Source organism: Nuphar pumila, chromosome 7 (genome assembly GCF_984573655.1).
Source record: "Nuphar pumila chromosome 7, dmNupPumi1.hap1.1, whole genome shotgun sequence".
In the NCBI taxonomy this organism is placed as follows: Eukaryota; Viridiplantae; Streptophyta; class Magnoliopsida; order Nymphaeales; family Nymphaeaceae; genus Nuphar; species Nuphar pumila.
In genome coordinates this window covers 19,586,508-19,649,564 of record NC_143255.1, presented here as the reverse complement: position 1 = coordinate 19,649,564, position 63,057 = coordinate 19,586,508, and the positions used below count along the sequence as shown (strand labels likewise).

The 63,057-nt window shown below is 37.9% G+C and overlaps 2 protein-coding genes across 9 annotated transcripts; one reads left to right on the top strand and one right to left on the bottom strand.

Moving 5' to 3' along the window:
* Positions 1-10,998: 10,998 nt before the first annotated feature.
* Positions 10,999-36,923, bottom strand: LOC149831408 (uncharacterized). Of its 8 annotated transcripts, none has more exons than XM_090013871.1 (11): positions 36,587-36,923; positions 32,584-32,675; positions 32,343-32,445; positions 31,872-32,137; positions 19,990-20,121; positions 19,533-19,655; positions 16,051-16,200; positions 14,134-14,339; positions 13,797-13,950; positions 12,853-12,902; positions 11,543-11,788 (listed from the first exon to the last, which is right to left on the bottom strand). In XM_090013871.1, exons 1-11 carry the CDS (start codon positions 36,765-36,767, stop codon positions 11,740-11,742), a joined length of 1,506 nt encoding a protein of 501 aa, XP_089869997.1. In that variant the 5' UTR covers positions 36,768-36,923; the 3' UTR covers positions 11,543-11,739. The 8 variants fall into 8 exon arrangements, with proteins under 8 accessions (XP_089869998.1, XP_089869997.1, XP_089870000.1 ...); XM_090013874.1 differs by lacking the exon at positions 12,853-12,902 and having other exon boundaries at positions 13,797-13,826; positions 13,925-13,950; XM_090013875.1 differs by lacking the exon at positions 11,543-11,788 and having other exon boundaries at positions 12,710-12,902; positions 13,797-13,826; positions 13,925-13,950.
* A 9,552-nt stretch (positions 36,924-46,475) lies between these two features.
* LOC149831407 (uncharacterized) lies at positions 46,476-47,805 on the top strand. The gene is made up of 2 exons (XM_090012053.1): positions 46,476-46,731; positions 47,554-47,805. The coding sequence occupies exons 1-2, from the start codon at positions 46,510-46,512 to the stop codon at positions 47,638-47,640; spliced, it is 309 nt and encodes a 102-aa protein (XP_089868179.1). The 5' UTR covers positions 46,476-46,509; the 3' UTR covers positions 47,641-47,805.
* Positions 47,806-63,057: the final 15,252 nt, after the last annotated feature.

Sequence of the window (63,057 nt, the reverse complement as noted above, 5' to 3'; positions counted from 1 at the left end):
CTGGTAAGCAGACTCTGAAAACATTTTGGGGTAGCTCTGAGACTAGTTTTTTAATCTCTTATACTAGTATGGTATGCTTTGATACCAATTATTATGAGGGGGTTTTTCGAATCTTCTTGTCTCACGCGAAGAAGGAACTTGGCGAGTTGTTCAGGCCATAAAGCATGCAGCTTGCCTTTGAGGTGAGAGCTACATAAGTCTAGCAAAAGCGGATTTGAGGCAGTGCATATCTCATGCATACTTAACACTAAAATTGTCTAGAGCAATAGAGTTGAACGGGTCAATAGTGTAGCAATGTTAAAGTCTTTGGCGTAAGAGCATCCAAGCCAACAAGAGACGAGTATGTCGCCTTCCATTGACAAGCATACAAGCAATTGAGGGTCATATTGGTTTTGGGGACTTGAAGAGAGCATCGAGCTCCTGAAATGCACTGAACGAGTCACTTATTAATTTTTGGGACTTACATGCCCCGCGAAGCGCAGTTCACGCCCTACGGGTAACCCCCTGCTGCAATGAAGAAGACCTTTTGACTTGATAATTCTCAACATGTATGAAGATACGTGACTCCGAACTTTGGGCAGGCCTGTGTAGGCACCGACATGGCACCTTCGAATGAAGTAACTTTTTATATTCTGACTTCATGGACGTGTTCTCTACATATGATTGTACAGAAGAATACTTGATCGTGGCACGTGAATTTCACATGGAAGTTCTTCATTTGCGAACATGAAGTTGAGACAAGTTGCGGGTGGCGTAGCACCCACAAAGTATACACTACAAGAAAAATGTCAATTAGCGATAGAAATTGGTGATGAATTATTTCTGTCGCAAAGTTGTGACGACTTAGCGAGAGAAAAATAGTCATTGCTAAAATTGAAATTTGTTGCAGATTTAGCGATGAAAACATTGTGTTTGATACTCAGTCACTAATTAGTGACGGATTAACAACGAAAAAGTTCCATGTCAAACTTCATCGCAACGTAGCGAATGATTAGCGACATAAGTTTTCCGTCACTATGGAAGTCGCTACTTAGCGATGAAGTTTGAGACAAAATGTTTTCATCACTAATCCATCGCTATTTTCGATATAAGCATGTCGAAGCCGTGACATTCTTTGTTCTCTCTCTCTAATTTCTCCCAAATCAAACCCTAACTCTCCTGTCTCCGTCGATCCTCTTGTCCGACCATCGCCGCCCCTTTTCTGACAGCTCCATCGGTCCCTCCTCGTCGAGCGACCAACTCTGACTGATTACCTCACCCCCCCCCCCCCCCCCTCCTCCCGCTTGGTTTCTCTCCCTCTCGAGCCTCCTTAATCGTCAGAGCCCCCCGTCTGCGCTCCCTCTTCTCGTCATAGCCCCTCGTTCGCGCTCCCTCTCCTCGCCGGAGCCCCTTGTCTGCGCTCCCTCTCATCGTCGTCTACACTCCCTCTCCCTTAGGTGATCCCTCTCTCCCCCTGCGTTGTCTCATTTTTTTTCGTCTTGGTCTGGCAGGGGCCATTGGCCTCTGCCTCCTCCTTTTGAAGAGCCGTAGGGACCTTTGGTCTGTGCGACCCTCACCGCTTTTTTTTCGTCTTGGTTCGACAGGGGCCTTTTGGCCCTGCACCCCCCCCTCCCCCCTCTCTTCCTTTTTTTTTCTTGGTCGTATATAACTATGCTTTACAAGTGCGTAACTGAGCTAATTGCGTGATGCTTAGTGCTAAGCATCGCATGCGACTAAAAATGAAATGCAAAAATAAATAAAAAAATGAAAAGGCAATAACATGCAAATTGGGTAAATACCCGTGGTGAGTAAGTGATGCAAGCGCATCAGAGGTTATTTAATTTCTTGGATGCAACACTTTTTTATTCACACACCCACTTAGCTGTGGATATCTATGACTGCTTTGATGAAGTTCGGAGATCATGTTGAGCATGATTTTAATGTATGAAAATAGAAATATTCTTATTTTTGGAGATCGAATTTCATGCTAGTCATGATAGTAGTTAGCAAGATATTGGAGTGTGTTTGCTGCAGATACATGTTTGACATTGTTTTGATATGAATGATTTGAATGTATTGCAATGTTTGATGTAACTGTATTCATGCTTGAATGCAGTTATTTTCAATTTAATTATGCCTTTCATGTGAAATTATATCATGAAAACATGCTTCAAATGAATGTATCATATTATGAATGAGTCTACACATGAAAATGAATGATAAGTTATCAATGCTTCAAATGAATAGTTTTGCACATGAAAATATTAAGTTATCAATGCATGCATCAATGTTCTTGTGATTAAATGACATCATATATATATATATATATATATATATATATATATATATATATATATATATATATATATATGTGTGTGTGTGTGTGTGTGTGTGTGTGTGTATGTGTGTGTGTGATATATATATCAAATCATTACATCTACCATGAATGCATGATAAATTTGATATTTTTTTCATCAAGCATTCTTATAATTCTCTTTTAAGTGGTTAGGATAATATTCGTAACATCATATAACAAAATGACTGCAAACCGTGAATGGATGTACCGTAGGATAGTTGACAATGAGGTATCGCTTGAATATATGGATGGTGTTGATAGTTTTATTGAATTTGCAATGGCAAGTGTCAATACAGTGGTTCGCATAGGTCGGATCAGGTGCCCCTGCACGACGTGTAAGAACAATCGATTTTCATAACCTCATGGCGTTAAACATCACCTGTACAGGAAGGGTTTTGTGAGTGATTATCAGAATTGGACGCTTTATAGTAAAAAAATTTGGAACAATTTTGATGCACGGGTAGATGTGGTGCATGATAATCTATATGTGAATTTGATATTTGATGTCGCAGGACCATAACTGGGTTCTGCTATGGGTCCTAGTGATGTACCAATTGGGGTAGAGGAAGAAGTAGCAAATGATGCAGCTAGTAGATTTTAAGATTTACTTAAAGATGCTGATGAGCCACTTTGGAATGGCTGCGAGAGTCACGCTATCTTATCTGCAGTTCTTCAACTAATTAATTTGAAGTCCGAGTATAATTTGAGTCAATCATGTTTTGACCGTCTGTGCTCTATTGTGAAGAGTATGTTGCTCAAAGATGAGAACTTGCCATAAAATTTTTATAGTGTGAAGGTTACAGTCAACGCTTTAGGTATGAGGTATCAAAGGATAGATGTTTGTCCAAATCACTGCATGTTATATTTCAAAGATCAAGAAAATAGCAGATCATGTCTATCATGTGGGCATCCTCAGTTCAAGCTAAAGACAAGAGACAATGGTACCACGAGGTCAAAAGAAGTGTCATACAAGTCGCTCTGCTACTTCTCTCTCATCCCTAAATTGCAACAATTGTATATGTCTTTGAGAACAGCTACACACATGAGACTGCATGCAAATAAAGTTCAACATGATGAAGACAAGATCACGCATCCTGTTGATGCGAAAGCTTGGAAGCACTTTGATCGTACTCATCAGACCTTTTCAATGGAAGCGAGAAATGTTTGGCTCAGTTTATATATAGATAGAATTAATCCATTTGGGGGTAGATCAATCACATACTCGTGTTGGCAAGTATTTGTCACCCCATACAACCTTCCTCCAAGCTTATGTATGAAACGTCAAAATCTTTTCTTGTCTCTATTGATCCCTGACCCGATGTCTCCCGGCTAAAATTTTAATGTATATTTAAGGTCATTGATTGATTAATTGAAAATATTGTGGGATGACGGTGTTCTCATATATGATGCCCACAAAAAACAAAACTTCAATATGAAGGTTGTTGTTCTATGAACAATTAGTGACTTTCCTGCATATGGTATGTTATCTAGTTAGAGCACACACGGAAGGTTGGCATGTCCGTACTGCATGGAGGATACAAAATCTTTTAGATTAATGCATAAAAAAAAGTTTTGTTAGTTTGATTGTTACCGTCGATTTCTACTCAGTGACCATATGTTTCGACGACAAAGGAATGTGTTCAAAGTAAGTACAACTAAAATAGAAGGTTCACCTGCACGGTTGTCTGGCATAAAGATTTTAAGACATTTGGGATACTTTCCATATGAACTGACAGATGCCCATAGTGCGAGGCTCTTCCTTGGATTTCAGAAGGATCACAATTGGGCAAAGAAATCTATATTTTGGAAACTACCATATTGGCCGACCTTATTGATACAACATAATTTAGATGTGATGTATGTAGAGAAAAATGTGTTTGATAATGTGTTCAATACGGTAATAAATGTCAAAGGGAAAACGAAGGATAATTCGAAGGCCCGTATGGATTTAAAAATAATATGTAAAAGACTAGAATTAAAACTCAAAGAGTATGATGGCAAACTACTGAAACCAAAAGCAAGGTACGTGCTTGGACCAGATCAAGTAAAGCATTATGCCAGTGGTTGAGACAGTTAAGATTTTCAGATGGATACGTCTCTAACATTGCTCAGGTTGTGAAGATAGATGAAGAACAATTATATGGGTTGAAGAGCCATGATTGTCATGTTATCATGCAACAATGGATTCCCCTAGCATTCTATGATATGTTAGACAAACTTATATGAGAGATATTATCCAAGTTGAGTCGATTTTTTAGAACATTGTGTGCATCAGAAGTTGTAGTAATTGAGGTAAAGAATCTAGAGGATTATGTCGTCACTACTATTTGTCATCTAGAGAAGATATTTTCTCTAACATTTTTTAACGTTATAGAACATGTGATCATACACTTACCATATAAACTTAGGGTTGGTGGTCCTATGCAATATCGGTGGGTGTACCCATTTGAAAGGTAAATTGTTTTTTAGATTTTTCTCTCTAATGCTATTGGAAATTTATTGTATTACGAGATGTATATTGTTGTCAGATGCATATTTGACTTCAAAAAAAGGTTTGAAATAAAGCAATAGTGGAGGGTTCAATTTGTGCAATGCTAATATGAATGATTCATATGTTTCAAACCTTGATTTATGATTCACCTCCACAATGTTTGAGGCTTTATCGACTCTTATTGCTGTGGGATCAAACCAATAACACTTGAATAAAGTTACCCTGTTATTTAAGCCTAAGTAAGTCAACTCCATTATTTCTTCAATAACACCATAGTAGTCAAGTTTATTTTCACCATAACTGCAACCCTTGACAGACACGCTACTATTCATCATTGAGTATGATCAGTTACAAGAAGACAAGAATGTTGAAGAGGGTGATTACTATCAGTCAGATGATATGTATGACTTCGCTTATGGTCACGATGTCACACATAGTCTGCATGTCACATCTTCATTATCTGATGTTACACGTATGGAAGAATGCAATCCAAATGATATACCAAGTGGAAGAGCGCCCAATAAAGAAGAAGACGAAAAGGACGAAGTGGAGGAGAAAGAAGAAGAATATGAAAGTCAAACAAGTGATGAGGAAGCATACTCGAGCTAGTGAAATAGATCTTGTAATACATACCACATCACTTTCTCATATGCTCTTATTTTTGTAGTTCGGAGACCATGCTAGTCATGGTAGTAGTTAGCAAGATATTTGAGTGTGTTTGTTGCAAATACATGCCTGACATTGATGTGATGTGAATGATTTGAATGTATTGACATATTTTACTGTGACTGTATCCATGCTTACATGAAGTTATTTTCGATTTGATTATGTATCCATGGAATTGCATATCATGTAACTGATCCAAATAACATTTTTATTTGTTAGAATATGGTTCATAGAGGTAATAGTGGTCGAGCACCTAGTGGTCGATGACCAAGTGGAGGTCGTGGGACATCATTAGGTAGATGTCTTTGTGTTATATTTAAATATAGGCATTCATTATGTTTTTTCTTATATGTTGATATAAAAATTGTTACTTGTTAATCGTCTTTATAGGATCATAGCTCAATGATAGCTAGACTCAGCCTTCGTCTTCACGTAATGCTTCAATAGGTATATCATTTAAATAATTATATACTTGATTAGTTTAAATGTGCATTGTGTGAATTTCTAACTCATTATTTTGTAGGTGATGTTTTGCCTACACATGACCCACCTACACCAGCTACTCATACACATCACGAGACAACGCCGGATGTAGGGTATTCTCAGTCTGACACACGATGACTCATTCAAATAGTGTATATCGATAGTCGACCGTAAGTATTTCATTGTCATTTGTCCAATACTTATCTTATAAATAGTGTACATAATACATTTATTTGACAGCCTTATAAACATTATATGCATGCGTGAATCACTATGACATTTTTTTGACAACCTTAGAATACATATCTGCATGATTGAATCACTATGAATTTTTTTTGTCAGTCTTAGAACACATATCTGAATTCTGTTATTGTCTTTCACTTTATTGCTAGTTTATGTGTCATTCAGCCATTTACTTTGATTGCATTAGATTAGGTGCATTGCATATAATTTATTTCATTATATTTTGTTTATCAGTACTAACATTTTGGTTCTCTTATAAGATGCTGGAGATGGTCAGCATAGAGGAGCTGATGGAGGCATGGATGGAGGGGCGGATCGAAACAATGAAGAGGATGATGCCCCGAATCTTGACGAGGATTAGATTCATGTGTTTAATTTATTTCGCATACTTGTAACTAATTACAACTTGACAAGGACTGTACTGGGTTGTTAAATTTATTTAACTTATAACTTGTGTTAAATTTGTTTCACTTGCTTTGTATATATATTTTTTATGTGTACTTTGTTTTTTATACACAGGTTATATAAATTGTATAACAAGTATTTTTTCTTGATATTCATATTTAAAAAAAAAAATTAACATTTACGACGGATTAGCGATGAATACGTATTTATCACTAATATCCGTCGCCAATTTAAATAAGTCGATATTTTGCAACAGAATTTAATTCATCACAAATCCTTCACTAAATTGGCGACGAATATTAGCGACGGATATGTATTCGTTGTTAAATTTTAGCGGTGGATTAGCGATGAAATACATTCCTTCACAAAACCAAATCGGTCCTTATTTAGCTACGGATCATGTTCGTCACTAATTAGCGATGGATTGACGACAGATAAATTTTGTCATATTTTAGCGACCAGGATTATGCGACGAATGTTTTTTATCGATAATCCGTCACTAAACATGTTAGCAACGAAAAGTGTCTGTCGCTAATCCGCATTTTTCTTGTAGTGATAGCACATGGTCATGGGTAGCCGAAGAGACTTGTTATAGCATGGAGCATGAATTTGAGCATATGCACTTGAAATAGAATGTGCACACTAAGGCTTGCTTGTTAAGCTGCTAACGAAAAATGTTGTGTTGTCTCGTGTCGCCGCAATATTTCATAGCTAAGACATGAGCTTTTTACTTAACAATGTGGGTGTCATTATAGGCCCCACCGCAATGCATACGCATGTACCCCACTTTCGTCCGGTAATGAATAAAATTCAGCACAACTGGGCATGCATGCACTCACTACCGACACTATTTTAATATTTTTAATATTTTAATAATTTTTTAAACAATAAAATAATAAAATAATTCATATCCTCGTATCCAATTTTACAAAAAAAAAGTGTTAACTCGTGCCACAAATTCGGACAGAGCCTTCAAAACGTGTGGATCTGCCTCGAAGCCATTCCTGGATCAATCAGCATGCCCACACAAACCTCGAAGCCATCCTTCATGCATATAGAGTCCTACCGGAGGTGATGGTAAGAAACCAACTGAGGCTCCGCGTGGTTGGTAGTGCACGTCACGTTGAAGGTTCAAAACCAAATGCTATGATTGAATAATAACTGGTGGGGGTATGCCTAACCCATCTTGCTTTTAAAAAAACAAAAGAGGTGATGGTGAGAAGGGTGCCTAGATGTAACTGTAATATTTATAGCAGTATCGATGTTGGGTCGGGAGCTGTCACAAGACACACAATTTAGAATGTGCGTGATGGCACGAGTGGGACACACTATGACACACTAACATGTCCAAACATTATTTTAATTTTTAATAATTCTTAATCATTTTTAATCATATTATAATATATAAAGTTACATTTTTATATATTACAATGTCAAAAACTATTTTGAAAAAAATTGAACTCGAGTTACGTGTCGGGTCATGCCCAAATCTTTGTGATGTAGGTTGGGAGAGCCCCCATCAAAAGCTTGATTGTTAAGGGGGGAAAGAGACCCGAAGACAAAGAGCCCTAGCTAAAACAAAGCACATTTTCTCACTTTGTGGTTAACAACTTGTGGTTCCCATCAATTACGTGTATTGCATTAGAAAGTAAACAAGAAAAGAGGCAAAAAAAAAGGACTCGGCTTGACCGGGATTGTATATGGGTCCAAAACTTAGATGGATATAGATACTGACCTTACATGACTTTTTGGGTCCAGCATTGTTTGACTGGTGTAGACCCTTTTTTTCTCGAATCGTCTTCTTCTCATTCGTGGATCAAAGTTGTTTTCTTTTTCTTTGTGGGGCTGCTGCTGTGGGTAACCTTGTTGGGTAGTCAGTTGCCTTAATAAAAAAAAAGGTGATCGAGATATGGGAAGAAAGGTGCAACTTTGGTTATATCTTAGAAGCGAAGTTGCAGAGAACGTCATAATATGTGCCTTCAAGCCAATTTGGTTTTTGTCATTATCATGGTCGACATCGGGATGGTAAAAAAAATTCTAACATTAACTACTGATCTTTACAGCCTTTATAATGGCAAAATAGCAACAATCAAATCCTTGCAAGAAATTGGAAAATTTTGTTTTTCTCACATTTTAATCAAAAATCTATTAGCAAAAATAAACAATGAAAATGTGTATATAAAAATAAAATGTACCATTTTTCTTGAGTTATAGCCAATCAAAATATCGTGCTAAAATTGCGATATTTACAACACATAAAAATGTCACAATTTTTTAGATATTTGAATGTTTTAAACGACGGACAAAACAATGTGATATTTCAAAAATATCGCCATAACATCTTAATTGGATCCAACTAATGGATTGTGGTGGTCCCATCCGAATCCATATGGTTGACATGAGATACAGACTATCTTAAAAATAAAATTAACCTGTTTTCCTAAGAATTAAATTAAGATGCATTTTTAGACAACTGATTATCTCGATATCTTGAAAATTTTGTAAAATATTTTTGCCGTTAAAGCAATTATCAGTTCCTCACCTTTTTTGTGATATTTTTAAAATACTAAAAATATTTGTCGCACACACTGTTTTTTTTTTTATGACTAAGGAAAGTCCTCACCGACTACTGGGTTACTTAATTAATGGGCTCTCCGAGTTGAGGATACGGCCACCCATCCTTACGTGCCCCAACCGTGATAATTGTTCCTTGACATTTTCAGCTGAAAGTTGCCGGGTCGTCCATACACGAACTATCGCGGCGAGAACTATGATGAGTGGATGAACTGGAGAGAGAGAGAGAGAGAGAGAGAGAGAGAGAGAGAGAGAGAGAGGGAGACTTATGGCTCCATTCAATTACGTTGTGAGAGATCTCAAATCTGACCGTTAACACTAATGGGATCTTGTACGAGATTTACTGAATCCAATTGATGTGCTTACCGGCCAAAAACTCATTAATAATGTGTTGTCCCACTTGTAAGATGAACGATTAAGCAAATCAATGTTGGTAATCGAATTAGGGATTGAGACTACAAACTCACAGAGTAGCAAAACCCTAAGCAATTGTGATAGTTCAAATGGAAAATGTTAGTGTATATATAACATCTACATGCGGAGTTTCGAGACTAATAAATGTGCATCTCCTCAAATATGCATTAATAAGTGAATTCAGAATCATTTGTTAACCTCTTGTTAAATATCATCACATCTAAGACTTAGCTACACATTTAATAATTGTTGACCTCTTATGAACAAGTGAAATAATTCAAAAACGATCCAATGACTCAGCTAACCTCCTATTAAATACCATCATCTGAGACTATTAAGTGTGTTAAAACAAACTTTAAATTTCACAAAAAAGATATGCACTAAAGATACGTTAACCTTCAAACATCTGCTGGTATTTATCGTAAAAGTGTGAATCTACTTTGAAGAAAAGATTGCAAAACACCTGGGAGGAGTAAAATGGTCCAAGAAAAATCAAGAATCGGCATTTTTTAATAAGTGAAGAATTTTGACAAATTAGTAGGTATTTGCACCAAATTTTGTGGATAGTACTCCTTGCTCTGTTGCTAGTTTGTCAAATTACAAACACAAAGACGTCCATGTAAAAGGTTAAAGGAATCCACCTTGACCCAACACCAGATTTCTAAACTGCCCCAGATCCAACTAGACTTCACCATGTTTATTTAGAAAACCAATATATAAACAACCCGGATCTTGCAATAAAGGCCAAATCTGGTTCAGATCTGGGTAAGAATTCTAACCAATTTGCGTCTCAAATTGGATGATACCCATGCTTTCTGGCCTTGGACGCGACGCGGCAAGGGAGAGGCCTCGGAAAGTTACACACAGGTCCAATAATAGCCTTTGGATGGGTTGGATCTAGATTTCTATCCATAAATAGATCCTAATAATTCTTTATTGGTGATACCCATACATCATTTCTGGACTTCCAGAACTATTTAAGCTCGGGTCCATTTGACGATAGAGCCAATCAAGAATCCTAGTGTTGCATATATTCCAGACTCAACTACTCCATGACTAGAAACGATAAGCATACAAATGATCCTCTCTGGGATGAGTTTGTCTGCCTTTGGGCTTCAACCAACAGGCCCAGGTCCATTCCAAAATCAAGAGACCCTTACCACGATCCACAAACAAGACCAAATATACCGGAGCCTGGGTTCAGCCTGGCATCAAAGGGTCGAACCTCGTTGAGCAGAATCCCACTTCTTCACAATTTTATATCACTACTACAGATTTTTTTGTGATTTTTCTAAAAAAAATTATAAAATTCCAACACATGAAGATTATATTAGCATCACGTTAACATTACGGTAAACAAAAAAAATTGTTAAATTAAATCCTGAATTTATTGCCAATATTTGTGGGTATGGTTCAAAACAAACTCACCTGGCTACAACTCTCCTTTGTTGTCCTTAGGGCTCTCAACAGGGACCATGACCCACACTGCAGCAGTCTCCCTGGGTTGAGCAGAATCGCTTTGAGTTAATTGCTCCATGGTTGCATCCAAAAGACCATATTTAGGGCCTGAGAACACCCCTTTCCCTGCAGGAAAAGGGTTGTTTTCCCATTGGACATGAAACAAACACGCCCCACAGGGAAGTGATCGTCCCATATGGCATTGCAAAGGTCCAACATTTCCCTGTGGGACATGACCTTTTCTTATGAAAAAGAACTTCCACAGGGAGGGGGGAATGGGAAGCCCTTTCTCATGAGAAGAAAAGGCACGCATGGCTCTTTTTCGAGCTGCATGCTCTTTCCCACAAAGAGGCTTTTCCCCAAACAAATAGTCCCTTACCCTTCTCCAAATGCTTCTATATGTGGACTTCAGATAATGATTCTTCAGACTAAGACAATGCAGGGATTGGCACAGGTAAAAATGCAAGCATGGGCACGTCATGATACCTTCATCATTTCATGGAATAATGCGTACAAAATGAACAGTACTTAAAATCATAAACAGTACAAGCATTATCCAAATTACATGGATTAGTTTTCTGAACTGAAGGCATCATGTGCAAAGCTTTAACCTGTACTCAGCCATATTGTCCTTGCTCCTTTCCCAGAACCGTGCAAACATGAATGGTAATCATAGGATGTGGTTAGCATGCCATTGACTTTCAGAATGGTCAAAATATCTGTTTAAATGAATGAAGTATTTCAGTCTTTAACGGGTTTTTTTATGTTAACCATAACTATTCAGACCAAGACATTCATGACTAGCTGGGAGTTCAGAACCAAATGCACGACCTCAAGCAGGACACTTGCGAAGTTTTCCTACAAGGCTTTGGCCAACTGAAGTATGATTAGAGGCAAACACTAAGCAATGAAAAGTTGAGAGGTTGGACAATAAGTGGCGACCAATGTCCAGAGGAACCTAAAATTCTTATTTGGTTCGGTTATAAAAGCAGTAGCACAAAACTTCAAAACTTTGAGAAATTTTCACTATAACATTATTTGAAAACTGTGGTGTTTTGTCAAACAGCATTTTACACGGATGTCATGGGCTGCTAATATTTACAAAGATGGAAGACAATAACAACCACAATCAACAAATGAACCTAAAGAATCAAGGCTCATTTGAATGATGGTTAAGAAAATTGAGTAACAAGGGTAGGATGTTTTCAAAAGCAGATCTCTTCAAGACCAGTCAACTTTCTGTGGAAAAAGTAAATGGGCTAAAGGTAACGCCAAATTTGAGAGAATCAATTTAATGCCAACATGAAGGTCGAGAAATTACTTCCCTTATCTTGGAAGTGCTACTTTCCAAATTCAAAAATTCTTGAGGGCAACCCCATTACAGTAGGAATCTCCCAAGGCGTGAAATCTTAGTCATTGAAGAGAGGTTTTCATTAGCTCTTTTCAGTAATTATGAAAGTCAATGGCATTTTCTTCATCCAATCTGAAATATTCACCTGTATCATTTACTTAAAAATTTGAGCTTGAGAACTCAAAAATGTCTTAACCATCATCTTTCTGTATTCCTACACCATCATCTTTCTGTATTCCTACCGCACAGATTGCAGCATGTGTTCATGACCCTATTAGCAATTCATATACGTGGCCTCCACTCTCCCCACTAACACGCTTCAGTAGCTCGAAGTTCTTGCAGTTACCTAGAAAATCTATCCTTCTGAAAGGCACAAAACCATTTTCTACTGATCTTTTGCTGGCATACAAAGACCTCAGCCGATCAGCATACCTTGAGTCTGTGTGGATTGCAAGATCTATTTCTTTGGCTGACATGTTCTCCTGAATCCAAAGGGAACAAAGACAATAAAATTATGTGCAAGGCACAAAAACTTTTTTGTCTGAAAACAGGACTCAGAACACAGAAGACAAAAGGAAAGACTAGTGAGAAATCACAAATCAGATGCAAAAATATGTTCACTGACAATTTTTCTTGTTTGACACAAACTGAAAGGACATCTAGCCTTAGACCTCACCAGATAAATTATGAAAAGTATCTCGCAATGTGAGATGAGAAAAGAATATAATTCTCCTCTTTATATGGGTAGCATAACGCAAGATAAGACAGTATCATTCTATATTAGTGGAGTAAAACAATTGAGTCAGACATTCAAGGCCTCTCTCTCTCTCTCTCTCATGACTGTTCTCTCACTAATTTAACAGAAATGAGAAAACCCAGCTATGAGTTAAATCACTAGTGTCTTGGTCAGTCTCTAAAGAATAATTACATAGATTGCTCTCTCGCTCAATCTCAATTTTCTCTGTTAAAACAGATTGCCAATAATGTACAAAATCAAGCTGGCAATCAGAGAGTGGGTCAACTTGCTTTCTTGGAGTCTCACGACCATTCATTAATAGAAAACCAGCTGCAACTAAAATCAGTTATGTCAAGTGAGCCTTTAAATTACAAGTGTCACAGGCTTGGAAATTGAAACATGTCCAACCATGGATTTTAGTTAATAACTGAACTTTCTAGCTTAGTGCAATGAAATATACCAATATTAAGGATGTTATTTTATGAACAAAGACCTATCACATAGCAAGTAGCAACATGTTGCTTCAATAAACTTTGCAAAGAAAGAACAATCTTTATCAGTAGACAATGAACTTCACCAGCTAAAAGTTTAAAACATCACATGTTAATAAATCAGAACTTCAAGCAACTTCAGTTGTTACCTGGTAAAATGAATAAATATGATCCAAAATCTGTAAACGTGTGAATCCATTAGCACTAAAATATGTTCTCAATGAAGGCCCTATTTCATCAAAGCGGTCAACTGGAAAAAGTATGGTGAGAAATGCACCTTTGAATATCACCTCTCTTTTCTCACTGCAGTTAAAGAAAAACAAAGAAATGCTTCAAACTACATAATTCAGACTTGATATTTTGATCAATTTAATCTTAATCAAATTACAAAAACTTTTAAAACAAACAACATTACACAATTCAGATTTAAGACTTCGATCAATTAATTCTTTATTAAATCATGAAGAACTTTGCCTATGAAACTACCTTTCTTTTAATGGGCGTGACAGATTATCTCCTGCTACATCAGAACCTTCTCCATCAGCCTGAGCATCAAAGAAAAAAGATGTGCGTTCACTTGCATCTTCCGTCCCAGAAGCATCAAGAAACATGCAAGCAGCTGAAGCCGGCTCAGATATTGACCAGCATATTGAATCAAGAAGGCTGGATGGGTTTATTGGTCGAATTGATGCCTGGAATGTGCAGGAGTAATAGAAGTGATGAGAATAAAAGCAGTTGGCATATCAGTGTGCAATAAGAAGCCATGCATGTTGGACATCATCTATGAAGAGGACTAATTAAGCCAAGCTCTGAGTCGAGTAAAATGTCAGAGGATTTAGAAACTATTAGTCAGGTAGACTAGTGGGCCATATTTTACTTGTGGTTCCAAAGGAATCTGACCAAAACCCCAATATTACCTACTGTTAAAATTTCATTATCAGTAATATTTCTTAACTGTTCATTATCATGGCTATGCAAATGCATTCTATCATGTTTCAACACATCAATTTGTAACATTACATGTATATGATGAGAAAGCATGTGCATGTGTAAACATGCAAGGGGTTTTGAGATCAAATGCAGATATTAAAATGTCAACCCACTGTGTTAACAGATGATGGTTCAACAAAATCATTATCCTACGTAGCATGAGCAGGACAACATTAATTGTGGACCACTTCTAAGCACTATGCCCACCCATTAGGAGGGATACCATTCAGAACAATCCAGTAGGTGTTCTGAGTGATGGCCTATCAACTCATGAGTCACACATAAGAGAAGAATCCATGGACCAACAAGTCAACATTAGCAAGTTGTGAAATTCACCTTGGATTTGATGTTTGGACAAAGCTTGGCCTATATTTGTGATGGGTTATCTAGAATCCACTGTTGTATGGAAATTAAAGAGGCTGAAATCTCAAATTGTGAACACAAACTGCAAACAGTGTGAAAGCACCCCAGAGCACTTTATTTATGCATTTAAAAATGTATACATCAGGACTCCCCTAGTCTAGTGGATACCCAGGACAGTTCGCGCAGATTGGTGTAGACCAGTTCCAGTTAAATGCTATGTGCACACTCTTGTGAGTGGCTTGGGTTCAAGCTCACTTTCATTTTTAGAGGCAATAAGTTCATTTCTGCTGACACCTTTTTTTATCTAAGTCATACTTGAGATTAATGAACTAGAAGGCAAGTGGCCTAGTTGGCCCAGTGAGTAAATTGGATTAATGTCCTAGCAAGAAGGCCGAATATAATACTAACAAGAATTTGAACAGAGACATGGAAATGAGTTTGTCTAAGATAAGGGTCATATTTGATCCCCGGTCTTGTAAAAAAATTTCTGCAAGTGGGATAACCCAAATGACATGAATCGTGAATGTGAATTATGAAAGGTGCCATATCAATTGATCCACAGGAACCACTGTCTATGTATATTTGTGGTGAAAATGGTAAATATTAACATGTAATAAAAAATAACAAGAAAAAGAGAACCATGGGTTGCAGTGATATGAAAAATGATGCAAGGTTACATTATTTTCCAACAAATTACAGGACCAAGTTTGATCACAAAATATTACTTTTTTAACTTGAAAATAATTTGACAAAAAAAATGGCAATTAATACCATATTGCAGGCGACATGTATGTGGCAGAACAATTCAATAGAGACTAGATGAAAGATGAACCAATAGAGTTTCCTATATGTTAATAGTGACCGAGTTTGCCTGCATTTTAGCATCCCTACACGCATAAAATCATGTCTTTGCAACTGTCATAATACCAAAACAACAATTCATGATTAAGCCACACAAAAATATCTAACAGCAACTTTTAGCTAGCAACAATTAAAGAGTTACACTTAAAATATACGTAACATAGCTGTAAAGAGGATTACTACACTAACTTGCATTTGACGACAACGTCGACTTCGGATACCCGTCTTGACCAAGTCCATTTTCTGCTGTCTTTCTTCAACACAGTCATCAATATTTTTGTCTGCAAATGACATTCCACAATTTCCAGTGTTGGAAGGGCGTCTTAGCCCATTTTTGTCCTGAAAAGAGTAAAAGGTTTCATTATAAAAGGTTAAGCAATGTAAATTACAGTGCAAAAGGTTGAATGAAATAAGCACACAGATTCAGAGACATTCGAGAGGGTACTATGTGAGCACCATGTTAAACTTACTTAGCCATCAGTCCAACACCTGAACAAAAAAATAATTGGAATTATGAAGTTTTATGTCGTCTATGTAAACAGCTGTAATGTGGTTCATTGTTATCACAAAGTTTTGTCCTTTTGTATGAGGTGGATTTACAAGTCCTATTTCTTTATTCATACTACAAAACCTAAAACTTGTGTTACATCATAGTTTATCACATCTACTCAATGTTGTAAGTATTGTTACTCGTATTGCGATATGAGTGTGTATCATATTAGTATTGAGTGTATCGTGCGATACACCCCTGTATCGTACCATGTATCATATTGTATCGTACGATACACCTTCGGCGCACTTTAAAAAGGGACAAAACTTGTTTTTTATTTTTGGGGTATTAAAGATCTCTTGAGGACGGACTTCCTCATTTGTGTAGAGTTTATTAGAAGGTATCCACGGACCCTAGTGTTGTAGAACGACTCAACACACTATCGACAGATCACAATATTGATAGATCGAAGAAACAAAACGGGAAGAAGAGAAAGAAATCAATCACACAAAGAACAAGGATTTTATGTGGTTCGCCAAGAGTTGCCTACATAGTACGTCCACAGCCGCATTGAGATCCAGTATTAAGATTGCGATACACACACCTTACAAAAGACAAATTGCACTATTTAAATACAAAGAGTCTAGGGCAACCTATTTTGGGTAAATTTGCCAAACAAACCTTCAAGAATTCTTGCCTTGGGGAATCGTGACCCCGAACCCCCACCTTACGGGCTGGGGATGTTGCTCCCTGCAACCCCCCATCAACCTACTGCGAAGTTGGATTCACGAAAATTAGAGATTTATATCGAGGTAGAAATCATGTTCCACACTCCTAACACCTAAGAGTCCTGAGAGTGATTTGGGGGTCGATCCGTGCGCAATGGAAAGGACTTTTAAAGTTTTCTCAAGTAAAAATTCATTATTTTTTGCTTTTTATTGAGTTTTTTTGGGAAAGATGGCATCAAATGATCTGGCATGGCAATGGGGCACTCAAGTAATGAATAGAAACCGATTGAAAATCGAGTGCAACTATTGCCATAATATTTTTTCGGGTGGTATCTCTCGATTGAAGCATCATTTAGCCAAGACACATCTCAATGTTGCAGCCTACACGTCACAGAATTTTTTGGATGTCGTAAAATGGCAATGTCAGCAATTACTCACTAGTCTTAGAGAAAAAAGACAAAAAAAGAGATGAGTGAGGCAGAATTGAGGTATGTGTAGCCAGAGTTACCAGTCGAGGAAGCGGGAGCGGGAAGCGATACGGGAAGCGGGAGCGGGAAGCGAGGCACTTTCAAAAATTTAGGAAGCGGGGAAGCGTGGGACCACTTAGAAGAAAATTCCGAACCGTCTCGGAAACGACCTAGGAAGTGAACCGGAAGCGACCTAGGAAGCGAACCGGAAGCGAGGGGGAAGCGAAAAAAATGGAAAAAATGGGGAAGCGAGGGGGAAGCGTGGGGGAAGCGTGGGGGAAACGTGGGGGAAGCGTGGGGGAAACGTGGGGGAAGCGCGCTTCCCATTTATGGGAAGCGCGTTTCCCATAAAAGGGGGACGCGCTTCCCATAAAAGGGAAGCGCGCTTCCCAAAAAAGGGGGACGCTTCCCCTCACGCTTCGGAAGCGCGACGTTTCGCGCTTCCGAAGCGCGCTTCGGGGAAGCGCGCTTCCCCTTTTGCCTAGGCGCTTCCGGTAAGTCTGTGTGTAGCCCTGGGAGGATGTGTATGACGAAAATGTGTAGCCTTGAGAGGATGTGCATGACGAAGATGAGACATCAAGGATTCATATGTGATTTTATGGTTGTATTTTATGCAATTCATCATTTTTTCATATGTTATGATTTTTTCAGAATTTTTGCTAATTTATTCTGATTTTTTAATGAATTAAAAAAATATTAAAAAATTACATTTTTTTAAGATACGCATCTTATTCTGGGCCCGACCAGTACGGGTAACGATACACAATACTTACAACCATGCATCTACTTATTACCTTCCTCCATGTCTTTGTTGATCTACGCTTTTGTCATTTTTTAGTCCTTTTGTCATTTTTTTAGCTTGAATGTATGTATGTATGTAAGAATGCACTTATGTATGTATGTATGTATGTATGTGTGCTTACATCCTTTTATGCAATATTTTTAATGAGAAAAGTTGTTAGTGTACGATTCATCCTATCTATCGCATCTAGCAGGTGACAAGAACAAGAACCACCTTCTCTTGTTTCTACCAAAAGAGAACAACAACAACAACAACAACTACGCCTTCATCCCAAAACAATTGGGGTCAGCGATATGAACCAAAAAGAAATTCATTTTGGGTCTTCCACATGAATCCTTTTCCTCCAATCATTTCTATCCAACGCCATGTCCTCAGTGAGGTTCAAAGCATTCATATCCTTTCCTATCATCTCCATCCAAGTCTTCCTAGGCCTACCCCGACCTCTTTTAACTAATATATTTTCCCATTTCTCCAACCTTCTAACTGGAGCATCATTAGGCCTTCGCCGAATATGTCCAAACCACCGTAAACGATTCTCTCGCATCTTATTTTCAATGGGTGCAACACCTACCTTCTTACGTATCTCTTCGTTCCGAATCTTATCTTTTATTGTATTTCCACACATCCATCTAAGCATCCGCATCTCAGCTACACTCATTTTTTGAATATGATGTCTCTTGGCAGCCCAACATTCCGTACCATATAGTAAAGCGGGTCTAATAGTCGTCCTATAAAACTTTCCCTTCAACCGCAATGGCATTCTACGATCGCACAGCACTCCAGTAGCACTCTACCAAAAGAGAAACTCAAATAAAAATTCATTTTTTGCTTTATTATAAAGCATCTTAAGCTCAGCATAGCCAAGGCTCATCATTGCTCAAGCTTAGGTCAAACAGCCCAGGCTCAGGTTCACCTTAGCACATGTGCAGACCTATTTGCAATACAATGTTTAAAATTCTTTTATGTTCCTAATATCTCAAATTCTTAGCATGGATGGAAGACACGCCTCATGGAATAAAGGGGCACAATGGTTTCAGGAAGAAACTAAATTAGCAACAGATCTATGCATGCACGCACAGTCTCTCTTCCAAATTAGATTTATTATTAACATAATAAAATGACATAAACAAGGAAATTTAAGATAAATTTTGTTGGAAAGGAGAAAGAGGTTGATATAAAGAAACCTGTAAATCAAGACGAATTTCTGCATTATCAAGTTCTGTAGCTATCCGCCGAGCAAGATCAGCTGAAAAATGGACAAGTCTCTGCATACGTTTCTCCTTCACTGTTTTCAAAATCCAGAGTGGCTGAATTGTTGAACAAGGACATATCAAGGCAAGTCAATCTATGAAAGAAGTCAAAATTCACAAAAAGGCACTAAATAGGGAAATAATTTGACTTTGATTGGTAATGACCCTTGCAAATAACCTAGTTTCCCAATGAATTAGCTCAATTGTATCTGGAAAAAAGGTACTTTTCCAACAGTCATCAAGCACTTGGAGAGATGAATCTTAGTTATGTCTCCAGGCGTCTGACTCATACTTGAATTTGGGCTGTCACTTCAAGTCAGTCAAGTACTAGTTCCATTTCACCAAGCTTCAAAATACATTTAATGGCGAACCAGCATCTCATGGCACTTACTGTAACAAGAATTCCGGTATATCCAATATATCTTTGAACAAAGGTCTCCTCACAGACTACATGAGTGGCCTTGCATCCAATAAACCACTTGTCCACAAATGTTGCACCTTCTCTAACTGCAGCTTCAAGTACCTATTAAGATGCCCCAGAAAGTTTTGATTAGCCTCGAAAGTTTTTCTGAACAAATTCAGAATCAAACACTCAAGTATTCATGAGTACTGGCACATTTAGAAAAAGGAAATAATTCTCCATGGGTTGGTGAGAGAGAGACTTATTGAGACAAAGACTGAGTCAACAATCAGAACTAAGAAGTTCATAAACATATCAATGCTTTCAAATAATCCTAAGAACCAAGTAACAGGTAAATGCAATGTTAAGCATACAACATACAGTCCGTACAATAGAACATATGAAACGAAAGATGAACCAATCAAATTATGGTTGTCTAGCTTACAAGAAAACTCACCTCCTATGAGAAATAGAAATAAAACTTATTTTTGAAAAGCTTTTCAAATGGAATATATATGATTGCAAAAAGGCCCAAGAAATGCCCTAATAAAAGTTATGTGCAACAATTGCCTTGTGAAGCTATGCAGCTCAGATTATCTAAAAGAGGTTCTCTAGAAGACACAATGAATGAAAATAGGCTGCAGATGATGCCCAGTTAACTGACAGGAAATTTTGTTTCTATTGGAAGCTTGGGGTTGGAGGGAGTTAGGGAATTGGAAAGTTGAAAGGTCTTGAATTCCTGGAACTGGCAACTAGCACCTCTAGGAGGAGGTATTTGCTAACTCCACTTTTGGGTGCAAATACAAAGGAGTAAACCCGTAACTACTGAAAAAGGTGTATAGTGTTTCGGGTATGGATCTTATACCAGACCCGAGTTCATTCCATAGTGTAAAATTTAAATGTATTTCTTTTTCTGGGTTGAGTTCGGATATTATATAAGACCCGACCCGACCCATGTACACTTAAGTGCTTATACAATGCATTAGGTCACGATTTCTGATATACAGAAATTGTGACAGCCGCAGAGGCCCCTTTTTGGTTTTCTCTTCTCGTCTCTCTCCCTCTCTTTCTCTGTTTTCTCTCTTAATACATGTGCAGATGAAATTCTAACATGGTATCAGAGCGTAGATCCTTCTAGAGGCAAAAAAGAACTCTGGCTCGTGACAACGATCAAAAAATTTGAGGTTTTTTTGCTTCTCATTTTCTTTCTGTTATTCTTTCTCCTTCGCCTCTTTTCTTTCCCTCTTTCTGAATCTTCCTGTGCACTCACACCTCATGTGAGTTACATTTTTGTGAATCTGTGATTCACGGGCACTCCATTCACGTGAATCCAGATCGTGGATTGACTGCATTTCACGTGAACTGGTTCACGTGAAGCATCGGTCTTCTCCCAGATCGTGGGTTAACGTCTCTTCACATGAATTCGTGAACTTATTCACGTGAGATATTAAATTTGTTCCTATTAATCGTTTGATTCCCTTTTCATTGTCTTTTCCAAAATCTCTCTGTTATAGTGCTTCCCTTTGATTCCATGTGCTCTGCTGCACATTATCATTCTTGATTTTCCTTTGCTGAAACAGTCAAAGGAGGGGTTTTTTTTTTTAACGTGTGATTTTATTTTCGCGCAAGCCCCTTTTTGGTGCACAGAAAGGCCCAAGCTTCTTCATTTTCTGATTTTAACAGTCTACGATTCTCTGACAGCAAAAAAAAAAGAGTGTTGGGAGAAGGTTGAACTTTTTGTCTGTTGATTCTTATTCTCTATCTGTTGATTCTTATTCTCTATGGATCCCTACCACCCTCAATCAAATCTTTCTTCAAGTTTTCTCAACCAACTTGTTTCTGAGAAGTTGAATACCTCAAATTTCTTGATCTGGAAGAGGCAGATTATTCCTTTCATAAGGAGTCAAGGCCTCTTAGGTCACCTGGATGGAACCACTTCAGTTCCACCAGAATTTAGCCCGAGAGAAGAAAAAGATGACAAAGGGGCGAGTTCAATCGTGTATGTTAAAAATGCTGAATTCCTCAATTGGGAAAGAAAAGACCAGCCTATTGTTGCATACATCACATTCACCCTGTCTCAAGAGATCCGTCTTGCCATTCCTGACAATTGTACAGCTCTACAACTCTGGGAACGACTGGTTCAGACATATTCGCAGGTTTCTCAAGCAAGAGTAGTTTTTTTAAAAAGAGAATTTCAGTTGTTAAGGAAAGATTCCATAACCATCATGGAATATTTGAACAAGATGAAGACCATCACAGATCAACTTGCAGTTATAGGGTGTGCCGTTAGTGACAGTGACATGGTGCAACAAACCCTGAGTGGATTGGGATCTGACTACAACATGATAGACACTTCACTATTGTGTCTCCCTGTTCTTCCTACTTTTGATGAGCTACGAGCCAAATTGATCCAATATGAAATGACTCTAAAGGGATTCTCTGAAGAAACTCATAATTATTCAAATTCTCAAGAAGTTTTTGCTACAGGAGTGACCTATGGTAGAGGACGAGGACGAGGAGGACAAGGGCGAAGTGGACACGGAGGGCGTGGTTTGCTTCCCATTCCAAACACGTTTACTCATGCACAGGAAACAAGATCCATCCCCACTTGCTTCCTCTGTAACAAAAAGGGACATATCTAGGCCAATTGTTGGCATAATCCAGAGAATAAAGGAAAGAGTCCACAGATAGAAATCAAGAGAAAGTTCACAAATACCAGAGACAGTGGAGAGATTAAAGATTTGCTGATATCTGCCTTGTCAGAGTTAAAATTGAAGCAGAATGATGAAGGCACTTGGTTTGTCGATTCTGGGGCAGCGACTCATGTGACAGGCGATGCAGGTAAAATTTCTAATCTTATTCCTTATTTTGGAAAAAGTAAGATTGTCACTGGAGATGGATCCCACCATCCTGTTTCCCACGTTGGAAAAACTGTTATCCCCATGTCACATTCCACTCTTACTCTTTCTGACGTTCTTCATGCCCCTGACATTAAGAAAAATAGTGTTTCTGTCTCTAAACTTATTGATGATAATAATGCTTCAGTTGAATTCACTCCCTTCTCTATGCAGGTCAAGGATCTACGCACGAGGGAAACATTCGCTGAAGGAAAGAGACGAGGCAACATGTATGTCTTTGAAAAAGCTCCATGTCGTGATGTTCGCCCTTCTCACCTGATTTCGAAGCCTTCATCAGAGTCATGTTCCTCCTCTTCTGCTAGTGTTTTTAGTATCTCTGAATGCAATAAGTCATCCTTATGGCATAGTAGGTTAGGATATTGTGGGAGTCATTTTATTGAGAAACGTGTTTCTAATAATCTCATTCCAAAAGAAAGTCTTAAAGGGGATGAGAGTAGTCATAAATGTCCCAGTTGCCTTTTGTGCAAGAGTCATGTATTGCCTTTTCATTCAATTAATAAGAGAGCTTCAAAACCTTTTGAGATCATTTGTTCTGATGTGTGGGGACCCGCCCCAATTTTCTCTGGGTCTGGAAGCAGATATTATCTAATCTTTGTTGATAGCTATTCTCGATACACTTGGATATATTTCATAAAAAATAAGTCAGAAGTCTTCTCTTTGTTTCAAAATTTATTTTCCTTGGTCGAAAAGCAATTTTCTGAGTCCATTCAGTTTTTCCAATGCGATGGAGGTGGGGAATTTTCATCCCATGATTTTGTTTCTTTTCTTCGAGATAACGGAATAGGAAGAAGGGTGTCCTGCCCTCACACTCCTCAACAAAATGGGATTGCTGAACGAAAACATAGACATATCGTTGAAAGTGCCATGAGTAGGCTTCATGACAACAATCTTCCCACCAACCTATGGACAGAAGCCTTTCATTCTGCCGTGCATGTGATAAATAGATTGCCAATGGTCATTCTGGAAAACAAGTCTCCTTATCACTGTCTTTTTGGAGCTCATCCTAGTTATCACGATCTGCGTGTTTTTGGATGTGTTTGCTATGTGCATGTTGATCGGTCCCTGAGAAACAAGTTTCAAGACAAGGCCCAGAAGTGTAGGTTTGTGGGATACGCAGATGACTACAAAGGATATAGGTGCTATGAGTCTACCAACAAACGTATCAGAATCTCAAGAAATGTTGTCTTTGATAAGCAAAATTTTGATGACAAAGTTGATGCAACCAATATACCAACTATGCTTGGTTGAGTTCAGAACTTTTTGCTAGCTCCAACGAAGCATGTTTACCAGATTGTGTGCAGCAAGAAGAAGAGATGTCTGAAAACACTGAGACGTCGAGGTCACAGAATTCAAAAAAAATACCTGGCAGATACAAAGGCATTGTCTATTCCAGACAGAGACCGATGACATCAAGCCATTCAGACCATGCTTCAGTCAGCAATCTGACCCCTTCTCACACTCCTGAGATCAGAAAATCAAGCCGCATACGACATCCCATTGACAGGTGGGTCAGCTATAACAACTTCTCCTTGGATCTTCAGCTGTTTTTAACTACTCTCAATAAAGAAGATGAGCCCACTATGTACTACCAGGCAGCCACTTCTACCAAGTGGGTAGAAGCTATGAATGATGAAATGCAAGCTTTGCATGAATGTGGAACTTGGGAAGTCGTTCCCAGACCACCTGACAAAAATGTTGTTGGATGTAAATGGGTCTACAAGATAAAGTACAAGCCAGATGGAACTATTGAGCGATACAAGGCAAGGCTCATAGCAAAAGGATTCACACAAGAAGCAGGGCAAGACTATGATGAGACTTTTAGTCCGGTTGTAAGAATGGGAACAATTCGGATTATTATCTCTCTGGTTGTTGAACATGGGTGGAAGTTGAGTCAGCTTGATGTAAAGAATGCCTTCTTGCATGGGGACTTGAAGGAGGAAGTGTATATGGAGCAACCCCCTGGATATCAAGAACAAAATTGTAAAACCCATGTGTGCAGGTTAAAGAGAGCTATCTATGGTCTAAAACAAGCATCTCGCTCTTGGTTTGATAGCTTCTCACTAGAGATTCAGAAACATGGATTTTCGCGTTCCATGCTGGACCACTCATTGTTCTTTTTTAGAAGCCAGACTGTGACCACTCTGTTATTAATTTATGTTGATGATATTGTCATCACAGGAAACTCTGTGGTTCACATCCAAGAAGTGAAAGACTTACTAGGTCAGAGGTTCAAAATGAAAGATCTTGGAACTCTACGCTATTTTCTTGGTGTAGAAGTTGATAATTAAACTCATGGCTTGACACTCACACAACACAAGTACACCGTAGATGTTCTCCGCAAGGCAGGTATGAAAGACTGCAAACCTCTGGGAACTCCGAGTGTGCAGAATCAAAAACTTAGTGCCCATGATGGAGATTTGTGTGATGATCCCACCAGGTATCGAAGCATAATAGGAATGTTACAGTATCTGACCTTCACTAGACCAGATATTGTTTATTCAGTCAATCAAGTATCTCAATTTATGCATGCGCCACGTACTGGACATATGGAAGCTGTCAAGAGGATCCTTAGATATCTGAAAGGGACTATTGGGGATGGATTGACACACTCACCACAGTCATATGGCAAAGATGAGCATGGACTCACTGTATATTGTGATGCAGACTGGGTTGGGGATCCTGATGAACGAAGATCTACATCAGGATATTGTGTCTTCATTGGAAGAAATTTAGTCTCTTGGAGCAGTAGAAAACAAAAAGCTATCGCTAGATCAAGTACCGAGGTTGAATATAGATCTATGGCTGCTGCCACTGCCGAAGTCACATGGATCAGACATCTACTGACTGAAGTAGGAGAAAAGATCTCTCACACTACCTTGCTATGTGACAACCAAAGTGCTATTAACATGTCATTCAATCCAATACATCACAGTCGTGCTAAACACACTGAGATTGACCAACACTTTGTGAGACAGAAAGTTGAAGAAAAAGAGATTGAGCCTGAGTTCGTCAATACTGAACAACAAGTTGCGGACCTATTTACGAAAGGATTAACAAAGGATCGTTTTTTGGACGCTCAAAGGCAAGTTGTGCATGGTTCATAACCATGATCAACTTGAGGGGGGTGAAAAAGGTGTATAGTGTTTCGGGTCTGGATCTTATACCAGACCCGAGTTTATTCCATAGTGTAAAATTTAAATGTATTTCTTTTTCTGGGTTGAGTTCGGATATTATATAAGACCCGACCCGACCCATGTACATTAAGTGCTTATACAATGCATTAGGTCACGATTTCTGATATACAGAAATCGTGACAGCCGCAAAGGCCCCTTTTTGGTTTTCTCTTCTCATCTCTCTCCCTCTCTCCCTCTCTTTCTCTGTTTTCTCTCTTAATACAGGTGCAGATGAAATTCTAGCAACTACCTCCTCAACTCCCTTCTCCCAAATAACCATAGATAGAGGAGTTTGATCCAACTCCAACCCAAATCTGCTACTCCTTTCCCAACTAATGGCTCTGAACAAATATGAGAAAAATTGTTTAAGAGAGAATCAAAACAGTTCCAATTTATTTCATCTACATTGTAAACCAATTATATACAGAGCTGCATCATTCCCAAGCCAGGTTGGATTTTCACGCTTTTCTGCTATCATCATCTGCGAACCCTGATAGGACACAAAGGCCCTGCTTGTTTAGAGTCTTTAGACAGATCCTTATAGTGAAAAAGATTGGTCATGTCCACCAAATTCATCTTTGTCAGTCTGTCTACTTTGTCTTTCTCCTATCTCTTACATCCCTCATCTGCATAATCAATATCATAAGAAAACATTTGGAGGATGAAAGAAAACAAGGTTTCCCAAAGATGTTCACCAAATCAACAAAGTGAACACTAAAAGAGTTCCGCCAAAGCACCAAAAATCATATATAAGCCACAAAAATAGGCTCACACACAAAATCCACTGAAGGTGGTCAACACAACAAAATAAAAATAATATTTTATTGATTGTAGAACAATGCAACAGGCATAAATTAGATGGGGAGTCATCCCCTATTCATATACACAAAGGAGAGCCTCTAGAGAGACGTTGGAGTAGGTCCAATGGTTCTATTTGGAGCCGTTGGGCCTGTCCCAACGTCTCTTTTGACTAGTTAACTTTGTGTTGACTAGTCAACTATGTGTTGACTAGTCAACTTTGTGTTGACTAGTCCAAAAGAAACTATAAAAACAAAAAATAAAAAACCTACTTCTAACCTAGTTATAGTCTATTTACATTATAATATATATATATATATATATATATATATATATATATATATATATATATATATATACATTTTAACACTCCCCCTCAAACTCATGGTTGGAAAACCGAAAGTTTATCTAATAAGAAGTGAAATCTAGGAGCAGCGAGAGGTTTAGTAAAGAAATCAACCAATTGATATTTTGAGGTGACATGGGGAAGATCGATAATGCCCTAAAAATACTCTTCTCGTATATTGTGATAGTCCATCTCAATATGCTTGGTGCATTCATGAAAGGTTCAGTTGATGGCAATGTAGATAAAACTTTGTTACCACAACACATCATTGGCGCTCATTTAATATGGACTCCCATGTCAGCCAGCGATCTTCTTAGCTAGACCACCTTCATAGTAGTTGTGGTCATGGCGCGATATTCTCCTTCAGTTGAAGAGAGAGAGATATGCTTCTTACACTTGCATAAAAATAATGAGTCACCTAAAAACACACAAAAACCAATAGTTGAGTGTCACTTATTGGGATTACCTCCCCAGTCAGCATCAGTATAAGCAATTAAATATAATGATAAAGAGGCAGACAAAAAAGATTTCTGAAAAATAGAAGTTTTGATATATTTAATAATACGCAAAAATGCTCCCATGTAGACAGTGGTGGGAGCATGTTGAAACTGGTTCGTTGTGTTAAATGCATGTGCAATGTCAGGTCTCGTAATTAAGAGATATCACAGTGTCCCGATAAGTTGTCTGTATGGTATTAGATTTTCAAGTGGTTCCCCATCATCAATCTTCATTTTGATATTTACAAGTTCGGGAATGTCAACCTTCTTATCATTTGAAATACCAAACCTGACAACAATATCTAAAGCAAATTTAGATTGAGTTGGCAAATAACTTTTAGAAGAATAAGCAACTTTTATACCAAGAAAATATTTTAAAAACCTCAAATTAATCATTTCAAAATGTGTTTTGAGAAGTCTTTTAATGTGTTGAACTCTCTGTTTGTCACCTCCTGTGATGATCATGTCGTCCACGTAAAGGAGAAGAATAATAATACCTGCATCAGAAATCTTAGCAAATAAAGATGTGTCAGTTAGACAAGATTGAAATCCAACATCAAGTATAACTTCAGTAAACCTGACATACCAAGCCTTTGGAGTTTGTTTAAGGCTATGCAAGGCCTTATCTAAACAAAGAGTCTTTCCTTTATGAATAATTATACCAAGCGATGCCTCCATATAGAATTTTTCAACCAATTTTTTATTGAGAAATGCATTCTTAACATTCATTTGATATAATACGTCATTTCTTCACAAAGGCAAGGGCTACTACAGTTCTAACTATGGTCATCTTAATAACTGGGGCAAAGGTTTCCTCATAATCTATTTCATACTCTTGGGAGTACCCCTTGGCAACTAACCTAGCTTTGTACCTTTCAAAAGTCCATCACTCTTGTTTTTTATTTTATATACCTATCGACAGCATATGGGTTTCTTTCTTAGGGGAATATCTTGGACAGTCCAAATATTTGTCTTTTCTAAAGCTTCTAATTTTATTCTCATGACTTCTACTCACTGATGTCATTTTTTTGCTTCAACATAGTTTAAGGGTTCTATATAAGAATGTTCCAATGTAATGTAAGCTTGATACCTAGGTAAAAAGGACTCATAGGACATAAATTTCTCATGGGATTTTGATATTCTAGATGACCTTCTAGTTTATATTTTTACATGGTTTTCATTATTAGCATATTTTTTAAGGGCATATGGATGTTCAGAACTACTACGCCGAAAATATTAGATATAGTTTTGATCTTGAGGTTGTTTTTTACTTATCTCATTATCATGAGATTCTTCTTCACTCACCATATCATTTCTGATTTTCTGATCCTCATCAAAATCAGCATCACAATCACCAAACTTTGGAATTAGATCCAACAGAAAAGAATACTCAGTTATTTCTTTATGATTTTCAAATTCAAAAAAAAAATCTAAGAAAAACACATTTCTTGAAACATATAATTTTTTATTTTTAAAATCAAAGTATCGATTGCTTTTTTTGTTATATCCCAAAAAGACATAAGGAATAGCACAAGGAAAAAATTTATCATTTTTATTAGTGAAAACAAAGCATTTGTACCCACAAACTCTTAATCTAGAATAATCAAGGATAAGTTTAAAAAGTTTTTCAACTGGTGATATATTTTTCAAGGTGACAAACAACATTTTGTTAATAAGATAAACTGCAGCCAATGTGGTTTCGGCCCAGAGTTACCAGTCGAGGAAGCGGGAGCGGGAAGCGATACAGGAAGCGGGAGCGGGAAGCGAGGCACTTTCAAAATTTTAGGAAGCGGGAAGCGTGGGACTACTTATACCATGTAATAAACCCAAATATTAAAATAGAAAATTTTTTGAACTTCAAAGTACCACTGCGTGAGGACTCATATCCCTACCAGTCATACAACTATACCATTAGATTTCGTGCAGCTTCCATATGAAATAAGAAAGATGACCAAATAAACTCAGTTAAAACACAAAATGTGAAATGCTTCTCAACCAATATACTGTTTTTTTCTTTCATGGGACTCACATAAGAATATAAATCACCATTGTATTGATAACACAAAAGATAAAGACCACCATGTTATTGCAACAGGAAAATGAAACAAATAGTCTCTTACAATCCCCTATTCCCTAAATGTACCTTCTAGAGAGAATGAAGGGATCAAACCTGCAACACAAACCTCTACTCACGAGTTGAACCTCACACAGGTCAGACACCAGCCCTATATCACTTGAAAACTCTTCATCAACGCGAAATACGGGCCCACCATTTGGGGGAAACAATTTGGATGGGTCGAAACAGGTCTAAAGTCTAAACTCATTGACTGACCTTATTTCCCCACCTTAACGCCCTCTGAGTAGCCACACAAATCTCAGATTTCCAGAAAGTGAACCAAAATAAAATTAAGTTAGACAATGATGTCCCAAACCCTAGGTAGAGAATCGGATCTCCAAAGAGCAAAAATTTCAGAAAATAAAACTGATAAGCTTTCCGTTTTCATAAGATCAAGGTTACGGTTACAAGGCAACGGTAAGCTATAAGCAACCCAATAAATAATGATAAACATAGATAGAATAAATTGTTTCCAACAGCATGCACATGAATAAGCAATTCAGCAGAACCGACAAAGAGTGTAAAACATATTCCCATTTCGTCATGCTATTCATAACCTAAATGTCATATTGTACGACTGCAGAAGGATTGCTTGTTCCCTGGAAACGAAAGGGAGAACAGAGATGGAGGGAAGAGATGGAAAGAGAGAGGTCGTGGGAGATACAGAGAGAAGAGATGGAGGGAAGAGATGGAAAGAGAGGTTGTGGGAGACACAGAGAAGAGATGGAGAGAGGAGAGTACGTACCTGGATGGATTCATCGCCATGGAGGTCGCCGGATTCTGGGTTCCGTCGATCAGTTGCCAGAGAGAGGAGAGAAGAAGGGAGAAGACTCGGATTGAGCTACGTGAAAAAACCCTAAAGCCCTTTCGGGTTTTGTTTTCACGGGTTTTTCAAAATCTCTTTTTTTCCCTTTTTAAAAAACTCGTTCTTTTAATTTTTTTTTGGAAAAAAAGTTTTAAAAAAAAGACAAATATGTAAATTCGCCCCTTCGTACCCCTTTAATGGGGTACGCGCGTACCCCTTTAATGGGGGTGCGTGTACCCCTTTAATGGGGTATGTGCACCCTTTTAATGGGGTACGCGCACCCCATTAAAGGGGTACGTGCTTCCCATTTGAAATGTGCGCTTCCCCCACGCGTTTCGAAAGCGCGACGTTTCGCGCTTCCGAAGCGCGCTTCCCCTTCTATAGGGGCGCTTCCGATAACTCTGTTTCGGCCCAAAATTATTTAGGTGCTTGATTTGAAATAAGCAAAGTTCTTGTGGTTTCTATGATATGCTTATGTTTTCTTTCGGCCAAGCCATTTTGTTGTAGAGTGTAAGGATAAGATTTTTGATGTGTAATACCATTTGATTCTAGATAATCTTTAACATCTTTTGATAAAAAAAATTCCCCTTAATCAGTGCAAAAGATAGAGACATCTTTTTGAAATTTATTTTTGACCAAATTGTGAAATATTTGAAAATATGAAAAAACTTCATATTTGTGTCTAAGAAAATAATTTCACGTGTGTCTAGTAAAATCATCAACAAAGATTACATAATATGCAAAATCACCCTTAGATATAACAGGTGTTGGACTCCAAACATCCGAATGCACTAACTCAAGCAGTCACAAAAGTTCATTATTGAAATGGCAATCTTTTCATTTTGTCAAGAATACAATCTTCACATGTTAAATTTTCAAAATAAGAAACCTAGTTATACTCTATTTACATTGTAATATATATACATATATATATGTATATAAAGAATACATCCATATATGTATACAAAGAATACATGCATATATGTATATATACTTATATATGTACATGATGCATATATATATATATATATATACATTTTCAATGATAAAACAAACACCATAAATGGGAATCAAATAAAAGTTACTCACACAGACAAAAACAGAAGCAAAGTTGTTGCATCTATTGGTAATAAAAATATTAAAAGAATTTGCACCATCACCAAAATCTCAGATTTCCAAAGAAAATATAGTTACTGTTAGAATGACATGCCATGAATTACCTTGTTATGAAGTTCACTAGAAATATCTGGATCAATAAATATGCAGGCACCTGAAAAAATGGATCCCCTGCTGGCACCAAAGTCTTTCCCAAAGGATTGTATATGTGTCTGCAAATTCATTCTGGGTGACTCCATTTTCTCAAGCACGGCAGCAGGCAAGCAAGAATTCTCAGCCTCTGAAGATGATGTCAACCGGCTTGAGTCCTCCACAGGCAATCCAGCACGTACAGAACTTTTAACACTGTAAAGTGATTCCCTCAGTCTAACTGCAGTATCAAATGTCCAAATTTTGGTTAGGATTTTAACGTAGGATTCCACATTTAATGAACTGAGTTTAACAAACAAAAATAATGTCTTTATAATTACACAAGCCTTGTTAAATTCTATGATCATTATAGAAACTCAAAGTTTGACGCTAGTAATAGATAGTGCAAGCCAGCAGTACATATCCCATCAAAGATCATCACTTACCATTCTGCCTGACACTGTCTACAAACCAACCCAAACTAACAACAAGGAGACCATTCCGTGACCCGTGTTTCAGTGCATGCTCAAGTTTGAGGCTGCCAAAGCTGTAACTAAAGTTAAGTTTCCATGAAGAGGATGACTATTTTGCTGCTTTCCAGTCTACAAAAGTAAATACAATGGAGAAAGATAAGAGGCGACAGCAAATAGAGCCTCCTCTAAGGGCCTTTCAGTTTGGTTAGGATATTTGGACCACAAGATGAGTGCACTGAGGATGCAAGTTAGAGCTGTATTGACCGCCTAATCTTTCCGCTGCCTCCATGACTTGTTTTCTTGCTTCTGTGGACAAGTATGAAATTTGAATGAGCAAATTTGTTTGAGAATTTTCTAAAAGATTTTATTAGAAACTGAAAGATGTACAAGTGAAATATATATATCAAAGTCACCGATATCGTCGATATATTGAAAATATCATGATATTATTGGTCATTCAAGGTAGTTGATAATATCGAGAATGTATCACAATATTTTCAATATATCAGCAAATTATATTTCTCGCGATATCACGATATTATCGCGATAAATATTGCTATAGAAAACTGCGCCTGTTTTCAGAATTTTCTTTTTAAAAAAAGCCCCAAATTTATGCTATAATTATTTGTTATGTTGTTACTTGTTAGTTTGGGCTTAGAAAATTTATGTATTATCAAGCACTATATCCAATGGATGCCATTGTAATGCTGCTTTTAGTGCAACATGCTTCAGACATAGAGTTGGATGTTGATATCTAATTCTCGGACTATGGCATGTTGGTAGAACCACTATATATATATATATATATATATATATATATATATATAGAGAGAGAGAGAGAGAGTAACTGGAATGTAAACCAGCGAAATATGTAAACTGGTATGCATCAAGATTTTCATAGGTTTTTTTTGTTTTTTTCTAAAATTTCACTGTATGGATGCGATCTAGATGCTTGGTTTTATAGAAACAAACTCTTAGATCATTCGATTACGATGTATAGAAAAGATCTTTTAAGGGTTGAATTCAACAGCTCAAAATTTTCGTAAATATTCAAGCATACAAAATCACATTTCTTGATCCGATTATGATGATCCAATAGTTGATTCTAACCAAATGGACCACACTGAATGCATCTGCAAGGTTAGGTTTTTTTCCAAATCTAACCCTGCAGATGCATTCGGCGTGGTCCATTTGCTTGGAATCGACTATTGGATTATCGTAATCGAATCAAGAAAAGTGACTTTTTATGCTTGCATATTTACGAAAATTATGAGTAGTTGATTTTCAAGCCTTAAAAGATCTTTTTTATACATCATAATCAGATGATCCAATAGTCTGTTTCTATAAAACCATGCATCTAGTTCGCATTTGTACGGTATATATATATATATATATATATCATAGGTTTTTTTACCTTTTATAGAAAATTTCACGGTAAGGATGTGATCTAGACGCTTGGTTTTATAGAAATAGACTCTTGGATCATCCAATTACCATGTATAAGAAGAATCTTTTAAGGGTTGAAAATCAAGGGCTTAGAATTTTTATAAATATTCAAGCATAAAAAATCATATTTCTTAGTCCGATTAGGATGATCCAACAGTCAAATCCTAGCAAATGGACCATGCGGAATGCATCTGCAAGGTTAGATTTACAAAAAAAAAAGTATGGAAATCTTGACTCATACCAGAAAACATATTTGGTTGGTAAACATATTTCAGTTTCCCTATATATATACATATATATATATATATATATATATATATAATCTGGGAGGCAAATTTTTGTTTGTAAGTTAGAAAGCTAACACTAGAATTGCTCAAATTGAAAACAAGCAAGATACATAATAGACAAGGATCATCACAATTATTAGGCCAAAAGTCGTGATAATCATCAAACCCCTCGATCCAAATTTCTGGCATTTTCCTATATTTAACACATCATCATCAGTACTGCCTATGAAATGGCCAACTCATTCACTAAGATCATATCATATTACAACATTCGTTAGCACTCATGATGACGATAACAATAACAATACCAATAATAAAAAGTGGCACACATGATAGTAATAATAGTAATGATCACAGATAATGATGTGGGCAGTTGAGGGTGATGAAGAAAAACTATTATTGAGGTCTTCCTAGTGGGAACATAGCCCCCTCTGGAGCAGGCTTGTCGTTACAAACAGGTGCCCACGTAGTGACAAAGGAACACTATTGATGTGCAGTCAATGCAGAAATGAGAATATTTGAATCGTCAAAACATGTTCACCACACTAAAGATTCCGAGAGGGAACCAAGTGTTGACCACCATGGCAACTACAGAAAGAAACCATTCATTCATTTCCTAGAAACATCAAAAACAACCTTCGTATTAAGGAAAACATCATAACAACGCTGTTGGCATTCGTTAATGACCAAGCAAAAGAAACAGCCATCCATAAAGCAATCAAGCCCTCAAGGATGTTACTAATGTAAATTGCTCCAAACAGGGATCTTCCTGAAAAGTGACAACCAGGACGCCCATTGTCCAGTAACCAAATCAGAAACTTTTTTTTGTGTGAAAATAGGGACAAACCGTCTCTCTCACTCAATCGCCAGCTCATTGGTCCCCTGTCATTCCCCATCTTCATACCCCTCTTAAATCTTATGATGCAAGTTCTATTGATCAAATCTGACACTTCTATATGTTTGGAACTCGTGACGTTTCTTCAGCGTGGCGACTTTCACGAGTTGTCCCTACTACATGAAAAATGCGTTTAGAGAAAACGCAAGGAGAAGTAAGAAGTTGCATAAAAAATAGATAAAACCTGTGCATTTAAAGACAAAAAATACGAATTATGTGTAAGGTTTGTAACAAACATAGTTTTTTAAGAATAAGACAGAACTATCAATGATTTTGTGATTAAAAAGAGAAGCTTCCTGTTCTCATAAAACGAGTTTCTCGTAAAGTTTTCGAGATGCAAAAAAGTTCGTGGTTTCGCCCAAGCCAGCTTTGTATGAGGATTTTAGAAACTGAAGAATCATATCGTTTGTATTTTTTTGAGATTGAAATACGATTTTCATTAGGATAGTAACAGCTTGACGAAGAGAATTATATCGATATAATCGCTTCGAACCCATCCCCCCACCGACTCGATTAATCCAACAAATATGATGATGAGCATTATGTTTATTTGCAGCAACAGTGTGCCAATGAGAAAAACATGGTCTTCTCGTTCCCAACCTTCTCTTTTACCAGAATTACCTTCGAGCCCCTGCTTTATAATCTATATTTGTCATTTAGAATCCAAAACATCAAAATGACAACCATTCGCCCCAAAGGGATTAGGGTAGTTGGAACGGGCCAAGGCTGTCTCACAAGCAGTGAGAGTTCGATTCCCGCGACACTACCCCTTTGGGCAAGCTGATACCCAGCATAGGCCCAGGGGGGCGAGGGTCCCTAGCCTCGGGATTTTATGCCGCCAAGATGACTACTAAGTCTCCGCACCAGAGTGCGGTTTCTTAGAGAAATTTACGAAAAAAAATTGCCAACCATTTCCCTATTGCCAACGAGAATACATTTTCTTCAAGGGGCATATTCGCCATGTCAAAAATAAAAGAAAAAACGAACGGAAAAGAGAAGGTGAACAAGGAAAAAGGCTAATATCGTGACAAATATACTCTTAGAATTACCAACAATTCAAGATATCGTGACAATATACTCGATATTTTGATCGACTATAGAAACTTCCATATGATCGCAGCGATTATTGTCGAAAACCAATGAAAAGCCCAGTTTGATTATTCTTCACCTGTATTGAATTTTTTCTGCTTCCTATCTCTTTTATTTATGTACTACACTTTCATTTTCAAGATAAAAATTGAAGTAAAAAGTTGAAGTTTTGATTGAAATTTATGGCCGATCATTCCCGGTTTTAAACTATCAGACTTTAATATTTAGAATCCCCCTCGTCTCCAAAATCGTTTTCCCGAATGGACGACGCATCCCGAGGGACGCCGGCGACCAACCCTCAGGGGACACCTTCGTCCATTTCGGAATAGACTGAGGGCATTGAGGTCAAAGCGCCCAAGAAAATCTTTCAAACTTTCGAAAAGAGAGAAAGGAAACCACGAGACAGAAGAAATTCAAACTCCTGAAATTTACGATTTTACCCCTCCACAGTCCGGAAACCCTCGCCGGAGAGGAGTCGCAGGGAAGGAGGAGAAACGCACCTTTGGACAAGCCCGTGACGCAGATGACGAGGCCGGAGAACGGCCCGGGGACCCCGGAGGACGCCGGAGATGATGAAGGAGCACCGCCGCGGAGGCTTCCCATCGACGGAAAATTAGCGGAGGCGCCGGAGAGGAGGCGGGAGCAACCCTTGCTGTAGACGACGTCGACCACCCCGGCCATCGGATTCACGCATCGACCATCCCTCGGGTTTCCTGGAATAATTGCGAGTCTTCGTGGGTGGAGGAGTCTGGTGGGCCAGAATCTGCGCCGATGCCGCGGGTCGCCGGAGTTCGAGATTTTCCGGCCAGTGGAAGCACGAGAGAGAGAGAGAGAGAGAGAGAGGGTAATTCTCAAAGCCCAAGCGTGGTATATAAGGCGGTGAAATCGTTAAGAAATGCCCAGAAGTTATTGATTATTTACTAGAGTGCCAATCAATAATTTATTTTATTTTCAGACGTAGCATACAAGGGAACGGTGATTATGAAATGCCCTGAAATATTTCTGGTTTTACAACGAGTGCCATTTAGTGAATTTTTTTCTTTTCCTCCTCTTTTTTTTTTCATATATTTGAACTTTGCACTCCAGAAGAATGTGGTGAGGGGGACACGTTTCGGATACGATTTACTTAGTATAGAGCCCCTCCACGAGTCAGGCAAGCTAAAAGACTCTCACATGTATAAAATGTTATTTTAATCTTTTATATTTTTTTGAAAAAATAATCAGATTTTTTAAAAGATTAATAATTTTATATTATCAACTCAGGTCTTATCTAATTAGAACATGGCCTAATCGAATTTTATATTTATATATTATCAACTCGGGTCTTATCGAACTTGGATTTGGATTCAAACTCATGCAAGAAGGCTAAACCAGAATCTAAACCCGATTACCATTTGGACATGATTTTGTTTACCAAATTGGATTAAGTGTGGACTCATATTTCATCTGGTATTCATCCCAAACACAGAAAATTTGCATCCCTAAGCATGGTTACCATGCAGTCCTCGACCGTGCTAATGCACAAGATCGAGGGTTTGGCCATCAAAAGTAGACTTTACCCGAATCCAAATAGTTGAATGTGAGTATAAAAAATGAAAACCCAAACAATAGTTTTTGGATTCAGCATGGTTAAAATAGTAAGAATCGGCCCTTGGATCATAGTTTTTTTATGTAAATAAATGTTTTTTAGGTTTGAAAATTTTGTACAGTGTAGGCCATTGATTTTTTAACCCTTGTAAAATCTAATATATAAGTTTGAAAAACATGATCCAAAGGTCATTTATACTAACTTAACATGTCAGATGTGCAAAAAAATCTAAAAAACAATGAAATTATTATATTTTTTACTAGGGGGTAAAATGTGCAAACATTGTCCCTTGAAAAACAATATATCTTTTATTAGGGAATTGGGTGAGACATTTATATTAAAAAAATTATCACATTTTTTAAACAATAACAAAGTACATTTTAATAGTTTGAAAAACTTTGTTATCCTAAAGAAAAGTAATTATATATAGACAAAATTACCATTATTTTTGAAAAACGATGACCTATTTCTTAATTAGTGGCTGGCCCAAAATAGCCAGTTTTCCTTTTCATTTTTTCACTTTTCTGGCTAGCTACTCGCAAAGAATTCTCACTGTTATAGGCCAATAGCAGCGAGAAATAGAGCAATAGCAATGAGAAAAATCACCGCTATTGACTCTCATCCTTGTAGTGTGCCCGTCTAGCAGCCAAGGCCCCACCCTTCTATGCCAACCCCTCTTGGGGCCATTTTCAGTCAGTTACCCGATGAAAAATGGTTTTCATTTATTTTTTTCTTTCTTTTTGTTTTCATTTTTCACTTATTTTGTCATCCTTCGTTAGTACCAAATATATGTGTGCCCTAGCCATCACTTTTGAGCGTGTTCATTACTTCAGTTAGTTGAATGTTGCTAAAATACTTTTTATAGGGCTTAACGTTTTATTGTGCATGTGTGTATGACCTATGGATTTACCCGTTATAACTTAATAGCAAGATATGTCATAATTCACAAGCTATTTCGCATCCTCCAGCGTATGATTGGTACAAACAGGAATCTAATAATGGAGCTCCTTCTTTCCAAGCCAAGTTTTAGTCTGAGCAATGCCAGAGTTCTTTTGAGAAGTTCCATGTTTTGAATGAGTAAAATTGTGATATTCTTTGGCAAGTATGTGTCATCTATTTGTACCAAGTACCATAATCTACTGATATCCCATCTATGAAATAATTGTGCATGTATATGCATGAGAGAGAGTCACTACAAAAAAATAGTTGATTAGCGACGGAATTTAGCGACAGAGTTATATCGTCGCTACTTAGCGACAGATTAACGAGAGAAATGAATCCATCGCTATATTTGTAGAATTTTACGAAACTAGCGACAGAAAACATTCCCTCGCAAAATCCGTCGCTAAGTAGCGACGGATTTTGCGAGAGAATGTTTTGTCGCAATAAATACGACAGTTAGCGACGGAATTGCGACGGCTAAGATTCCGTCGCAACATAGCGACGGCCTAGGCGACGAAATATTTTCTGTCGCCTTTTTTGTTTTTTGAATTACGATGGCTTAGCGACGGAATTAATCCGTCGCTAAGCCGTCGCTATATGTCGCATTACCCCTAATCCCAGCCCTCTTTTTCCTTTCTCCTTTCGCTGCTCCCGCCCGCCGCCCTCTCCCTCCTGCCGCCCTCTTCCTTCCGTCAACCTTCCGCTGCCGCCGTCGCTGCCCGGAGCAACCGCAGGTACGTAAATGGATTGGAGGTCGACCCCCTGCTTTTTTCGGCAGGGGGTCGACTCTGCCAGGCGGTCGACCCCCTGCGTTTTCCGGCAGGGGGTCGACTCTGCCAGGCGGTCGACCCCCTGCGTTTTCCGGCAGGGGGTCGACTCTGCCAGGCGGTCGACCCCGGTAGGTGGTCGACCCTCTGCCGTGTCCGGCCGGGGGTCAACCCTGGTAGGGGGTCGACCCCCTGCCGTGTCCGGCCGGGGGGGGGGGGGGGTCGACCCCCCGCCATGTCCGGCCGGGGGTCGACCCCCCGCCGTGTCCGGCAGGGGGTCAACCCCGGCAGGGGGTCAACCCCTTTTGATGTCCGGCAGGGGGTCAACCCCCTGCCTTGTCCGGCCGGGGTCGACCCCCTTGCCGTCTCCGGCCAGGGGTCAACCCCCTGCCTTGTCCGGCAGGGGGTCAACCCCTTTTGATGTCCGGCCGGGGGTCGACCCCCTGGTTTCTTGCTCTTTTTTTTCTTTTTTCAGAAATTAGGGTTTTTATTTTATTTTTATTGTTTAGTTTTCTTTGATTTTCATTGATTAGGATTTTTTATTTTGATTTTCATTTATTAAGCAATTGAATCAAATTTCTTAAATTAAGGCTATTTGTAGTTAATTTAATTAGGGTTTTTTATTTGATTTTGTTTTATTAGGGCTTTGAATCAAAATTTAAAAATTAGGGCATTTTATAGTTAATTTGATTAGGGTTTTCTTGGATTTGATTAGAGCTTTTATTTTTATTTTCTATGATTAGGGATTTGAATCATAATTTTTTTAATTAAGGATTTTTAGTTAATTTGGTTAGGACTTTAAATCAAAAATTTTTAATTAAGGCTTTTATAGTTAATTTGATTAGGTTTTTTTTATTTATTTAGAGTTTTTATTTTTATTTTCTATAATTAGGGATTTAAATCACATTTTTTTAATTAATACTTTTTAGTTAATTTGATGAAGGATTTTTTTGTATTTGATTTTGGCAGGTTTTTTCCTTGTTTGATTAAGGTTTAAATTGTGGCTTTTTTATTTAATTTTATGGTTTATTTTTCTTATAGTTTATGATGTTTTGGTTTATTTATAATTTATTTTCTTGTATTTTAAGGTTTTATGATTTAATATGGTCGAATAATTTCATGGTGACTTCATTTTAAAACATCATTTTTTTTTGCAGATTTCTCAACAGAACTTGCTTGTGCCCCGCCACCCGTGGTAAGTAAGTGACAAAAACAATGCAAATCGGGTAAATACCCGTGGTGAGTAAGTGATGCAAGCGCATCACATGTTATTTAATTTATTGAATATAACACTTTATTGTTCACACACTCACTTAGTTGTTGATATCTATGACTACTTTGTTGGAGTTCGGAGATCATGCTGAGCATGATTTTAATGTATGAATATGGAAGTGTTCTTATTTTTGGAGTACGGAGTCCATGCTATGCATGGTAGTAGTTAGTGGGATATTGAAGTGTGTTTGCTGCAGATACATGTTTGATATTTGTTTGATATGAATTATTTCGATGTATTGCAATGTTTGATGTGATTGTATCCATGCTTACATGTAGTTACTTTCAATTTGATTATGTCTTCCATGTGAAATTGTATACTGAAAGCATGCTTCCAATGAATGTATCGTGTCATGAATAGTTTGCACATGAAAATATTAAGTTATCAATGCATGCATCATAATTCTTGTGATTGTATGACATCATATATTGCATGATAAATTTGATATTTTCTTCATCATAGTATTCTGATGGTTCTCTTTTAACTGGTTAGGATACTATTCGTAACATCATACGACAGAATGACTGCAAACCGTGAATGGATGTACCGTAGGATAGTAGACAATGAGTTATCGCATGAATATATGGATGGTGTCGACAGTTTTATTGAATTTGCAACGGCAAGTGTCAGTACGGTAGATCCCACAGGTCGGATTAGGTGTCCCTGCAAGATTTGTAAGAATAATCGATTTGTAGAACCTCATGGCGTTAGACATCACCTATACAGGAAGGGTTTTGTGAGTGATTATCAGAACTGGACGTTTCATGGAGAAGAATTTAGAAACGATTTTGATGCACGGGTGAATGTGGTGCACGATAATCCATATACGAATTTGATATTTGATGCTGCAGGAACAGAACTGGGTTCTGCTATGAGTTCTAGTGATGTAAGAACTGTCGTAGATGAAGAATCACCAAACGATGCAGCTAGTAGATTTTATGATTTACTTAGAGATGCTGATGAGCCACTTTGGAACGGTTGTGAGAGTCACACTATCTTGTCTGCAGTTCTTCAACTAATGAATTTGAAGTCCGAGTATAATTTGAGTCAATCATGTTTTGACCGTTTGTGCATGATTGTGAAGAGTATGTTGCCTAAAGATGAGAAATTGCCACAAAATTTCTATCGTGCGAAAGTTATGGTCAACGCTCTAGGTATGGGTTACAAAAAGATTGATGCTTGTCCAAATCACTGCATGTTGTATTTCAAGGAGCAGGAAAATGACATATCATGCCCGTCATGTGGGCATCCTCGGTTCAAGCCAAAGACAAGAGGCAATGGTAGCACGAGATCAAAGGAAGTTTCATACAAGTCGCTCCGCTACTTTCCTATCACTCCTAGATTGCAGCGATTGTATATGTCTTCAAAGACAGCTAAACACATGAGATGGCATGCAAATAAAGTTCGACACGATGAAAACAAGATCACGCATCCTGTTGACGCTGAAGCTTGGAAGCACTTTGATCGTACTCATCAGAACTTCGCAATGGAAGTGCGAAATGTTAGACTCGGTCTATGTACAGATGGATTTAATCCATTTGGGGGTAGATCAACTCCATACTCATGCTGGCCAGTATTTGTAACTCCATACAACCTTCCACCAAGCTTGTGTATGAAACGTCCAAATCTTTTCTTGTCTCTGTTGATCCCTGGTCCGACCTCACCTGGCCAAAATCTTGATGTATATCTAAGGCCATTGATTGATGAATTAAAAGTACTGTGGGATGACGGTGTTACCACGTATGATGCCCACAAAAAACAAAATTTCAACATGAAGGCCGCTGTTCTATGGACAATCAGTGACTTCCCTGCATATGGTATGTTATCTGGTTGGAGCACACATGGGAGGTTGGCTTGTCCGTACTGCATGGAGGATTCCAAAGCTTTTAGATTGAGGCATGGAAGGAAGCCTTGCTGGTTTGATTGCCATCGTCGATTTCTACCCAGCGATCATCCGTTCCGACGTCAAAAGAATGCATTTACAGCAGGCACAACTGAAATGGAAGGTCCATCCTCAAGATTGTCTGGCATAGAGATTTTAAGAAGATTGCGATACTTTCCAGATGTATTAACAGATGCCCGCAGTCCTACACCCTTCCGTGGATTTGGGAAGGAACACAATTGGACGAAAAAATCTATTTTTTGGGAACTACCGTATTGGCCGACCCTATTGATACGACATAATTTGGATGTGATGCATGTAGAGAAAAATGTGTTTGATAATGTGTTCAATACAGTAATGAATATTAAAGGAAAAACGAAGGATAATCCGAAGGCCCGTATGGATTTAAAATTAATATGTAAAAGACCAGAATTGGAACTCAAAGAGTATAATGGCAAAGTACTGAAACCAAAGGCGAAGTACGTGCTCGGACCTGATCAAATAAAACATGTATGTCAATGGTTGAGACAACTGAGATTTCCAGATGGATATGTCTCTAACATTGCTCGGGCTGTGAAGATTGACGATGGACAGTTATATGGGTTGAAGAGCCATGATTGTCATATCTTTATGCAACGATTGATACCCCTAGCATTCCATGATATGTTAGACAAACCTATATGGGGGGTATTGTCTGAGTTGAGCGGATTTTTCAGAACATTGTGCGCATCGGAGGTCATTGTATCAGATGTAAAGAATCTCGAGGACTCTGTCATCACCACTGTTTGTCTGTTAGAAAAGATATTTACGCCAGCATTTTTCGATGTTATGGAACATTTGATCATACATCTGCCATATGAACTAAGGGTTGGTGGCCCTGTGCAATATCGATGGATGTACCCATTTGAAAGGTATATATTTTTTTATATTTGTCTCTTTAATGACAGATATTTAAAATTTGAAATGTATATTCTTGTCAGATGCATGTTCGACCTAAAAAAAAAGGTTCGTAATAAAGCAAGAGTAGAAGGCTCTATTTGTGAGGCGTACACTTTAGAAGAGATTTCAAATTTCTCATCTATGTACTTCGAACCTCATATTTCAACACGTTACACATGCCCGCCCCGTAACGATGATGGAGAACAAGTAACTGTAGCTGACAAGCTGTCGATATTTCAACGACTTGGGCATGCATTTGGTAGTTGCCGATCAAGGCTATTGACAGATCGAGAGCAAGATGCAGCACACATCTATATTCTTTTTAATTGTTCAGCGATCGACCCATACATCGAGTAAGTATATGTATATGCAACTCAATTATAAATCCTTTTATGTTCTATATGTGGATACATGGCTCGGTAATATAAGTATTTGTGGTTTGCAGACGATTTGATCTGGAGTTGCAAAGCAAAGTTTCACATCTCACTAATGCAGAAGTACAAAAAGAACGTGAAACTAAGTTTGTGGAGTGGTTGAAACAGTTGGTAAAGAAGCTAACATAAATTTTGTACTTATAAACAACACTAAGTTACTTAATTGATCGTGATCACAATAATTGTTTATGTCTGTGCGTAGGTTCGCCATGGTGATGTTAAAGATCAAGGAATATGTGATTTAGAAAATGGTCCGACCAAAGTTGTGCAATGCTACAACGGGTATATCGTAAATGGTTATCGATTCCATACAAAAGACTACGGTATAAACAAATCAACGATAAATAGTGGCGTGTGTGTCAAGGGTAGCAGCTACGGTGAAAATGAACATGATTACTACGGTGTTATAGAGGAAATAATGGAGTTGACTTACTTAGGCATGAATAACAGGGTTACGGTATTCAAGTGTCATTGGTTTGATCCAACTGCAACAAGACTCGACAAAGCTTCAGGCATTGTGGAGGTGAATCATAAATCCAGGTTTGGAACATATGAACCATTCATATTAGCCTCGCAAGCTCAACAAGTTTATTATACTTCATATCCGAGTATAAAAAAGTCAGATAGAAATGAATGGTGGGCAGTTTGCAAGGTGAAATCCAAACTATACCCCGAGTATGATCAGTTACAAGAAGATGAGTTAGCTGAAGACAGTGATTACTATCAATCAGATGATGTCTGTGATTTCGCTTATGGTCACGATGTTGCGCATGATATGCATGTCATATCTCCATTGGCTGATGAAACATTCATAGAGGAATGTGATCCAAATGATGTACCAAGTGGATGGGCAAACAATGAAGAAGAAGAAGAAGAAGAAGAAGAAGAAGAAGAAGAAGAAGAAGAAGAAGAAAGTCAAACTAGTGACGAGGAAGAATTCTCAAGCTAGTGAAAAAAATCTTATACTACAAACCTCTATTTAAATGCATTGTAATACTTGATGTGAGTTGTATTGCAATACTTGGTGTGAATGATTAAAAATTTTATTTCAATGTATTGTAATACTTGATACGAATGATTCGAATGCATTGTAATTTATCTGAATGTATTATAATTTATGCAATTAACGAATGATTTGAATTAGTGCAATACTTGATGTCAATGATTTGAATTATTTGAATGCATTGCAATGCTTGATGTGAATGACTTGAATGCATTGTAATACTTGATGTGAATTATTTGAATGTATTGTATGACATATGTTATTTGTTAGAATATGGTTCGTGGAGGTTATAGTGGTCGCTCATCCAGTAGTAGCCAGGCTCAACCTTCATCTTCACGGGCTCCTGTGATAGGTATATCATATAACTAATTAGATGCTTGATTAGTTCAAATGCACATTCTGAGAACTTGGTGTGTATTTTTTTACAGATGATGTTGCGCCTGTATACGACCCACCTACACCAGTTGATCGCACAAGTCAACAGCCAACACAGGAAACAGGGTCTTCACAGGCTGGCACAAGAAGACTCATTCGAATAGTGTATATCGATAATCGACCGTAAGTATTTTGTTTTCAATTATTGCATATCTTTTAAATATTTTATATTGATATTTACTGTGTAACAATTCATGTGCAGCACGAGGTTTGAGCCACAAGAAGTAGTACGGGAGATTAGGAATTCACTTCTTCAACATCTACCAGGACCAGTTGCTCAATGGAAAGAGTACCCAAAGGAGGTATTAGACAGATTGTGGTCCTCATTCATGGTATACAGTTGTTCCTCATAGTTAATGTGTTTCATATTTAATTTATTTAAGCAATGTCTACTAACTTTCTGAAAATATTTGTAGGCTTCGAATCGCTTTGCAACTACGGTGGAAGAAAATGATGCAAGGAAGGTGTGGCAGAAGGTGGCTGCCAATCGATTTGCAGACATGCTGCACACTATGAAGACTGCAGCAAAAAAAGCATCTGGCGTAGTAGATGATCCATTACTGTGGAAGGGCCATGGTCCTATTACTATCAGGAGAGATTACTGGGATGAAATGTGCGATATGTGGGCGGGAGATGCATTTAAAAATCGCTCTGCGAAGGCTTCACAAAATCGATCGAAGATGCCCGAAGCCCATCTACACACAGGTGGATCTAAGACATTTGGGAGCCACCTAAAGAAAATGGTAACTCATCAATATATAATATTAATTTTATAAGTATAGTTGCAAATTTGTGTACTAAATCTTTTGTCATTTAACTTCGCAGGAAGCAGAAAAAGGAGGCAGTGTACCATATAAGGATGTGTTTGTAGAAACACATAAACGGAAGACCACGGGAGTCTTCGTATCAGAGAAGGCGAGAACGACAACGGTATGTATTAATTCTATTAATAATCATTGCAATATATATGCAAGTCATCATAATGTTATCATTAATTATTAATGAATACTTTAAACATTATTTTGTAGGAGGCATATGAGCAACAAATGGTAGAGCGATATGGTGAAGACGCTACTCAGCATCCATCATTTGATCCTACAGCATGGGTGACTGCAGCAGGTGAACCCAAAAAAGGTCGCGTGTTCGGGTTTGGGAGTAATATGAACACTTCACCAGTTATTGGTTCTTCCAGTTACGGCTCACCAACTTCTTGCGCCGACATAAGCTCCAAGCAGCCGACTATTCTTTCCGGTGATGATGTACGCGAGATCATTAATGAATCACTGAATAACTACTTCCAATACACCGTCGCCCCCTTTCTCCGAAATGAGATCAAGGCCGCTGTTCAGGATAGGGGATCTTCGATTCCAGGTCCCTCTCAGGTATAATCACATATATAGTTTTTTTGACTATCTTAAAGCACATCTGAGCATGGTAGAATCACATATAGAGTTTTTCTAGATGCCTTAGAACACATATGAACATGCTATAATCACATATTCAATTTTTTTACTGCCTTAGCACACATATGAGCATGATAGAATCACATATATATATATTTAACTTTTTGTCTGTCTTAGAGCACATATGAGCATGATAGAATCACATATAAAGTTTTTTTGATTGCATTAGAACACATAAGCATGCTATAATCACATATTCAGTTTTTTTACTGCCTAAGAACACATATGAGCATATTATAATCACATATTCTGTTTTTTGACTGCCTTAGCACACATATGAACATGCTATAATAACATATAGAGTTTTTTAACTGCCTTAGAACACATATGAACATGGTATATATCATTTATGATAGAATCACATATAAAATTTTTGGCTTTGCCTGCCTTAGAGCACATATGAGCATGCTATATTCACATATTCAATTTTTTTACTGCCTTAGCACACATACGAGCATGATCGAATCACATATATAGTTTTTTGCTTGCCTTAAAGCACATCTGAGCATGGTAGAATCACATATAGAGTTTTTTTATATGCCTTAGAACACATATGAACATGCTATAATCACATATTCAATTTTTTGACTGCCTTAGCACACATATGAGCATGATAGAATCACATATAGAGTTTTTTTATTGCCTTAGATCACACATGAGCACATGATAGAATCACATATAGTGTGTAATTTATTTCATTATATTTTGTTTATCAATACTGACTGTTCTTTTCTTGTGTAGGCTGCTAGCGATAATCAGGGTAGTGGAGCTGAAGGGACAGATAAAGACAATGAACAAGAAGACGCACAAAATCTTGGCGATGATTAGAGGACTGTGTTGAAGAAGTTCTATTTTTTTTATTTTTCCTAATTGTAATTGTTGAATTGTAAATAATTAAACTTTTTAGTTTTAAGGTGGAACGATTAATTATTATAGATACTTGTTATATGAATTTTTTTGTGTGGTTTGTTTTTTATTTACAGGAAATATAAATTGTACAGGAAATATAAATTGTACAGTTCTCCGTAATTAATTTTTAAATAAATTTTTTTTGATTTTTTTTCGTTTTTGCGACGGATTAGCGACGGATGATTCCGTCGCTATTCATATTAATCTAGCGACGGCTTAGCGACGGAATTAAATCCGTCGCCACGCCGTGGTCGCCGTTTAGTACCGGCGGATTGGCGACGGAATATAGCGCTCGTTATTCCGTCGCAATTAGCGACGGACTTGGCGACGGAATAATTCCGTCGCCAGTTAGCGTCGAAATATTCGCGACGTAAGCATACTGTCGCCGCGTTGTCGCTAATCCGTCGCTAACATGGTTAGCGACGGATTAGCGACGGATTAGCGACGAAAGGTGGTCGTCGCTAATCTACTGCTCTGTTGTAGTGAGTGTGTGATGATGAATTGACTGTGCATTCTACAACTTTGAAATATATGCCAATGTTGATAAAATTTTTGTTGGGGAGGAAGATTAGACTTACTCGAAATTGCAAAATCTTTTTGAAGGCCATCTTTTTTTTTTGAGAAAAAGATAAAGCAAAGGCAAGTTTTCGATCTCCATGGATTGAAGCTCACCACCACAGATTCAGACATGCAAATAAAGATAAAACACATAAATATTTGATGATCTAACTATATAAAATTTAAAAAAAAAATAGGTAAAAAGATTTGAAAAGTATTTTTTTTTTTTAACTTGAGAGTCTGTTTGGCTCTTCTGGGGCTTCCTTTCGCGTAGGTTCGATAATTTTTGTAGTAGCTTCAACAACACCTTCGAGTAAGTATGCCAATTTAGGAATCGAGCAGAGAGAGGGTCACAATAAAGGTAGGGCTAGGTTAGACGTTCTCTTTAGGGCTAGCACTCAGACAAAAGATTTTTTAGACTATAAGGATGAACCCCTATTTATAAGAATTCTGCCTGGGTTGTTTGCTTGTGTGGGAGTGAGTTTTTCCTCGGTTCCAGGAATGTACATATATACATATATATATATATATATGCCTTTCACAACCTTGAAAATAAGAGGGGTGTTATTGTGTAGGAAATGTTAAAAAATAGCAAGAAGTTTGCACTTTTAAAATGTACGTTGTGGACTTGTTTAATATGCACAAAGTTTGATTTTTTTTATCTATTCTGCTGGATCAAGTGCTTTCTCTTTCAGCATTAAAAACGAAAGAAACTGACCAACTAACCAAAAGCATTATTAAATTTGACTCAAATTGATATCACATTTCTTTTTTCATCTTACAAGCGACTGCACCATCGACAAGATCGCGTGTTGGATTAGCCCGTGGTTTATGCAGCTGACCATTTAAACTAAAGATTGATGTCGCTTGCATTTATGTAGAGGCACAAAATATAATGTACTGCAGAACTTGTGAAACATCAACCGCTACTTTTATATGGTTAATAAGGTTGATTGGCAATCTCTCTCTCTCTCTCTCTCTCTCTCTCTCTCTCTCTGCTTTTGATTTATATTTTGTGCTCTCTTTTTTGGCTTATGTGTTCTTTGTCCGTCTGGGTCCTGTGTGTTTTGTTTGCCGGTTGAACCTGTCGTAATGTTGATATCTTTGATTAGTGTCTCTCTCTCTCATCAAAATAGTATATGCAAAGAAACTTATTAAAGTTGAGTCATGGTTGTGTCCCATTGTTATCAAAATCAAATCAAATTGAATTTTATGCATTAACTGCATATTTTGAAATTTGATTGGACCATTTAGGTCATCGTTTACTTCATTTTTGCATTTTCTTCATTTTAGATTATTTTTCTAACTTTTTTTCATTGTTACCAAGGAGCAAAATGGATGCAGGATGCGATGCTGAAAGCGGAATAGGGGAAGCGAGTGTTAAAGTATTAAGCGGGATTCGTTTTTGAAAGCAATTGAGAAAGCAGGTGAGAAGCAAAAATACAAAATGAAGGAAATGAGTGAGAAACGAGGGAAAGGCAAAAAAATAAATAAAAAATTAACATGAAAAACATAAGAAACAAAGAAGAAGCAAAGAAGAAGCAAGGGGGAGATAAGGAGTGAAAAAAAAAAACATAAATATTAACATGAAAAACACAACAAGAAGGAAACAAGGCGAAGATGAAGAGGAATTGAGTGGGAAACAAAAAGGATGCAGAAGAATAAGAGCGAATTGAAAAGTGAGTTCCTCTACAGGAGAAGCATGGCACTTGCCGCTTCCGAAGCGCACTTCCCATCCTAGGAAGGCACTTCCGGCCTGTAACTATGAGATTCTTTAAAATCAGTTTTTTGAGTATACCGATTCAAGCTGATACGATTTGATCTGGCTCAAGCTAGTTTACTGAATCTTTTTCGGTGCAGAAACTGATTGTGATAACGTTGCTGTGTTCTACACCGTGCATACTGGTTGCCTAACATTAATCAATTTAATAATTAATGTCAACCTAAACTGTTGAATTAAAAACCACAACTTGAATATCAACCGAAGACCATGGATGCTGACAACTTAATTAGAGAGAGAGAGAGTATGGAATGCACTATTATATTTGTGATCATGAGATTGAAGTGTATCCTTTGTGATATAACATGTACAAATTTGCCTATGTTCTGGACCGCTACAGTTGCACAAGGGTAGCTGCATTAGGGGGTCCGGTATTGAATGCCCAACTGCGTGGGGGTTGAGGGTTAAGTATGGGAGTGTTTGATATCAATAAATGGGCACAGTCTCAATGAAGAGCTGCTCAGGTAAAATGCTGTTTTACACTGCAATTATAAAATGCAAACACGTGACCCAACACCTGTCTTATTTGTAAGCAAAATAGCTAGTGGTCCCTCCAGTTAACCTATCTCTCTCTTAGGAGTTTGTTCGGCGAAACCAGCTTTACTTGGTACCTCATGTGGGGAAACAATTCTCGTGGTCAAATATGAGGTCTCGACCTTGCTTGCGGATACTTGATCGTGTATTTCTCTCACTAAATCTATTTCATGCAGTTTCGGATGTCATTGCATGTCTGTTGCCGCGGACCATGTCCGATCATGGACAACTGATTGTTTCTTGTGGCACAGGCTTTAAAGCGTGTCGCAGGTTCTTCTTTGAGGAGTGGTGGCTTCGTGTGCCAGACTTTCAGCAGCTGGTTGGATAATCGTGGGCTCAACCTGTTACAGGATCTTGGGCGGCCATCAGCATCTATGTAAAGCTTCTTCGTCTTCGGCAACGTATTAAGGAATGGCTCAGCTTTAATAACCTGAACAAGTTTATGTTCATTGGCCAGTGGGAAGCTGAGCTCTTCTCTTTGGCACAACGTCAGGTCGATCTTGTTGGTGTGTCGGAGGGTCAAGTGCTTCAATTATAGGAGTGTATCGTTGTCTTCTCTACCCTCGTTGCAGAATCGCGAGATGAGCTTAGATGGAAGTTGAGGGCCAGAGTCGTATGGTTGGCTAATGGCGATAATAATACACGATTTTTTCAAATGAACGCATCAAATAAGTACAGTAAGAATTTGTTTCTCTCGATCGAGATCAAAGGATGCCAGTTTGGTCAGCAAAATTGCCTGCCAACTATTACTTCTTATTTTTTCAGGCTGTATTCGGCTGACGTAGGCGTTGAGGGGGTCATCGGCAATATGGGTTATAAGCGGTTGGCGGCAAACCAATCTATTCCTCTGCAGGCTCGATTCACCGAAGCTGAGATTTCTAATGCTATTAGCGACCTCTCATGATGGAAGGCTCCAGACCTTGATGGTTTTCACGTAGACTTCTTCAAAGCTTTTTGGCCAATTATTAAAGTTGACCTGCTACACTTGTTCGATGAATTCTATCGTAATGCAAGGATGCCTTCTCTACGAATCAGGGAGCTTTTATTCCAAATCGAAGTGTGCAAGGGTCTTTTATTTGTGCAACTGAGCTTCTTCACTCTTTACAGTGGATTGGAGCACTGTACTTCTTGTTAAAATTGGATTTTCACAAGGCTTATGATAGTCTGGCATGGAATTTTCTGTTTGAATCTCTAACTAATATGGGGTTCGGCAACCGGTTTATTGCATGGGTTAAGGAGCTGGTCACGAAATCTGTGTCGTCGGTTTGCATCAGCGGTCTAAGAGGGGAAGAATTCAAGTTGGCTAGAGGTGTGCGACAGGGTTGTCCCCTAGCCCCCATCCTTTTTAATATCGCGGCAAAGGGTTTACCTATTCTCATGAAAAGGGCAGAACAAACAGGCTTCTTGAATTCGTTGGGCATTCCTGGTTTTATTGGTCACATAATTCAATATGCAGATGATACTATAATATTTGGCTATACGAATGTTAATCAAATGTCTAGGTTGTGCTTCATTATTAAAGTATTCGCTACAGTTTCAGGCCTTCGCCTGAACGAGAGTAAGTGTGCTCTGGTCTTACTCAATGCTGACCCTCTCCTCCAATCGGTTGCTGTAAGGATCTTCAACTACCCGATATCAGACCTTCCTGTTAATTTCTTGGGTCTATCGTTGCACTCACTACAGCCGTCGAGAACTTCATCTTGGATGGCTACTATAGAGTGGGTGCAAGGGAGATTGCAGTCTTGGAAGGCTCGTTATTTATCTTTTGCGGGATGATTGACGCTAATTCGCCATGTTTTGGCCAGATTACCAGATTTTCGTATGAGCATGTCCATTATACCGACGACAGTAGAACAGACGATTAACCGTTTGCTTTCGTACTTTCTTTGGTCTGGGAATGCGTCTCACAAAAAAGTTTCCGCTTGTTTCTTGGCAGCAGATCGTTCTCCCGAGGCAGCGAGGTGGCTTGGAGATTCCAGCTCTGAGAAAGAGGAGCATCATTTTAGTCTTAAAGTGGGCCTGGGTCGCTTCCACATCTCCATCTCCTTGGGCTATGTTTGTTAGGCAAAATATGGTAGTCTACCTGACTCCCTTCTTTCGACGCCCAGTTCAGTGTGTCATTCGTCCCTCTGGTTGGAGTGGTGGAAGACACTTCGCTCATTTAGTGACAGGGATCTTAGGCCTGGTCATGGCCGCTCGTGGCTTCACTGGGCCATGGCGAGCAGAGATAGGTTCTCCCAGTGTTGTGAGAGGCGTACGCCTCAGTACTTGAAGCGTACGCCTCACAGATGAGGTGCAAGCTCAAAGTACTGAGGCGCACACTCAGTACCTGAAGCGTTGGTGCCTCCTTTGATATGTGGCTAAAACTGAAAACAATTACACAATGAGCAGAGGAGGATATTCTGGCGAGATTTACAGTGGAATTTCTTCTCTTCGTGTTCTGAAATTGGATTTACTCATCGGAAAAAAAATAAAAGCTTCCAGCGAATTTAACGGACTGAGTTCTTCCGATCGTTGTTGTAACCTGCACAGAGTCACAAACCCGTCGGGAAGCAGAGTTGATACCCTCTGACGAGGTTTTCGGCGAGGGGTGGGGGGACTTCTTCTCTCCACGACCGGAATTGAGACCTACTCTCTTGATCATGAAGCTTACGCTTCAACGCCTCGCTTCACCTAATCGCATTTAACAACCTTGGGTTCTCCATTAAGCAAGTTTATCATTCCTTGTTGCCATCCGGGATGGACTTGTTTTGCACTGATTGTATATGGGGTAAGGGCCCACTCTGAGGGCAAAAGCTTTGGCGTGGCTAGTGGTTCTGGATCGTGTTCAAACCCATATTAATGTCAGGAAACGGGGGCTTCAATTTCCCAACATGTGTGTTCTTTGCGAGAAGGCAGTAGAGGATACGACTCACCTATTTTGGTTTTGCCCGGTGGTTCTAGACCTATTTTTTCAAACTTGGGGTGCACCGTCTGTTCAAACTCGTTCGAGTTCTGTTATTCGGGACCTCTTGCTTGGTCCCATGATTTTACAAAAAAAAAATGGAGATTATTGTGGCGGGTATGGTTGTTTTCAGCATGGTGGGTGATCTGGACTGAATGAAACAATATCTTTTTTAGGGGCATCAAATTCGATTTTGGAAGGCTACGTCAGCGGGTTATGTCTGATGTGTATCTGGCTCTTAAATTACACAGTAGAGATGGGGGGTTGGATCTACTTGTACTCTGAACTGTGCATTGTCACCATCTAGATGGTGGTTGTCTTACTCTTATGTTTCTCTCTCATCCAATATTTTGTTGGATGTATTTTGGTAATGTTGAATGTTCTCTCTCTCTCTCTCTCTCTCTCTCTCTCTGTGTATGTGTGTGTATGTGTGTGTGTGTGTGTGTGTGTGAGCATGCCCTCGGGCATGTAAAAGTGAGAGCCAAATAACCAGTCTTAATCTACCAACTTTTTCGAGAACCACCAAAGCTGCCATCTTCATTCTCTCAATCACCATCTTATTTTTTTTGTTTTTGAAAGGCAAGTTGGGTGTCCACCAGTCATTATTCAACGTACCATTGGGTTTTTGAGCCTGCAACGTCCCACTACAGGGAGACTGTACTGACAGCTCCTACCAACCACGCGGGCACCATCTTATTCTTTCCAAATGAAAATATAAAACTACAATTTTTAAGATATCAAGAGGAGTGCGGGAGGGTTTCTGACTCGTCTAGTAGGAGCAGTTCCTCATGTCACCATGTGATGAAGTTCGAAACCTATTGGTATTTAAATGGTTCAATAACGGTTGTAAGATTAACGAAGGCCCTTAATTCCCCCAGCTATGTCATGGAATCGGAAAAAAAAAAGAGTTAGCTAGAGTTAGGTGAATAGAACGTAACTCCCGGCAATCATACTATTAAACTCTTAAATAGCTGAGTGACTTATGTTAAATATTTGAAACCTGAGGCCGCTAATATAAATTTGTTGTATGTTTGGTGCTTATATGTACATTAATCACAAACTTAGACCAATCGGCCATGGTAGGAATCAATTTCCCGTGCATCACAAACTTAGACCAATCGGCCATGGTAGGAATCAATTTCCCGTGCATCTTCTAGTTGTACCAGCAAAGGCGGAGCTAGTGTGTATGTGTGTGTGGGTGGACAGGACTGGGCTCTGGCCCAGTTAAAAAAAAAAAATTAAGCCCAGTCCTAGCCCAGCCCTCGGATTCAGCACCTGGCGAGGGCGGGCACCCGCCCGTGCTGCATCCGACTCGTTTAACTTATTACCCCTCAGCCCCTCTTCTTCTTCGATCTTGATTTTGAGTGACCTAGCCCTTGCCCTCATCTTTCCCAAATCCCCTTATTCCCGACGACCGATTCAACGTTGCCAAGCCGCCCAGCTTCTTCTCTAATGATGGTCGAGCTTCTCCTCCAAGACTCCGGCGCTGCTGCCGTGCTCCTGAGAGAGCGAGATGATGAGACACCGGCCGAGCACGATGATGAGACATCAATCTTTTGGGTAATTTGACTAATCAAATATGTGCTAGTTTGATTTAATCAAATTATAGGTGGATCAGAGTGGATTTAATCAAATCAACTCCGAAGTAGGGTTGATCCTGACCTGAAACAATTCACTGCATTTATTTTTTATCGAATTTTATTTAAAATAAAAAACAATTTACCCATTTTGGAGATAAATCCTATTTTTTGTTCCTAAATGAGCTCATATGCATATATTCCTATGTATATATTATATACATATATGCAGATGTCTCTCAGTCTTTTATCTCATGTTAATTGTTTAACTCACAAATTAAATTAAAGTGAAAGATGAATGTTGATTGTTGATGGTAATTTATATTTTTTGGTGCAATAATTCTACTTTATCTACTCATTTTAGTTGGAACAAAGCTAGGAGAAGGTTGTGAATCAGTGACTTCTTAATTTTAGAATAAGTCCTAATTTTTGAATTATAGAATCAATTATCTACTTTATCTACTCAAATTATATAGAATTATAGAAAAATCCTGACTTCTAACTTGTGTTTTAATATTCTAATATCCAAATTAATTATCTTTAGACAGTAGGAGAAGGTTGTGAATCAGTGAATTTATTTGAAGGACAAGAAGATATATTTGAAGGTTGTGAATTAGTGAATATTGTTTCAGTGGTGCTAATTCTTATCTAGTTACTCTCCTAGTGACTTGTAAGTATATGCTTAACTCTTATCTAGTTGCAATTTACAAATTTATTGTTGTTATTTGTCCTGATCCATACCCTATGCATGATTATTAGTTTGTTATAGTTGTTAAATGTTAATTGTTATAGTGTTAATTTGTTAATTGGTATAGACTTATAGTGTTATATTGGTATTTTTCTGTCATTTATCATCAATCAGTAATTGTATCTGATTCGGTGTACTTGTGTAGAATTGTAATGATTAATTATGTAGATTATTGATAGTTTATGTGTTTGATTAATAATTTTATCACCAATCAGTAATTGTATCTGATTTGGTGTACTTGTGTAGAATTGTAATGATTAATTGTGTAGATTATTGATAGTTTATGTGTTTGATTAATAATTTTATCACCAATCAGTAACTGCATATAATTCGGTGTACTTGTGTAGAATTATAATTATTAATTGTGTAGATTATTGATAGTTTATGTGTTTGATTAATAATTTTATCACCAATTAGTAATTGTATATGATTCGGTGAAAAATTTATATTTGATTTTCTCTAGTTTTTTTCACTACCTTAACATGATGTTATTTAATTATTTTTTTATTATTTATCACCAATCAGTAATTGTATCTAATTTGTTGTACTTATGTATAATTGTTATGTTGAACAGTTAAAGTAATACTTCTGTAAGTTGAAACAGTCAATCAGATGGACAAGTCGAGAAAACTCCAAGTCCTACTCCAACCATTCCTTCATCACCTGAGCATATTTCATCTCTGAATCCAACTTCAGAATTTGATTTTTATATTGAAAGAGATTCGGGTAAAAGAAAGCGTATGTGTGATCACCTTGTTAATGAAATAGATCGAATTAGACAGACTTATTTGAGGGCAGAACCTTTTCAACCAAAACTTGCACAATACCCAAGTAGACAATATGGTAAACAAGTGTATCGATGTCAAGAACATTGGTATGATAAGTTTCGTTGGCTAGAGTATTCTCCGACAGAAGATAAAGCATATTGTTTTTATTGCTTTCTTTTTCTTGATAATAGCCCTTCTTTGAATCTCTCAGCATTGACAACGGTTGGGTTTAATAATTGGAAGACGGTTAGTCAAGGAGAAAAATGTACTTTTCTTACCCATGTAAGTTCTTCACCTTCTTCATATCATAATGTATGTGTAAGAAATGCAGAGATTTTGATGAGACATGGTCATTACATTGACAAAGTGATGAATGTTGTATCCCAAGAGGAACGTCAGAAAGCTTGTTTGAGAGTAAGAACCTCAATGTTAACTCTTCAGTAGTTAGCACTCCAAGGTTGCACTTTTAGGGGCCATGATGAATCTTTACCTTCATTGAATCATGAAAATTTTATTGAACTGGTTGATTATTTTGGAAAAATGAATGCAGATGTTGGTAAAGTTGTTTTGGCTAATGCTCCAAGAAATGCCACATACACTTCTCCATATATCTAGAGGGAGATTTTATACATTATGGAAAACTGAGTACAAGGTATGATTTGTAATAAAGTTTGAGATACACCGTATTGTATCCTTGTTGATGAAGCACGAGATGCATCTAAACGAGAACAAATGTGCATTGTATCGAGGTTTGTCAATGAAGAGGGAATTTTAAGAGAACGATTTTTTGCAATTAAAAGTGTTAGTGATACTACCTCGTTGAATCTGAAAAATCAAATTTCTGATATTTTTAGTAGTCACAACCTTCAAATTCAAAATATGCAAGGACAATGGTACGATGATGTTAGTAATATGCGAGGTGCTTGGAATGGGCTTCAAACTTTATTTCTGAAGGATTGTCCTTATGCATATTATGTTCATTGTTTTGCGCATCATTTGCAATTAACATTGGTTTCTGCAGCTAAGGATGTTCGTGACATTTAACAATTTTTTTCTCATTTGGATAATGTTGTTAACATTATTACTTCTTCGCCTAAGTGTATTGGTGAGTTGAAAGCTGTACATAGAAAAGAAATTGAGCATTTGTTAGAAACTGGAGAACGGTCGACAGGAAGTGGGCCTAATCAGATTGAGAACTTGCATAGAACTGGAGCTACTCATTGGAGTTCTCATTATGAATCTGTAAAGAGCTTGATGGATATGTATGTTGCAACATGTAAAGTATTTGAGTGCCTAATTGAAAATTCTCCAAGTGTTAGATCTCAGGCTGAAGTTGATGGTGCATACACTTGCATTACAAGTTTCGAATTTGTATTTGTCTTGCATTTGATAAATCGAATATTTGCAATTACTGATATTCTATGTCAGGCCCTTCAGAAGAAAATCAAGATATTTTGACTGCTATGAGATTTGTCTACACTACAAAGACTGTGCTTCAAGCTTTAAGAGAAGATGGTTGGGAAGAATTCCTTCAAGAGGTAACATCATTTTGTTTAACAAATGATATTTGCCTACCTGACTTTAGTGGTTCATATATGGTTGGTCGATCCTGTGGTCGTGAGTATCTTTTAGTTGAGTATCACTATCATTTTGATGTTTTCAATAAAGCTATAGATTTCTTGTTGGTGGAGTTAAATACTAGATTTAATGACACATCAGTCGAATTTCTCTCTCTCAGTGCGACATTGGATCCTAGAAACTCATTTGAATCCTTTAATATAGTTGATATTTGCAAGCTTGAATTGAAGTTCTATCCTCAAAATTTTACACCGCAAGATATATTTTACTTGAAAGCAGAGTTACAACATTTTCAGATTGATGTGGTTTCTGGTCCTCGATTTCAAGTACCTACTCTATTTGATTTGTATCAAAAGTTGGTTGCAAGTGGAAGGTCAGAAAGTTATGTCATGCTAACTAGATTATTTTGTCTTGTATTGACATTACCAGTTTCTACGGACACTACAGACGGAGCATTTTCAGTGATGAAGCATGTGAAGTCGAAAATTCATAACAAAATGGATGACGGTTTTCTTGCTGACTGTATGATATTGTACATCGAACGAGAATATGCTATGACTTCAGTTATAGATTCTCTTATAGATGAATTTTATGTTGTGAGTCACCGTCGGGGTCCATTTTAGTTGGTACTTTTGTATTTTGATTTATTTTGTCATAAATAAAATTTATGCATTGTTATGAACTTCAAATTATCGCACCAATGTTATGTATTGCCATTAGATAATGTTTAAGAACTTTCTGTTGAGGTTGAGAAAGACTGTAGCAAATAGTTTGATTTGTTCATATGAAATAGATTTTTATTAATAATTGTAGCCATTTTTTATTTTATCTCAAAAAAAAATTTAGGGGGCGCTGCCCCTGAACTATTTTTTTTGCTACACCCCTTCACCCCCCATCCTCACATAAACCCTAGCTACTCCCCTTCGTACCAGCACAACCAAAACCATCACATTGTTTTCCTTAAAGAGCAAGATACCATCCCACAGCTTATTCAACTAAAAACATACATGTAACTCTGAAAATGAATTGGCTATATATAAATTGGTACATTATATAGGACAATACATGGAACACGTCAATCACATGTGCCTTAAAATGGACGCCTCAATATTTATATTGTCATGAGTACTACTAAATGGTCAATTTCTGAAAGAAACTTGCAGCCACCTCCCATATCTAATGAAAAATGTGACTGGCAGTTTTGGTGAGACTTTTGTTGAAAACTATGCGGAGTTCTTAAGTAATGTTTTTCCCATAGTTTACACCGGGCTTAGAGACTTAGTCCCCGTACCGGGGGCATAACACTTCATCATGACTAGTACCCACGCCCCAAGGCCTATGCTCGCTTTGGCTTTGGCTTTTGCAAGGGGTGGCGCCTGCGGAAATCGAATCCTCACTGCCCGTCTGACAGCCATGGCCCGCTCCAACTATGCATGTGGAAATCCATTTTTTTGTTTTTTTTATAACAAAAAAAGAGCACTGATTTTTTTCCGTCAAAGATAGTCGTTCAACCTGTGGCTCATCCCCAGCAAATGTAGTATAAAACCTTAGGTTTTCCTACACCCAGTTTGGTGTGCCTTGCAGCTAGAAACACAAGTAGGGATGGCAGTGGAACGGGGGCACGGGTGGGGGGACAAGTTCTCCACCTCCGCCCCGTCTCAAAATCCTGCCCTCTATCCCCGCACGAGTTTTGATTTTAACCTTCATCCTTGCCTCCATCCCCGTTTCATATCCACCATCCCTGGTCCAAACGGGGTGAGGCGGGGCAGGGCCCCATTTCCCCTTGGTCCATTGCCATCCCTATGGAGACGGGGTGGGGCAGGGCAAGGCGGGGACGGGGACGGGCAGGGCGGGGGAAAGCATAAGTCCATCTCTGTGTCCATCCCCGCACAGGTTTTGATTTTAACTTTCATCCCCGTTTCCCCCCAGTCCAAACGGGATGTGGCCTTGTTTCCCCTCGGTCCATTGCCATCCCTATGGAGACGGGGCGGGGCAGGGGAAAGCATAAGTCCATCCCCGTACAGGTTTTGATTTTAACTTTCATCCCCGTTTCCCCCAGTCCAAATGGGATGGGGCCTCGTTTACCCCCGGTCCACTGCCATCCCTAAACACAAGCTGTTGCTTTCAAACTGGTGACATCCTTTAACTTGGTGATGTTATGAGCTGCCCCCCAACCAGATGAGTAGCACTTTCATGGGCTATTGAATGTGATTTCTCTTGTTAAGAACTTGATATTCACTAGGACAACATTTCTTGTGGTTTCATTTTTTGTGAAATTTTATTCTAATGAAAGTGAAGTTAATTTGTGGTGTCATTTCTTAGAGTCTAGCTAAAGGATTCTAATTCGAAGTTAACACCCTCATTTCTTAGCGGGTCATTTTCAGAATGAAAACTTTTGCTTTTTCCTCAAGTTAAATAAAACAGTTTGGAAGTTGCTATAGAAAAGATAAATAACCCATGGATCTCAGGCTCAAATTCAATCAGTCCAACCCTAGCTTGACTATCAAACAGTAAAGGCAAAGAGTTCCCTTCTTCTCACCTATGCCAAGTGTTGAAGTGTCGTATCAAAAGGCATTAGGGCGATCAAGACACATAAGGCAATGCCTAATTAACAAGGCAGCTCAAACTTCATAGTCCTTACTGTTGCCTTATGGTCTGGTCTTGACTCCTGTAGCATAGTCACAAGTCTTTTTCTTGGGATTTTTTTAGAAAAGGAAAATCGTGCGATAAATTATTTTTTTCTCAAAAAAGTCTCCAAAAACATTGGTATATCTAAATTTTAAATATATGTGTGTGTGTAAAATATTAAAAATATATAAATGTCATGTTAACAGTGCAATAATGTCACGATAAAGACTTGATATTTTCAAAACAAGCGATATTTTGAATATATCGTATATCGGTTTTTGAAAATCTCCCAATAAAATTGCAAGATTTTCTTCATTTTTTTTTTTGAAAGAGAAATAAAATCGCAAGAGTTTCAAAAAACTGTAAACATTTGTGACCATGCTTGGTAGTTTTCAGGGACATTGCAATGTATAACTTTTTAAACATCTTGATGAAAAGAAGATTGGAAGTGGTGAAATATTTCTTTTTCCAAACAGCCGAGCCATCCTTGGTACAGGCGCTTTAGCAAATTAAAATTAGAAGCAGGACATCTCACAAGGAGTAAATATCCTGGGGGAGAACTTGACTAAAAATTCAAGAAGGAAGTTTGTTTCTTAACTGATCTGTGTCCAAGTGAAAAGGGATCCCATTTTTCTTTACTCCTTCCCACCTTTGCCTTTTCTTCACAGTGAATCATGATGCCATGAGACTTCTACACAGTTCACACAAATACCGATAGCTTTTCAGATTTTCAAAGATTCATAGCGTACCTTCAAAGTTTGTTGATGATCACCAAGTCTAAAATAAAATGGGAAAATTTCATTTACATGCCAAACTTTTGCTTTGATTTCAAATATGGCCATACGTTTTTAAAGTTTCAAATATGACCAAACTTTTTTCAAAAATTGTCAAACAAGGGCCTGTATTTATTATTGTCCTTTAGGGCCTGTTTTGGGATCGGTAGCCGAGATTCCAAACAAGCCATTAACTCAAGTTAAACCATATGTCAAATTATAACACACTGTTTACTTTTTCTTTTTCTTTTTTATTAGGTTAAGTACTTTTCAGTTTTCAGGGACAATGCAAGAAACAAAAAAATGACTCAAGTTTTTCGATATGATTGGTGTTCACCTGAGGTCCCTATTGAACAGTTTTGGGGAAAGGTTTGGACCATATTTGGAATCTCAGAAAAGTGTGAACTTATTTGGAATTAGGGGAAAAAGGTTGACCCCTAAATGAAATTTTCCAAAATAAAATTGATGTAGCACAACTGACTATGGGCACATTGAGTGGTCAGGTTAGTGTTGAATATTGGTCTGAATTCTTGGGACCTTTTACCCATGTAGAGTGAATCCACGGTATCCACTATAGGTGGATCAAGGTCCAAAGACAAGGTAATGGGTCGGATTCAGTTCAAATGTAGGCATTATCGAATCCTATATAATCAGATATGGCTTAATCCAATTTGAAGTTGGATATGGATTTAGTTAGATAATCTGTTAACAAATCCAGACCTGGTTCGCCTAAATAGCTAATCAGATGTCATCTTCATTACTGAATCTGACTACAGACCCAGATTTTGATCAAATATCCAACCCAAATCTGAACTATTGACTCCTTACCAATTGGGCATTTCTCTTTTCTTTTTCAAAAATAGGCTGTTACAAGGATACTCCATTCAAGGGGCATGACACGATACTTGGATGCATCAAATGACACATTTGAGAATCATCTATTTTTTAATAACTTCTAATAGTTGTTAGTTATATTGTCAGTAATAAAGTTGTTTTATATACTACAATACCAAAATATTTTAATCAACTATACAATTAAAAAAAATCTATGTCTTCATATCCTATTTAAAAAAAAAATTGTGAAATTCACATCCGGTACTGTGTCCCTGTCAGTGGTTTTATAACAGAAATAGGTGCAAGAAATTATAGCAATTTCCACCTCCAAGTGGGCTTCAAATCAGAAGCAGGTCTATGTCTGGTCTTACATGGTCAAACTCTTGTCAGGGTTGGACCTCTTGACAGCCTTAGAGTTGGTGAAATATCTTTGACTGAGAATCAGTAAATTGAAGATAGTAGAAACCATATAATAATTTTGTAGTCACAAGCTCACCTAAAACTCACTGACATAATAGCAACAAAATTATAATAATAATGATGTTAAAATACTGATAACAATAAGTTAATAGCAACTTTGTTCTTTCATCTTTCAGGAATGACAAAAGCCACTAC

Excerpts from the sequence above, each read along its gene's own strand:
- LOC149831408 (XM_090013876.1), bottom strand. The coding sequence starts at position 36,767 with ATGGCCGGGGTGGTCGACGTCGTCTACAGCAAGGGTTGCTCCCGCCTC. Across the intron at positions 16,201-19,532 it reads AAATTCGTCTTGATTTACAG|GACAAAAATGGGCTAAGACG; the intron begins GTTTCTTTATAT and ends TACTCTTTTCAG. Across the intron at positions 14,340-16,050 it reads GACGTTGTCGTCAAATGCAA|GCATCAATTCGACCAATAAA; the intron begins GTTAGTGTAGTA and ends TGCACATTCCAG.
- LOC149831407 (XM_090012053.1), top strand. The coding sequence starts at position 46,510 with ATGAACACTTCACCAGTTATTGGTTCTTCCAGTTACGGCTCACCAACT. Across the intron at positions 46,732-47,553 it reads CGATTCCAGGTCCCTCTCAG|GCTGCTAGCGATAATCAGGG; the intron begins GTATAATCACAT and ends TTTCTTGTGTAG.